Below are 72,089 nucleotides of genomic sequence, written 5' to 3'. Positions count from 1 at the left end.
AGAAAATGGGGAAAATGGGAGGAAAGTTTCACTATTCACAAAATTTAAATTCTTTATGCCTTGTTCAGATTAGAAATTAAAGCTTTTTTGGGTAATGAGTGGAGAGAGAAATTAGTGTAATAATTGAAGATATAAGTAATAAGTGGAGAGAGATAGAAAGAAATGATTAGAAGTATGAGTAATGAGTGTTTTTTGAGTTAGAATTTTTTTTCCAAGTTTGAATCCAAACAAGGCATTATTTTCTCTCCTCTTTCTCTCAAATCCAAACAATCGGAGTGGAAATTTTTTAACTTCCCTTTTTTTCCCTCTCATTTTCCTTAAATTCCAAACAAAGCCTTAGAATATCTCCGAGGGATTTAGGGGCATTTCCGGATGCTAGACAACTTCTCGTAGTTATTTGTAGTCAAGTTATTTCCACTAAACTTGATGGGTGTTTGTGAGAGAAAATGTGTTGAATGTTTTAGTTTTGTGGAAACAAATTTTCAACAAAAAAATTTAGTTTAGTTGGAACAACTTCACAACAGCCAAGAGTTGAGTTTTGTTCACCTTCAACTTAAGAGGATGAACATTACCCTTCTTCCTATTGGTTGAAATGATGTGGACCCTACAAAAAAGTGATGTCATGCTTACCAAAAAGTATATTGCATGATAAAGCATGACATCACTTTGTGGTGGGGTCCACGCCATTTCAACCAATGAGAGATGGGGTAATATTCATCCTCTTTTAAGAAGAGTGAACAAAATTGCACTCCAACAGCCAATAAGTTATCGTGAAAAATCTTTCAGTATAATTTGACACCAAATTTAGCTTTGATAACACATGTGGTAAGTTGAACAACTATTTGCAACAACGGCACTCCAAGCAATTTAACTTTAATACTTCTTTGCCTTAAATCAATCTTGTGCAAAAATTCAATTAGTTGACCAATCATAAATAATAGAATTGATGAGATGGCAATTTCTCACTTCTTCTAGCGGAAAATATATATAGTTTCACATTGCCTGAGAATGAAATTGGTGATCACTTAATATAGTATTGAGACCGCTCCACTAATAGTCAATTAGTTTTGAGTTGGATATAAAAAATTTTACATGGTATCAAGTGGGGTCCATTCCACTCTATATTTTTAAAATTCATAATCTACACCCTACGATCATAGACCAGCAAAAAAGTTACACGGTAGTAGACCCAAAAAGAGGTTATACTTGACATACCTCAAACTCAACTGCACATGAGAGGAGATATAAATGAAATATTTTCCCACATTATTTGGGAGTGGTATATATGATCATTTAAAATAGTGTTAGAACCTCTCAATTCATAGCCAATTAATTTTAAGTTTGACTTGGAGAGAGCTCGAGGAGAGGGAGAGACAAGTGGTGTTGCAAATTTGTTACCTCCAGAATTCCATCGGAGTTCCTTTTGCTTACACGGGCCTACCATATAGTTTGATTTTCATTTTGCTAGCTCCCATTGAGATTATCGCAGAATGTGCCCAAAATAAACACTATAAATTTAAAACGTGGCAAAGAGAACGTTGACAAAATTCAATATACAAAGAGCAAAACAGTCTTGATCAATTTATTTCACTGGACTCGACTCCTTCATTTGATTTAGATGCGTTATTTGTCCCTATGTGTATAATAGATTTTTGTATCAATTGTATTAGTTAAATTCGGTATAGGCTGTAATCATCATATTCCCTCACTAATAAATTTCTAACTTGTTCCAAAAAAAAAAAATGCAAAACTGTCTTTGTATTTTAAATATTCAATTATTGTACTTCTTTGAACACGTAAAAATGTATCTAAGTTAAAAAGTTCTCTTTTGCTGGACCAGAGCCCGTTTATACCTCCGCCGTAGGAATCAACGGTTTGCATGTTCAACTTTCCTAGACAAATGTGATTCATTGACTAGGTTATTGTTGTCATATCAACTTGTTTTTTTTAAGTTATTTAGGTTCCGTTCAAGAAAGGAAAATAAGTATTTATTTTTTAAAAAAATAATTTCAAACTCAAAAATTATGTGTTTAGGCTAATTATTTTCTTATCAATATGAATCTTGTTTTATAGATCTCATTGAGATCTTTAATACAGTGCAAAAAAATTAAAAATTTATTTTTTATTTATATTATTTTTGAGTTTGAAAATGTAAAATAAATATTTATTTTTTAAAAAGGTATTCTGAAACGGAGCCTCAATATCCGGAGAGTATCAAGGCATGCAAAGTGAATTTGTCTATATCACATTTTAGGACTCGGGATTAGAGTAATTTGAAAAGCACGACAATCTACTATGTCCTGGGCACATGAGGAATGCAAATGTCAGAATTATTTTTTCTCAGCAAATGTCAGAGGCCTTGTTGATTTTCAAATTTTACTTTGTTTTAATTTTATTTTTTAATCATTATTTTATGTTTTTCAATAATTATTACTTTATTTTTTCAATTATTAAGGCACTGTTTCGCTTTCTCTCTAAACCTTCTTTTTCAAAAACAATATAATTTCAAGCTCAAATATAATAAAAATGAGAAATTTTTAAATTTTTTTTTGCACCGTTTAAAAGATCTCAATGAGATCTATCAAACAATATTTATATTAGTAGGAAAATTATTTGCGTAAACATATGATTTTTGAGTTTGAAATTACCTTCTTTTTTAAAAAGTTCCTCTTTTTTTTGAGAAAGTGGAACACCTCCTAATTTTATTTCTCTTTCTATCTCTCTCCACTTATTACCCATCTCTCGAATCATTACTCTATTTCTCTCTTCGCCCATTACCAAAACTAAAATACCCAAAGTTACCAAACAACAAAGCCAGAATTGTTAGGAGTAAACTAGTTAGATTTGAATCCCTAGCTATCAAAACCATAGAAATACATGGTGCCTACCACATAGTTAGGTCATGTTCTGCTAATATTCTTATTTTTTAAGTACTTATTTTTCATTTTATGAGATAGATTATTTTCTTACAATACACCACATTTAATTCACAAAATAAGTACATATTTGAAACACACCCTACTACCCCACTTACAACCTCTAGATTATATATTAACCAAGTTTTGATGGCTTAGGTGAGTAATGCGAGATAAAAACTATAACATTCTCCCTCCCGCGTTGGATGGGTTCACGTGGAGGTATAGATTGACAAGGTGCGGGAATTTACTTGGCGAAGACTACTTGACCACGTGAGGTAAGACCATCATAGTCGACCTACCTCTAAGGCCATCCATAGTGGTATAATTAAAAAATGATAATCAAAAGTTGACACATCAACTTTTGATTATTCACTTAAGAGGTTGTTAAGCTTAACAATATTGAGTTTCACAATGGTCACTTCTAGTCCATAACCAAAATAAGGGGTCCATTATAATTTCACACACACTCTCTCTATTTTCCGTCATCTACTTCCCTTCATTTACATTTTAATTTTGAGAAAAAATTGGTGACTTTCTTCTCTCCTACTATGAATTATTATTATTTTATTTATTTATTTATTTTTTAGGGGAGGGAGGGGAATAGAAACGGGAAAGAATAGTGAAATACCTTAATCCGGCGACGATGGGTTGAATTGTAGATGATCGAGAGATATGAGTTTCACTTTTGGAGGGAAAGAAAGAGAAATAATTTGCGGGTGAAGTGAAGAAGATATAGAGTAGGCGAAAAAGAAAATTCCTGTTGAATCACGCGTGTATTCAAATTTTGAAACTAGTTAACTTATATGGCGTGAGGTCCAAAAATTTTGATTATTGAAAAAGGTTGCTAGTTTTGGTTATCCAAAGTCCAAAATTTGATTATTTCTAAAGATGTTGTTAAGTTTGATTATACCATTGTGAGCCATTTTTTGCACTATCATTGTTAACTTTAAAAACAATTGATTTTTTATTATACCACTGTGGATGGCCTAATATGATGTTACAAAGTTCAAACCTAAAATCAATAGGCTAACTAAAATAACCAATTGTTGATGATTTAATAAGGGGAGTGATTTTGGGGGTGTTTCGAATGCGCAGTAAAAAGAACTTTTTAAAAAAATAGATTTTTCAAGCTCAAATATAATGAAAATGAAAAACATTTTTTTAATATTTTACACCGTTTAAAAGATCTCGATGAGATCTATCAAACAAGATCCATATTGATAGAAAAATTATTTGCATAAATATATGATTTTTGAGCTTGAAAAACCTTCTTTTTCAAAAATGAAACTAAAACACCCTATTTGCCACTCCCCAAAAGTTAATAATTTGGGGAGTAATAAAATCATTGACTTTGGGAGTGCCGTTAACAATTTTTGAAAAGTAACAAATTTACTTCCCTTTAATAAGTGAATTGGTAAAGTCTTACGTCACCGATCCAAGGAAAATGAGAAATTTTCAATTGTTAGCCCAATCGAGGTGGGAGACAGATGCAAATAAGTTCTTAGCTCCTTTGATATGCCTTAGTAGAGGACTGGTTTGAGCCCCACGAGGGGCAATTTGGGATTCAAGGCTATAGACGGCCTCTAAATTTTTTATCGACTAATTAATATGCTAAACACTCCGCTAAATCCCACTGATATATACTCCATCCGTCTCAATTTACTTGTTCCAGTTCTATTCTAACTGGATAAAAAAACTAGTTATATCTTTAAATTGGTAATGAATTTTATATCAAATATGGATCTTGTTTGATAGATCTCGATTTGTTCTATTATACAATGTTTTCAAAATCACCTAAAATATTATAAATTACAAGATATAATCAAAGGAGAAAAACTGAAATGGTCCTTATAGTTAAGTGTTTGTGTCAACTTAGTCCTTGTAGTTGTAATTGGCTCGATTTACACTCTGTACTTTCCATTTTGTTCTAACTTGGTCCAATTACAAACCGCCGTTAGTCCTTTTAACAGCAAAATCAAATGGCCCTTTTTTGGGGGGTTAAAACAGTAATTCTTTCATTTTCCTCTTGCCCTAATATTAGGGGTGTGCACGGGTCGGACGGTCGAGTTTGACCCCCCGAACTCGACCCCAACCGGACATGGCGAGTAACACATGTTTTGAAGAGGAATTAGAAAATCTCCATTCTTGATTTAATTGATTACCTCAGAGAGTATACTTATACAACAACCCTAACTTCTTACAACTCAAGCCTTCAATACAGCTGGCACTTAGCACTAATCAGTTAGACACTACGCACTACGCACGACTAACTAACACTAACTAACTGACTCCGAAAGTCAGTTTAATGGAGGAAGTGTTTGAGTGTGAGTGAGGTACACGAAGGTCCTGTTACACCTGTTGCTGATGTGGCTCAATATTCTTATCATTCCCCCTCAAACGAATGGGAGATGAAATCACCAGAAGTTTGCCCTTAAGAAACTGAAACCGAGCAATGGATAATGCCTTAGTAAACACATCAGCTAATTGATCTGAGGTAGGCACGTAATGCAGGGAAAGAGCTTTGGCAGCAACCCTATCACGTACATAATGACAATCAACCTCTATATGTTTTGATCGGGCATGAAAAACAGGATTGGTAGCAAGAGCCAAAGCTGAAGTGTTATCACACCAAAGAACAGGAATAGTAGGAACTGGAATATGTAATTCATGAAGCAACATCTGAAGCTAACTCAGTTCGGCAGCTGTGTGTGCCAAGGAACGATACTCGGCTTCAGTAGATGATCGAGAAACAGTTGTTTGTTTCTTTGCAGACCAAGAAATGAGATTTTCACCAAGAAAAACACAATAACCAGACGTAGATTTTCTGTTTTCACAGTCACCAACCCAATCTGAATCAGAGAAGGCTTGAAGAAGAAAAGAAGATGGTTGAAAGATCAAACCATGATCAAGAGTGCCCTTCAGATAACGAAGTAACCTTTTCACAGTAGCAAAATGACCCACAGTTGGCGCATGCATGTGCTGACAAGCCTGGTTGCCTGAGAATACTAAGTCAGGTCTGGTAATGGTGAGATATTACAATGCTCCAACAATGCTTCTATAGAGGGCAGGATAGGCAAAAGGAGCTGAAGCATTGATTGGAGAGATGGGTTTTGCAGCTGAAGGAGACAAGCAAGGCTTACAATCAACTAGCCCAGACTTAGCAAGAATCTCTTGAGCATACTTGGATTGCGACAAAAAATAACCCTTGGCACATGATTGAACAGAAATGCCTAAAAAATATGAAATAGAACCAAGCTCTTTCATGGAGAAAGCTGTGTGCATCTGAGTAATAAGTTGTTGAATATGGGTAGAGGAGTTGCCCGTGAGTAGTATATCATCAATGTAACCAGTAAAATAGTAATAACAGAGGCTGCCTTGTAGATAAACAAAGAGGAGTCACACTTACTATTAGTAAAACCTTGACTGAGAAGAAAACTAGAAAAGGTTGAGTACCATGCCCTGGGAGCTTGCTTTAAACCATACAAAGCCTTCTGTAATTTGCACACATGCTAAGGTTGAGTGGGATTAACAAATCCAGGTGGTTGAAGCATGAACACCTCTTCATCTAGTTTACCATGTAGAAAGGCATTGGAAATATCTAATTGCTTGATTGGCCAATTGAAATGTAAAGCCATACACAATAGAATTCTCACAATAGAATGCTTAGCAACAGGGCTAAAAGTATCATGGAAATCTACCCTTTCTTCTTGCAAATAACCCTTCGCCACTAATCTGGCCTTATGACGAGCAATACTACCATCTGAGTTTCGTTTAAGTTTGAAAACCCATTTACAACCAATAGCATTTTTTGCCTAATGGTAAAGGAACCAAAGACCAAGTATGTTGAGTTTGAAGAGCTTGAAACTCTTCTTTCATAGCTTGGGCCCAAACAGGAACAGAGAAGGCGTCTTGATAAGTAGTAGGTTCAGTAAAACCAGTGGACACTGTGACTACTGTAAGGCATTGTGACGGGGTTTGATTAGACTGGCCTTTAGTTTGAGATCTTCTGACCATAGGATGTGGAAGGGGAGCAGTAGGACAATGAGAAGGTAGAGAAGGAAGACAGACTTCTAAAGATTGAATGGGAATAAGAGTAGGACTAGAATAATTTGAATGCTGAGAAGGAGAAGAGGACATGGATGCAGAGGAGGGAACTGAACCTGATGGAGAAGGTAAAGAAGATGCAAAAGATAGAACAAACAAAAGGGCAGTTGTATCAGAAGTGGTAGAATCAGATGACAATGAATTAGAAGATAATGAACCAGAATTATTAGATGGCTAAAAGAAAGTTTGAAGCTGAGTAAGAGTTGGAGCTGGTGAATCTGTTGTGCAAGACTGAATAAAGGGAAAAACTGTCTCATAGAATAGAACATGTCGAGAGATGTAAATACGACCAATTGTAGTATCAAGACACCTATAACCCTTGTAGGAAGGATGATATCCAAGAAATACACAAGGAATAGATCTTGGTTGAAGCTTATGTTTAGTGTAAGGTTTCAACCAAGGAAAGCATTGACAACCAAATACTTTTAGAAAAGCATAGTCAGGTAAGGTGTGAAAAAGAATTTCAAAGGGTGTCTTATTCTTGATCGAAGAGCTAGGCATTCGATTAATAAGAAACACAGCAGCAGCCAAAGCATCAAACCAAAACTTAAGAGATAAAGAAGACTGATGTAAAAGAGCAATAGTGGTTTCTATTAAATGTCTATGTTTGCGTTCAGCAATCCCATTTTGGGAAGAAGTATGAGGACAAGACATTTGATGAACAACACCATGAGTAGTGAGATAGTCTTCAAAAGGTTTACTAATGTACTCACCTCCACCATCGGTTCTGAATATTTTCAAGGAAGTAGAAAATTGATTCTCAACATAGGATTTAAAGGCAAGAAACTTAGAGAAAACTTCATGTTTATGAGATAGAGGATACACCCAAGTAAACCTACTGTAATCATCAATGAACAACACATAGTAAGAAAAAACCAAAGGTAGACATTGTAAATGGTCCCCAAACATCACTATGCACAAGAGATAAAGGACTGTTCACAGTAGAATTGGACAAAGTAAAGAGCAAACTATGACTTTTGGACACAGCACAATGTGTACAATTGAGAGAGGTACACTTATTAACAAAAGACAAGTTTAGATGCTTAGCAAGTTGAGTGAACTTTTTAGAGGATGGATGACCAAATCTGCTATGCCAAGTTGTAGCAGAGACAAAAGTGCTGATATGAGTTGTGGACTGAGAATGAGTTGAAGCAGAAGAAGGAGAAAACTGATAAAGACCTTGATGATTATGGCCTTTAGACAGAATTCTCTTCGTTTCCTTGTCCTGGACAAGAAATGAAGAGTCATCAAAAGTGACAGTACAATTGTTATCTTTAGCAAGTTGTTGGACTGAGATCAAGTTATTGGTTAAAGATGGAACATGATAAACATGATTAAGATGAAAAGAATGAGTCGATGTAGGTAAGAGTCCTTTACCAGAGTTATGAATAGGCATGGCAGTGCCATTGCCAACCATGACTTGATCATTGCCTTGATAAGATTCATAGAAATTAAGATTGGATAGATCATTTGTAAGATGATGAGTAGAAGCTGAATCAAGATACCAGTCTGATGAAGGAGAAACCGATGCAGAAGTCACAAAAGCCTTTGCAGAAGTGGATGTTGACGCAGCAGTAGAGAGTGAAGGCTGGTGAGTAGAGTCCATACGATACCAACATTTCAAAGCTGTATGCCCTGGTTTGTTACAGATTTGACAAACCACGGAATTATCACCAGAAGAGAAATGAGATCTAGAAGAACTTGTGAAGCCAGACCTTCCAAAATCAGATCTTCCAAAGGTACGACCACCGCTTCGCATACCAAATCTACCTCCACCACGATAACCATACCGAGAAGGATAGCGACCACGAAAGCCAGAGTGATAACCACGAGAGCTAGGGCTAGAAAATGAGTTGTAATGTGGTTTATTGCCAGAAGTAACAGTCGAATATGCAACTGTGAGATCAGCATTGTGACTGGAGGATTTAGAATGAGAATCAATATGAATTGATTCTGAACATAACAGAGAGGTCAATTCATCAACGGTGATAGGAGTAGATCTAGTGCGAATTGAAGTCTTGAAAGCATCATAAACACTAAGGAGACCATGCAGAATATGAAACACGAGATCCTCATCATGAATTGGACACGAAGCAATTGCCAATTGATCTGCAATTTCTTTGATCTGTTTCAAATAATCCTCTATAGATTTTGTTCCTTTTTCCACTATAGTGAGACGATCTTTCAATTGATGAATGTGAGATCGTGAGAGCGTGGTAAAACGTTTTTCAAGAGCAATCCAGACCTCGTGACTAGTAGAGAGATCAAGAACCAAGGAAAAAACAGGCGTAGTAAGAGTAGCTGTAAGACAACTCACAAGATGAGAATCAATAATTTTCCATTGCATGAATTCTGGATTCACGATATCTTCCTTTCCTGTAGCATCTTTGATTATTGGAACGGGACATGCAATGGAACCATTGAGATAGCCGAAAAGATATGTAGCTTGCAGAATGTTCTGAACTTGCCTTTTCCAAACGATGTAATTGGAGGGATCTAGCTTCACGGTGATGAGAGAAGCAAGATTAGAGATCAAAAGCTTTAGGTTTTCAGGAATGAGATACGAAGACGATGACGAAGAAGTTTGAGAAGTCATGATGAAATTGTTGAGATTGTTCAAGACGAATCGATTCTCTTGAGAGATGAGAGCTTTGATACCCTGAAGAGGAATTAGAAAATTTTCATTCTTGATTCAATTGATTATCTCAGAGAGTATACTTATACAACAACCCTAACTTCTTACAACTCAAGCCTTTAATACAGCTGGCACTTAGCATTAATCAGTTAGACACTACGCACTACGCACGACTAACTAACATACTCCTAAACTCAGTTTAATGGAGGAAGTGTTTGAGTGTGAGTGAGGTACACGAAGGTCCTGTTACACCTGCTGCTGATGTGGTTCAATACTCTTATCATGTTTTAGGCCCGCAAACAGAAAGGGGTAAGAACCGTCTGCGAGCTCGATTCTTTACGTTTGGTCGGGTCCAACCAAAAACCAAATTAATCTTTATGAATTGGTCGGGTCGGGTAAGAAACGCACCAACCCAAACCCCGAACCAAAATTTGATTTTTAACAGAAAATGAACCCGTACCCGTCTAAAGCACATGTTCGATCCCGCCCAGGATCCTTCGGGTCGGGTCCGCGGGTGGACGAATTTTGCACAGGCCTACCTAATATACTCCTGATCCAAAACACAGCTCATTCTTCCATTCTCCATTGATAAGGAGGCACCTGAGATGAAATTTGGTTATAGTTTTCTGCAAAAAGTTGCCATCTAATTAAGCATTTTCATGATCAGTCATGAGGCAACGTAACCGTTGGTATTGTCTACCTGTTCAACTTGCGGACAAATACTGAGATACCTTATTTTTCTGCATAGTACTGAAAATGCATATAGAACAATGTCCAAAAGTCAGAATATTACATAAACTCAGGAGTTGTTCGGCTAAATAAGCCCAGCGGCTTATTTTTTTTGTTCTTATTCAATTTTTTTTCGCATTTGTTAGTTTTTTTGTCAAATTTTTCAGGATTATTACTTCGTCATGACGAAAGGAACCTAAAAAGTTAAAAATTACCATCGAAATTCAATTTTTTTGAATAAAGACGAAAAAATTGGCTTATTAGTTTAGTTTTTGTCTTTATTGGCTTATTTTTGTTTTTATTTAAAAGGACTAACGGCGGACTGACGGCAGTTAGCAATTGGACCAAATTGAAACAAAATGACAAGTACAGAGTATAAATCGAAACAATTACAACTACAGGGACCAAGTTAACACAAACATTTAACTACATGGACCATTTCGATTTTTTTTCCTATAATCAATTAAAAAGTAACACGAACTCTCAAAAGTGATAATTAAATTTTAACGGAGGTAGTACAATATTGGGGGAAAAAATGAGGTGGTAGACAGACAAGATAGATACAGTCAATGTATGTAATTGCCTACCACATCGATCGGGCTAACACGGGGATCCTGGTCGGCTTCTGTTCAGGTGACGGTTTTCCTGAGCTCTCTAATGGCGACGATGAAGGCGTCTTAATGCAGATCCGGTGGCAATCTTACGGTCGGAGTGACGATCTTGTGGCGTCTTAGTACATATCCGGTGGCTATCCTTCACTCACCCACCTCCATAAGCGGAGCTCTAGGTCCGACATCGACACTGAGTAGCTCTTTTGGTTGTGTTTTTGTTTTATTTTTTATTTTTTGTATTTCCGAAATGGTACTCCGCTTGGTTTAAATTTTTGAGAGTAATTTTTAACTCTCGATACAGTTTTCAATAAATCTTTTTTCCTATCTCTCTTCACTCATTGCCACTCAACTTTAAAAAATAACTTTCTTAAATGTAAACCAAACAAAGCCATTAGTGTTCCTTCTTCTACTTTATTTTCTTATACATATACTCCCTCCGTCCCAATTTACTTGTCTCAGTTCTATTCTAACTGGATTAAAAAACTAGTTATATCTTTAAATTGGTAAGGAATTTTATATCCAATATGGATCTTGTTTGATAGATCTCGATTTGTTCTATAATACAATGTTTTCAAAATCACCTAAAACATTATAAATTACAAGATATAATCAATTGAAAAGTGGCACGAACTTCCAAAAGTGACAATTAAATTGGGACGGAGGGAGTATATGATATGTTTGTGATTTGATTAAAAAAAAATGTATGTAATCGTAACATAGGGAAGAAGCGAAGTGAGAGAGCAGTAGTGTAGTGTAGTACTGCAAAGGTATGCAGACAAGGGGCAGTAGTGAGTGGACAAGTGAACATGGCATTTACCTGATAGTAGCTTTTTTAAAAATAAGTACCTATGGAAACGTCCAATCCTTTCTCAGAAAAATTCAAATAAAAATACAAAAAAAAAAAACCAAACAAATAGTACTACTAGTACTCCATTAAAGTGGAGCCCAAAGTACCACTGTACCAACCCAACCTCAATCAGTCCCACTCTCTCTCATCAAGACATAGAGGAGAGAGAGAGATAACCCCGCCCTGAGAGGAGCGCGGGTCTTCCGGGGGGGAAGGGTTTATGGGCCCCCCTGTTCATGGTTTCCCAAAACTACAGTTCCCGTCACGCCCCCTGCACTGCAGCCTTTGCCCATCTCTCTCTCTCTCCCTCTCGAGAAATTATTCGCTGCCCCAAGGGCAACACGTGTATTTGCCGCCTCCTACTTTTTTTTTTTTTTTTTGATCCGCTGCCGCCTCTCACCTTAAGTCTACTTACATGCGTTTTCTTTTCTCCTGCCCTACTGGACACAGTCTTTTTTCTAAAGTTAAGTGTTTCAAATTTCAATCTGTTTGAATGGGTGAGAAGATTTTATTTTATTTATCATTTAATTCTAAAGGGTCATAATTAAATTTTGACCACAGAGCTCTCGTTAATTAGCCCTAAGAAAGTCGTAAAATCAAATATCTCTTAGAATTAACCAACGAGAGCTCTAGAGTCAAAATTTAATTATGACCCTTTAGAATTAAATGATAAGAAAAATAAAATCTTCCCACCCATTCAAACGGATTGAAATTTGAAACACTTAATTTTTTAACCATATTTTTTAATATATAAACTGAAGGTTGAAAAAATAAGTGTTCCAAATTTCAATCCGTTTGAATGGGTGAGAAGATTTTATTTATCTGATCATTTAATTCTAAAGGGTCATAATTAAATTTTGACTCTAGGGCTCTCGTTGGTTAGTCCTAAGTGATATTTGATTTTACGACTTTTTTAGGGCTAATCAACGAGAGCCCTATGGTCAAAATTTAATTATGACCCTTTAGAATTAAATGATACTCCCTCCGTCCCTTTATTACAGTCCAGTATTCCATTTTGGGTTGTCCCTTAATAAGTGTCCATTTTGTAAAGTTAGTGGGTAAAAGTTGGTGAATTGTCTATTTTATCCCTAAAAGTAGATTCCATTTTGAAAAGTTAGTGAATAAAAGTGTAATGATGATGGGTAAGTAGGGAAAGTGGAGGAAAAAGTTGATGTGAAAGGTATAATGATGATGTTTTTTTAATAAGTTGGAGTTACGAAGCAGGACATTTAAAAAGGGACGGAGGGAGTAAAAAAAATAAAATCTTCTCACCCATTCAAACAGATTGAAATTTGAAACACTTAATTTTAGAAAAAAGGCTGTGTCTAGTGGGACAAGAAAGAAGAAAACGCATGTAATAAGTAGATTTAAGGTGAGAGGCGGCAGCGGATAAAAAAAAAAAAAAAAGGTAGGAGGCGGCAATACACGTGTTGCCCTTGGGCAGCGAATAATTTCTCCTCTCTCTCTCTCTCTGAAAAGTTTTTTCATAAAAAGTTGCATTCTCGTAAAAACAAGAATGCTACTACCACAGACCAACACTTTCACATATTTACAAACAGAATTGCCTCACACCCTTTGTGAGTATGGAGCTCATCCCTTTGTGAATGTGTGTGTAAGTATTTGTGTGTGATTGTAAAATTATTGCTTGGAAAAAAGTTTCAAAGGAAAATTTTACACCACTATTTGTGTAGGGTGCTTGATCCAAACACCATATTTTTTTTGTATATATGAAAAAATGGGGTGTTTGGATTGAGCACTTACGCACGTCGGATGCCGTTGATTCCCGCGCGAGCCCCCTGGTTTTTTTTAAAAATTTTTGAACTGCTCAAATCGACCGTCCGATGGCTAAAAACGGTCCAACGTGACCGTCGGTACGATTTTAGTGTCGTACCCGTCGGTCCCAATAGCAGAACTCCACTCCTTTATCCCTCTCTACTACTTATGACCCATTTTCCTCCAACAGAATGAGGCCTAGAAATCAAGTAGGTCATGGTAGGCTGCAGTTAAAAAAGCGTAATTCATACATTTTGCATACAGTGGTGCCACTCACATAACAAGATTACACAGATTCTGTGTTGTGCCACTATGGGTCCCAAAAAATGATCCTGTTCATTAAATGTAAAATAATTTTTTAAGGGCCCACGCAAAAAGCCAACTTAATTCGATACTTATAGATATTCGATCCAATCATCTAATTTTTCATTAACCTAAAATCTAAATGAAAATTTAGATGATTGTATCGAGTATCTATAAATATTTGATTGAGCTGATTTTCGTGAATATCTTTGAAAAAATATTTTACATTTAATGAATAGTTCGAATCGTTTGTGTGGGACCTGTAGTGGGCCCCACACAAATCATTGTATAAAATCTGTGTAGGTATCATTTACATATTCATAGTCTCTTTTTAATTAACTCATTATTTGGAACGGAGGAAAGAAAGAGAAAAGTGAGGAAAACTGGAAAATTCTTTTCAATATTGTTTGGTTTGATAAGAGATAGAGAAGAGAATAATAAAACAATTTTTTTAGTACAACTAATAATTTGTACATTTATTCCACTCTTAATAGTATTGTTTTTCTTTTCCTCTTTTGTTTCCATAACAAACAAAACATGCATACTCATGAAAAAGAAACTATTTGCACGCAATTTGGTCAACATCAAATGTGCATTGGATTGTGTGAAACCTAATTTGAGGTCACATAAATGATTAGAGTCGTTCAATTATAATAATTCTTATAAAAAATAACTCATTGAAAATGGGTAAAAGCTTGATCAATTTTTGTCCCAAATTTCTCAGGGATAAAAATTGAATAAATCGATTAGACCATTATCAAATAATGTGCTGAGTTTTTCAAGGACCCTTAAGATAATATTTCAAACAAATTAATCAACTCTGATCATTAGTATGAGATTCCGAAGTAGATCCTAAGCAAGCTGCTGTACATTTGGTATTCACCGAATTGTGTACGCATAGTTGGGCTAGACTCTCGGATATTGATTGACCTTAGGGGTTTTGGCAAAAAAACAAATTCACTTGTCTTATTATTATTTTTTTTTGTCTCTATTCAATTTTTTTTTTCGCATTTACTAGGTTTATGAGATATTCAAAATTTAAGCACTAAAATTAATTTGATGTTTTAAATATTACAAGCAACATGCTTAGGTGGTGTTCCAGTTTTGCCCCTTAAGTAAGTACTTATTTGCAATTTTCAAGCTTAAAAATAGTAGGCTTACTGAAATAAAAATTTATATACAATATAGATCTTGATTGATAGATTTCGATGAGATCTATCAAACATTGCAAATAAATGGAAAATTTATTTTCGTAAGCCATTATTTTTAAGTTTAAAATATGTCTTTATTTTTCAAGTACTTATATGAGAAAGTGGAATAAGGTTTCTTAACATTTTTTTATTTCTATCATTGAGAGAAACATATTTTTGGGAGGTGGGAAGTTGAGAAAATAAATGAAAATCACAACATAAAGTTTTTAATTAAAAGCAATAGTTTATGTACCGTCAAGAATGGAACCTGAGAGAGCTAGCATAGGGGCTGTCGCCCCGTACAATTTTAGAAAACCCTAATTTTACATTGATAAAAAATCTTATCATAAAAAAAATTGATTGTTTATTTTCGCTCCTCCTACCCTAAAATTCTAGCTCCATCTCTGCTACCCATTGATAGTTGTATAGAAAAATGCAGAGGGTGTTTCACTTTCTTTTTAAAGCTCTTTTTTGAAAAAAAGTTTTTCAAGTTCAAAAATTACGTGTTTATGCAAATAATTTTTTTATTAATATGGATCTTATTTGATAGATCTTATTGAAATCTTTTAAATTGTGTAAAAAAAATTAAAAAATAAATTTTTATTTTCATTATATTTGAACTTGAAAAACTTTTTTTTCCAAAAGTTTTTTTTTACTGCGCATCCGGAACACCACCGTAGTCACCGTCGAGGGAAATGGCGGTGAGCCAGTGGTCGTCGTCGCCGCCAGAGTGATGGGGACACAAGTCACATATAATCCAGCCATGTATACGTCCTTCTTGTCTCTCTATAATCTCTCTCTCTCTCTCTCTCTCTCTGCACTGGAATCACTGGATACGTTTGGCCCTGCCTGCACGTGGTTATTCTGAGAATGGGTTATCTCAAACAGTACTTGCACACTGTTAACCGTTGAAATTTCGTACACCTCTCTCTCTCTCTCTCTCCCTCTCTCTGCAGGTGAGTACAATTGACATGCATATAATGAGGTCATATATACGCCGTTATACATAACATAATCTTGGGGGAACGGGGGAAGCTGCTGTGCAGATTTGTGCTGCACAGCGTGCTGTGCACCGGCCGGTGACGCCTTGCCGGAATCGGTCCAGTGATCGGAGACGTTCACCACGTAGAGCTCATCGAGTTCTGCGCGAGCGCCAAAAATCACCTCGATAAAATATCATTAAGTGCCTCATCCGAATGCATATAACTTGAAAAAAAATAAATCCTAATGGATACAAAACACTGGATCAAAACCACTGAATCCATTTTTTTCAAGTTATATGTGTTCGGATGAGACACTTAACGATATTTGATCGAGCTGATTTTTGGCGCACACATAGAACTCGACGAGCTCTACGCGGTGAACGTCTCTGATCGCCAGACCGATGCCGGCAAGACGTCGCCGGCGGGTGCACAGCACGCTGTGCAGCACGAAGCTGCACAGCACCTTCCCCCGTTCCAATCTTGGGATGTGATATTGGCCTTCCAATTTTAGTGCTAAAATTATTTTTGTCGGTATCAGAATTTCAATGCATGAAAATTTTGTACATTACACATAGTACAAGTTTTTTGTGCATTAAAATTTTGACCAAAAAAAAAATAATTTTGACATTATCATTTCAAAATTGTAGTAACAATTATCTTATTGGGAATTGATATTCGCGCTTACTTTTTTGATGAAGGTGTTTTACTTTCAATGTGAAGTTACTAATAACTTTATAAACAAAGTGGAGCGTCTGGATCAAAAAAGATAGCACGAATATCAATTTTCTTATTAATAGAGGTGGTCTTAGTTTTTTGAAGACCCGAAACTCAATTTGGAGATCAAATTTCTAAAAAAACATCAAGGCCCTCTAAAAAGATTCACCAATAAAGTACAATTTTTTTTTAAAAAAAAAATAGGGAATAAGAAAAAATCTTCACTCAATATGTAACATCTATTCTCCGTCCTGCAGTTTTAGAGATGTATTGGAGATAGGGCTGTAAGTGAGCCGAGCTCGTTTACTAATGGCTCGTTCGACAAAAGCTTGGCTCGTTAAGGAATACTCGGCTCGATTAAAGAGGCTCGTTTAGTAAATAGCTAAGCTCGGCTTGTTCAGGGCTCGGCTCGTTAAGGCTCCAGCCGACTCGAGCTCGAGTTTTTGGCTCGTTAAGTAAACGAGCCGAGCTCGAGCTTGCCGAAGCTCGGCTCAACTCGGCTCGTTTACACCCCTAATTGGAGATGCTCTAACTCATTCGACACAAGCACAAAGGTCTACTCTTTTCGACAAGAATGGGAGAATTCTCTCTTCGAATTTTTTTACTGTCCGCCTCAATCCTCAACTTTTACTGCTTGTTTGGATCTTGGAGATCCCATTTTGCTAAGGTTTTTATTGTTTAAATTGTTTGGATCTTGGAGATCCCGTTTTGTTAAGGTTCTTATTTTTTAAATATTTGTTTATCGTTTTACGAGACAATTTATTCTCTCACAATACATTACTTTTACTTCAAAAAATCTTACTCCGTATTTCGATCCTTGCTCGGTTTGTAACTTGGAAATTTTTTTCCAACTCTAAAAACACTCATTACCGACACTTTCAATCATTACTCACATTTCTCTTTTTATCTCTCTCCACTTATTACCCTTATATGTAATTATTACCCTAATTTCGCACTCCACTCATTACCCTAAAAATCAAACCTTAAATTTTTGAGATTGCTAACCGAATAAGGCCATCTACAGTGGTATAATCAAAAAAGGATAACCAAAAGTTAACACATCAGTTTTTGATTATTCACCTAAGAGGTTGCTAAATTTACCAATGTTGAACTTCTAGTTCATAATCAAAATAAGGGTCCACTACAATTTCACTCTTTCTCCCTTCTCTGTTTCCTGCCATTCACTTCCCTCCATTTACATTTTTTTTTGGACAAAAATATATTGATTCCCTCTCTTAATTTTGAAAAAAATCGGTGACTTTCTTCTCTCCTATTTTGAATTTTTTTTGGGGGAAAAAAATAGAAACGAGAAAGAAGAGCGAAATACCTTAATCTGACAATGATGAGTTGAATTGTAGATGATAAAAAAATATGAGCTTCACTTTTTGAGGGAAAGAAAGATAAATAGTTTGTGGGTGAAGTGAATAAGATATAGAGTAGGTGAAGAAGAGAAGAAAAAATACCAATTGTACACAAATTTTGGAACTAGTTAACTTATGTGATGTGGAGTTCACAAATTTTGATTATTGAAAAAGGTTGCTAGTTTTGGTTATCCAAAACCCAAAATTTGATTATTTATAAGGATGTTGCTAAATTTGATTATACCGTTGTGAGCCATCTTTTGTACTAACATTGATAACTTTAAAAACAATCGACTTTTGATTATATCACTGTGGATGGTCTTAATAAGGCATCAGTTAGTGGAATGCACCCAAAGTAAAGGAAAATAAAGAAAAGCAAAGGAGAGTGCGAAAATCACTCTCGTTTTTACTAAATACATTTTTCTTTTTGTTTTTAGTGGATGAAGTTACCAAAACTTCCTTTCACTTTTCAATATTTCCTTTTGGTTGTTGCCTAAATGAAATGATGTTTGTACACCTTTAAGGTTATTTTTGTAATTTCACACACCAAAAACAAAAAGAAAATGTAATAAGTAAAAAGGGAATGCGAAAATAATTCTTCAAAGCAAATGATAATTTCTTGGATGGTAGGGAGAAGAAATTTTGTATATATATATATATATATATCCTACTGTGCTAGATTCTATATTTTGTTGCTTTCTTGTCTATTTCCTTTTAATATAAACCAAAGAAGAAAAATGGACTCTCTTCAAATGAGCGATGAGATTGAACCTCCAGAATTAATCGACATACACGCACGTTGATACGAATACCTGAATTATTAAAAAAATGAAACAATATTGATCTATTCTTGAGCCCAAAAATATTCTACACAACATTTACTCTATTCTTGAGCCCAAAAGTATTCTACACAAATTTTTTTTTTTCAGTTGATAGATGTTTAATCTACTTGTAATTTGAAGATGGAGAAAGGGTTCTGCTAAGCGTTATACGGATAGGACAAGCTCAAAGAATATCAACCACCACACTAAACATTTACGCTCCTAACAAGAATCAAACTCTCACATGAAAATATGAAAGATGTGAAAAAATGTTATCGAGCTACAAGCCTATTCGCTTTTCACAACAGTAGTAGTAGTAAAGACATTACTCTGTTTGATTTCAATCAAGTTCAGAACTTTTAGAATGTTACTGCTTAGCGCATGTTTGGATGCTTTTATATTTCTCTATGCACTTTTCACATTTTACAAGTTTGGCCGTGCTTTCTTTCCAAAATGTATTTTTAAAAGTGCATTGGACAATAAAAAAAATGCAAAATTACCTCCACATGGAAATTTCTTGAATTCTGGCTATAATTTGAGGCACAAATTCATCTTCAAGATCTATTATGTACATATTATAATGCAATCACTTTTACAAATTTTGATTGCAATAGATAGAAAAATCTACTTTCATAAAAGCAAATTGGTTCTCAACCACCCTCTCAACGCTTAACAACATTTGTACCATATGTTTGTTCATAATGCGGACTTCAAGCAACCATAAAAATTTTATCGTTCAAACAAATCAAACAGGGATATACTTTATTAATATTAGAAAAATAATTCTTGCACTCTATTTTCCTCTCCTGCATTCACGTGAAATTATTAAAGTATACTTACATCTGTGCGAAATCAATTTTCCAAAAAAAAAAGACGTGAAAATAGATAAAAAAGAGAATATGAAAATCATTTTTCTTATTAAAAGTGCAAGAAATTAAAAGAAAAACCCAAATAAAGAAGAAGGAAGAACAGAGAAAGAGAAAACCTAACTGGAAGTAGGCTTCACCCTTATCTTTTTGCTGGGGTCATCTCTCCCACTTTTTTTTTTCTATATAATTTCTCTAAATATTACTACTTTATTCTCCAAACAAAGAACGTCTTGTCAACCTCCCAAAACACGGAGCCGCTGCCAAAAAACACTCCGGCCGCAACCCTCCCCCTCCCTTGCTTCATAGCATGTCCAATACCACATCCAGGCTTCCATAGCCAGCACACCTGTTTCTTGCCCATCTCTTCAATTTTCTCTTTTCTCAAAAACCCAATAAAATTTTGTATTTTTTTTTTGTGTGTTTTTTATTTAATTTTTGACCCATTAATACTCAATTAAAACCCAATCATGGGTTCGTGCTTCTTCTGTCTTCCTCCTGTGACCTAGATAAGTAGCAGTAGTAGCAGTAGTAGTGTCCACCTCCACCCTCTAGGGTTTCCTTCACTACTTCATCTTCTTCGTTAAGTTCTTGCTTTAGGGTTTTGCTTTGGTTTGAAGAAATGGAGGGTTATAATCATCAGCAGATGAGCGACAACGACACAGCTCAAAGGGGGACCAGCAGTTTCTTGTACGGAGGCCCAGTTCTCGCCTCGAATCATCATCACCAGATGCATATAAATTCTGCTGGCAACAGTTTCCATCATCATTTCAATCATCAATCGGGTTACTCTCACGATCAATCCCAGCAAGAGTTAGCGCATCCGATCGTGAAGACCGAAGCCGGAAGTAGTACGACGACCGCCGCTGCTAATTCCCACCTCCACCAATTGCTAATCCAGAAATACCATTATCAAACAGCTGGTGATCATCAGAGTCCGAATGGTCATAGTATCGACGTTGACGCCATAAAGGCCAAGATCATCGCTCACCCTCACTACTCCAGCCTTTTAGAGGCCTACATGGATTGTCAGAAGGTAATATACTTATATATGGTTATGGCACCCTAATATAAGTAATTAGAAGATGTTTATATATATTGAACTCTCTCTCTCTCTCTAGGTGGGAGCACCGCCGGAAGTGGTGGCGCGGCTGACGGCCGTGCGTCAAGAGTTTGAGACAAGGCAACGAGCTTCAGCCGGTTGCAGAGATGCTTCTTCAAAAGACCCAGAACTCGATCAGTTCATGGTGAGTTGTACTGTTTTTTTTTTTTGAAAAAAAGAGAATTAATTCTGAAAAAAAATTAAATGGTGCTCAGTCGTTGGTAATGTGTCTTTTCATCTCCTTTACCTTTCCCCCATTCACAATAACGCGTCTTTTCCTCTCTCTCTCTCTCTCTCTCCCCAATTCATTTATTTCCCTTTTTCCAACAAATAAATGGCATTGGGAAAAATATATCATTACAATTACATACCTAGGACAAGATTGTTTTCGCAAACGATTATTATTATTATTATTATTTTGCCAATTCACTTCGAGGGTACACAATTTTGATGATTTCGTTTTTTTTTTTTTAAATCGTAGGAGGCGTATTATGATATGCTGGTGAAGTATAGAGAGGAGCTAACGAGGCCATTGCAAGAGGCTATGGAATTCATGAGACGGATCGAAACCCAACTCAACATGCTTACCAATGCCCCCGTCCGTATTTTCCCCTCTGCTGCAGGTATTTTCTCTCTCCTCCCCGTCCACACACTACAATTTCCTGGAGAGAGAGAGAGAGAGAGAGAGAGAGTCTATTTTTACCTATTTTGAGGGAGAATATAGCGATAGCCTCGGATTCAAGAGATGGATTTTAGTTTCTTTGGGCTTTACTGGTAAAGGACAGCAGTTGATGGCTGTTCAGTTTCCAGTGTAGTGGTAGCCTAAGGAAGAAATATTCCCACCGTGTCCATAGATCTGTACCTGTATCTATGGCGTATAGGGAAAACCCTAATCACGTTTCACGAGGGATATGATCTTGGGCAAAAGATACTTGATTTAAAATAGTTGTAGTAACAACGATCTTATAGCATGTGTAGAAACAATTGGATTTTCTCACTCTTTCCCAGATTTGGTAAAGCTTTTGTCAATTCTCTAGAGTTTTCTTCACTAAAATCATTACTTTTAAGAGTGGGGGTTTCGTTTACTCTCTCTCTCTCTCTCTCTCCTGTGCATGTTTTTTTTGGGGAGTATATCTCTGCTGACTGCTGTGCATGTTGACGATACATGCATGTGTATAGATGTAGTATATCATATGTGCTCCTCAAATCCTTTGTTCCCGTGATTGATTATTCGGGATTACTTAATAATATATTGGACCGTGCTTTTCAGCTATTGAATCGTGTGAAATTTTGCGAAGATTTTCACATGATACGTCCTAAAAAAATTGCCAAAATACCGTTACAAAATTAAATTTTTTTGTACGTGCACGGTTCGTATATACGAAGATGTACTTGCAGAGAAGGCAGGTACTTGTATTCCACATTGGAATCTATACCATTTACTGCATTGAATAGGTATTTTATACGTCTACACGATGGTCGGTATTGTCAACTCTGTTCGTTTTGAGTTTGATGGAGGTTTTTAAAAGTAATGAACGAAAAGAGATAAATAGAGAAATTTATTGAGGACCGTAGGCAAGTACTTGAGACCCTCCAACGAACAAACCCGTCGTGATTGCCGTAGTTGGGATTTTGGACTGGTTTTGACTGGAAAACAGTTTTTTTGTTTTTGGTTTTGAATTTATTATAGACTGATCGTAGGTGGGTTTAGTAGGCCTTTGGAAAATGGACAAAGATACTGTAGGATGCTAGTATTCATTTCAGTGGGTTTACAATTACTGCTACCCCATGTTGCCTGCCTGTACGGCTCCCTGTCAGAATTGTTGCCACATTACTCTTTTTATACACTTTATTTATTTATTTATATATATATATATACACACACACACATATCATACTCCGAAATACTATATATTTTGCTCTTTTCTTTGAGAAAACCCATTTTGATTTCTTATGCTGAGTTGTAATGTTCAGTATCTTCTTCTGGATCTTAAGTTTTAATAAACTTATTTGGTTGACAATTTAGTTTTAATAAACTTGTTTGGTTGACAGTTTTGAAACTTGTTGTCTAGTACTACAAATTTTAACTTGTTGTCCACAATTTTCTGGGTAAGAAATTTATATTCGGTAAAATGCAATAGAGAACTCTAATATTTTTTCGAAACCGTTATGCAAATTAATGGATGAGAGGCACAAAAACGAGTGTTGTTTTAAAAGGTTTGTTTCCTGCCGTAGTGTTGTGCAAAGATTCAGACAATTAGCAACCGAATATGTTCCGGTGTATTACTAAAATTGCTATTTGTCAGTTTTCCTATTGCTATTTTACATTCTTATGACTAACCATTATTTCTTGCTAAGATCCAATTTTGTATGGTTGCTATATATTAGTATTACAATCCCTACAAGTTATTCCCTCAGAAATGAAAAGTAGTTTTCGCAAAAGGCTGTGAGAATGCCTCAAACTAGATTGTACATTTTGGGTATTTATGCTTTCCACACATAGGCCTGCACCCTTGAGTACCAACTCCAAGAAAAATTGCTGAGCAGATGTGGATCTGCATTTGTTTGTCATGGGGACTCTGACTTGGAAATGACACATGGTTGATAAGTTAGCCCGGTTCTGCTATATGGTTATTACTTTTTAAGTACTTATTTAGCGCTTAATGCTTTCTGGTTTATCTGTTCTTTTCTCTTATTTCTTTCAGACTTGAAATTCAGAAGCATCAATATGTTGCCCTCTAAGACATCGATAGGTGGTTATCGTATCTTTTAGCTTGCTGCTATAAATACTAGATTCTTTAAGTACTCTTTCCCAACTGAAAGCTTAATTTTAATTCAAGTACTACTCTCTATGGGAAATGCTGTTCATTTAATCAGATGTAGTGTAGGCCTCTTGAAATTCAAGTACTTTCTGGGCAGATTGTTATGTGAACACTTTTTGTTTATTGGTTGGAGATTCAAATTGCTCTCTTATCTAATAAACGTGCTAAATATACTTCTCATGTGTCCTATCCACATCACGTTGGATATAAATGCTTGTGTAAGAATCAATAAACTTTGGGAGCTGTACTTGATCGTATGCTTAAATATATAATAGTCTTGATAAGTTTCTTATGTTGTAGTAGTAACCATTAGAGACGCCGTTTTGTTCCAAACAAGAAATAGCTATAGTGGCTAGGTAGTGTAAAAATTGAACTAATTCGTTGCACTGTTTGGTTATCATTTTTTCCATCTTACAAACATGAAGGAGAGAAGAATGATGATGTCAGAGTGACCTTTATCCTATCTCCTTGCAGAGTAAAAATGGGGACAATTCATTATAATTATTTTACTCAACTCCTCTTGATGATCTGACAACTAAGATCCGGAGGATAACTTTTTCATTTCTCGTAATTTCTACGAGCTAATCATCCTCATTAATCGTCATGAGCTCACTTGATTTGACGCTTTAGTCGTGAAAGGCGTTCCAATTGATTGGAGGTAATTGGTATTTAGTTCAATAACTTTATACCCCAAATATGTTCCAAATTTGTACATAACCTTTGCCTAGCCTTTTCGGCTATGGTATGGTTGGGGATGTGAGGATGATACCATACTTTGTGTAATGCTTCTTCCCGTTGTGTCTGGCTGCTTAGCTTGGCTCATAAACTTGCTAGTTTGGAAATGCAGCATCCCCACTAGAAACTTAGTTCTTACTGAACTTACAAACTTTCAGTCAACGGAGTATCTGTCTCTGTGGAACAAAATTGAACGAGTGAAAGTAGGCAAAAAAAATGTGATTAAGATTTAACTGCAAGTTTTGGGTACTTTATATTTAGCATTGTATCTATGATGAAGGAAAGATTCTTAAGGGGGTTGTTAAGGGTGTTTATGAGAAAACGAACGGTATGCTTTGTAATCGCACTACCTTGTAGTAGACAAGAAAAAGAGAACTTACAAGTTGGTGATGGTTAACTTGTCTAAGTGACTTCGACGTGTTCCCCTAATAACGTTTCTTTAAGTCAATTGTCTCAAATCTTAAAGCGTGGAAGATATATATATCATCGCATGAAATTAGTATTTGTTGATCATGTAAATACTCTCTCTCTCTCTCTCTCTCTATATATATATATATATATATATATATATATATATATATATATATATATATATAGAGTATCTCTCTCTCTCTCTCTCTCTATATATATATATATATATATATAGAGTATCTCTCTCTCATATATATATATATATATCTATATAGAGTATCTCTCTCTCTCTCTCTCTCTATCTATATATATATGTAGAGAGAGAGAGAGAGAGTATTTATATATATATATATATATATATATAGAGAGAGAGAGAGAGAGAGAGAGAGAGAGAGAGAGAGAGAGAGAGAGAGAGAGTATTTACATGATCAACAAATACTAATTTCATGCGATGGTCCCATAATCGCTTACAATTGTCATGACTGAGGGACATAATGTCTCCTATATTTCCTCATCTTCTTGCTATGCCTTAACTTCTCTCTATTCAAGTATCTGTCAATGTACTGCCTTTTGTAATATTTGCATGAATTTGGTTGCCTAGTTATCTTTGAAGCCTGGAGATGGTTGTATGGTTCTCAGGAAGTTTGCCATGCGCTAAATGTGTTAATACAACATGTTTTTATCCTAAGGGTAATGTCGAAATTAAAAGATAGAGATGGGAAAAGAGACTGCTATTATTTTACTTTGTTAATATTGGTATATAAGATGGTATGGTTTGAGAAAATGTACCTAAGATCTAGGGAATTGGAAATGATGCAAAATCTGATGACATTAGGTATGGTCATGGAGCGCGAGGGGTGAATGAGAATTGTTTTTTTTTTGGGTAATTTAAAGAATGATAGTTGGTTTATGAGCTCTATTAATTATTCCAATGTCCTTGTTTTGAAGTTTACTTTTTTAAAACTTTATTTCCTTCAGCAGAAAAATCTTTATGGTTTATTCAATTCTCACATCATTGGTATTTGCATTCAAAAGACAATTTAGGTTACTTGCGTTCTAAGCCGCCTAGGTGCTTGGAGGTGTCTTACCGCCACGCCAATAGCCCTTGGCGTTTGATTTGGTGCCCAGGGAGGTTTGGCGGTGTTTGGTGGCCGCGGCCGCCTTGGCAGTCTTGGCGGCGGCGGCGGCGTCTTTAGAGGTCTTTGACGGCCTAAAAAAATATATATATAAAAAATAATACGAGGGAGGTGAGCGAAACCCTGCTACTTATTGTCTTATTCAACTTATTTGCTAGTTGCTACTACTTAATTTCATTTGGGTTTGTTTGCATTATGGATACATGGAATATAGTTTGATTGGATAATGATTTATTAAAAAAAAAAAATTCTGCCGAATTGCTTGGCGCCGTCTAGGCAGCTTGGCGCTTGGAGGTGGGTCTCCGCCCGACTACCGCCAAGCGCCATTTAAAACATTGTGGGTTACAATCTCATCCAAAAGACCGTTGATTACCTTTTGCGATCGGTCTAGTTAACCTCCTCCATCTAGGTGGAGGATAATATGGCAATTATTACTCCATAATGTGTTCTAAATAATATCCATGCTGAGAACTTAATTAGTTTTCTCGTTACCTATTTCAAACCGTGGTTGCACAGATGAGAAGTGCGAAGGTGGTGTTTCATCCGACGAGGATCAAGACAACAGCGGTGGCGAAACTGAACTGCCGGAGATAGATCCACGCGCTGAAGATCGGGAACTCAAGAACCACCTGCTGAGGAAGTATAGTGGGTACTTGAGTAGTCTCAAGCAAGAGCTTTCCAAGAAAAAGAAGAAAGGGAAACTGCCCAAAGACGCGAGGCAAAAGCTGCTCAGTTGGTGGGAGTTGCACTACAAATGGCCTTACCCTTCGGTATACCCTCGCCCTGTTCAAGTTTTCTAATCTCTTCAGAACTTCTTATGAAGCTAGTTTCTTAGATTTGCTGATTATTTCTTGAGGAGTGCTTCTTAATTGCATAACGTCAAAATTTAATACTTATAAACTTTACATACATTTGAATTCAAATGAGTTGTCCCCGTCATTTTATCCCAGGGACCTAAGTGGTGGTCCATCTTGAATGGACAATGCATCAATGTCACATCTGTGGTAAAGGAAAAATGCTAAGAGGAGGAGTTGTTCCTCCTGGATTTTAAGAATCACCGGGTACCTTTGTATGCCGCAGACATGGAACTATCAATCTGTCCTACAACGATGTACGTTTAGGACTCTTTTGTTCGATGGGAGTAATTGCGAAGGCAAATAGAGTCCCAATAAATATACAATCTCACCGATTAATAGCGATCTGATTAATAGACCACAGCCCAGGAGATATTATATATTCCACACTTTGTGGGATTATATCTCACGACATGTCTCTAATCCGCTGATCCAAAAAAAAAAAAGGTTTCTAATCCAGGTCGTAAATATTTTAATCAGACATTGGATATCTGGTCATGAATGTAGTCCAATCCGATGCTCATGTCTAGTAAGACAAACGACCCCTTAAAAGGCATTTGAGAATGTGTTTCCAATATGTTTGACTTTTAACTACTTTCGCAATATTCACATATGTTATGATATTCACATAAATTACGTAATACAGGATTATTGCATAGGCTGCCACGTCATTGGCAATAAGGGGTTACCTACAGTTGGAGAAAATCCTCCTATTAAAATTTCTTTTTCTTTTTGTGGGATTTTTGTTGTGCTTTCTGATGCTCTGGACTAGAAATGAAGGAAGTATGGTAATGTGTATAAAAATTGATCTGAGTCTTTAGGCCTGCCCTCCCTGATGCCTTTCGACTTTGATTCGGCAGTATGGTTCAGCAGCAAAACGTCCATTTGGCTCCTCGGTTCTTGGAGGTATGGGGGGCCACTGTTTTAGTGGTATTTTGAGAGCAACCACTTTGTGCATATATTGCCAAAAACTTGGTTTGTCTTCAATCCTTCCCTGCCCATATCCTCAATGGTTGGAGACTAAATGGGTTTTGTTATTGTTGATTTTGTGGGATTTTCTTATTTCTTGTTTGTATGTCACTCGGATATTAATATTGGGTTTGTAATGATAATTGTACAGGAGACAGAGAAGGTGGCCTTGGCTGAATCAACTGGTTTGGACCAGAAACAAATCAATAATTGGTTCATCAACCAAAGGAAACGGCACTGGAAACCTTCCGAAGACATGCAGTTTATGGTAATGGACGGCCTTCACCCTCAGAACGCAGCCCTCTATATGGAAGGACACTACATGGGTGAAGGTCCTTATAGACTGGGACCATGAGAAACACTCCGGAAATAAGGTTAGCTTTGCTTTCAATATTCGCTTTTGCGTGGACATCTTTCCTCCGAAGGAGTAATCCCTCAACAGCCCAATCTGATATGTATTTTGAAGTGAAATACATTCCATGTATTACGTTCCATATGTTTCGTGTGTCGAGTACATGCTTTTGTGATATCCTTCCAAGGCATTATTTCGTGTAGTTTCAATATTACACCAAGAGTGGTATACTTGGTTATGTGTAACAAGGTAAGATTTGCAAAATGTTGCAGCAGATGTAACATTTTATAGGGGGCTTGTACTACTTGCTGAATTGTATACAGGTAAGGAGATTTTAGCTAATGTGATGTTCTTCAATTAGAAAACATGAGGCACTGTTCTTGGTTTTCCTCTCATTTCAGAGTTTTTCATGCTATTTACTGTGATATTTATCAGCTTTAGCTGGACTTTCTATGGGCTCGACTAACTGTAAATTCGTTGGAGCTAGGGATGTTACAAAAACCGACAGATTGAAAAAACCCGAAAAAACCGACCGATCGGTTCGGTTTTCGGTCGGGGTGATGGCAGAATTTTTCCGGACCGAACCGAAATCGGTTCGGTTTTGGTTTCCTGTGACTTTCACCTGACCGAACCGAACCGATCAACTATATATTTTATAGTATTAAAAAATACATAATATATATATATATATATATATTACATATATACACTTTAAATTAAATAAAAATTTAATAGTTCGGGCGGATTGAAATCTTCGATTGAACCGAACTCACACTGAACTGAACCGAACTCAACTTTGGTCGGGATCGGTCCTGAATATATTTGGACCGAATTGAATCGGTTTTCGGAAATTTCACCCCGAACCGAACTGAAATCACCCCTAGCTGGAACTTTTTCGTTCTTATTGGGGGGATTGTTTCAAATGTCTTGAAGAACTGTTCAAGACTTAAGTGGCGGCAAATACTTGTCAAAAAGCGTTCGTTACGTAATTGAGCTGAGCTGGATATTTGGTTTCGTAGTCGTACACAACTTATGGTAATACAACTACGAGAAATGGCTGCTGGTGGAGGGATCGACGTAGGGAAGTCGGAAAAGAAGCAGAAAATCCAAAGTAATTTTCACCGGGTCAGGTCTAAATTATTAAATACACCCATAAGGTGAGTCAAAATTTTATACTAAAAATACTCTTCCACCACTATTGATGACTGTTGATAAAATATCAGCGTTGACAATTGACGTTGATAGTTGAGAACGTTTTCAGCACATGCGTAGACTTAATGGTAATACTCAGCTCTGGATATTTCAAAGCTAAGAACGTTCTCAGCACACGCCTATTCTCAACTTTGAATATTTCAGAGTTGAGTATGTTAACAACTCTGAGAACGTTATGAGTACACACCTAGACTTAGTGGTGATAATTCATTCTCAGATGTTCTCAATTCTGAGAAAAATTCTCATACGTTCTCAGCACACTGAAAATATTCTCAGCACGCGCCTAGACTTAAGATGTAATTCATTCTCAGATATTTTTAATTCTGAGAACATTCTCAACACATGCCTAGACTTAGAGGTAATTCATTCTTACACGTTATTAGTTCTAAGAACATTCCTAGTACATGCCTAGACTTAGTGGTAATTAGTTCTTTAACGTTCTCAACACATGTCTAGACTTAGTGGTAAATAAAAAGAGTGTTATACCCTAATGGGAATTAAGGTGCAATTTTTTGTTCCTAGTGGTAAGAAGTAGGGCTGTCCGTGGTCCGGATTGGACCGGATTGCTATGAATCCAATCCTAATCAACGAGTTATGATTTTTAGAAAATACAATCCGTGTCCGAACCAAAAGACCTACGGTTTGGTTCCAATCCAATAGGTAAGTCACAGTTCAGTTCCGATTTTATCCACGGATTAGATTTCATAATCACTAAATTGCAAATAAAAAAAAAAGATCAAATTCTTGCCAACAAAAAAACAAGTATTACAATCTGTCATTACATCCAGCAAGGTAGCAACCAAATGAGGTAAAAAATACACAAATATTATCCAGAATTCCAAATTAGTACAACACAACATACACGAAATTTCCCCCCCCCATAGGAATGAAATACACTTTACCACATGAGGTTATCTATTGTTACAATATAGTATCACATTATGAAAAAATTGCTGAAAAAATTATGACAATTGGTAAAACTTATAATTATTTACTAAATATTACACACACACACATATATTTTTTATTTTTAAATATTTCACGGTCCGGTTCGGTTAATCCACGATTTCATAATGAAAATCCGTGGACCAAACCATATCTCACAATTTTTTAATTTTCAAATCCATGTCCGGACCATTAATCCACGGATCCAATCCAAAAGTCACGGATTGGATCGGTCTGGTCCAGTTTCACAGTTCTCGATTTTTCTTGAACAACCCTAGTAAAAAGCCCTAAAGGCGGTTGCAATATTTGAATCTAATTCAATATTAAAGGATCAATCTTGCCTTGTTCTTTTCACAAGTCAAAAAGAATTTTCCAAAAAAATTCCCCATAGATTCTCTCTATTTTCAATATTTCTCTCTCTATCTCTCTCCTCTTATTACCCCTACTATTTTCCAAAAAAAATTTCAAGCTCCAATCCAAACAAAGCATTGTTATGAATGGACAATGGTATAAGTTTTTCTGAATAATGTTATGAATGGATGAAGTTAATCCAATCCCTTCGACCTTCGTAGTCCTCCAACTATGACAATGGTATATCATACGGAGCGACTTGACTAGCTATTAGGCGATGGGATTGATTCTCCAAATTAGTTGAGATGAGTATAAACTCAAGCAGAAGCTTGAGAGTCATCAAAATAAAAAATTTGAAAAACAAACACCTTGTTTAGTTCAACTTTTTGAAAGTTATTTTTGATGTAATGAGTGGTAATGAGTAGAGAGAGATAGAGAAAAAGGTATTGAGAAATGTGTAGAGAGAAAAATGAGATGAAATGGTAGTTGAACCAAACAAGATAAAAATTCTCTTAGATTTCTTTCTTCAACTTTTCACCTAGTGTTGGATAGGGTAGATACCGGTTGTAAAGAAGGAAAGCAGTATAAGTGAAGGATGCAGTAGAATAGATTTTTAAAAAAAGAAAAAGAAAAAAGGATGCAGTATAAGCTACAGTGGGACAGTGTGGAGAATTTACAATGCTTCTACAAAGGAATAATCACTCTATTTTCAACAATCTCGCAGTTCCGAATTTGTAATAAAGTATATGAAGTTTGTTCTGTCAATGTCATGGCTTGCGTTTATATGGAATTTTAGTCATGTTTTTACCATCTATTTTAACTATTTTGACGATTAGTTATCTTTAATCTTATTACTATTCTCTCCGTTCCAAAATGAGTGACCTTTTTGGAAAAATGTGTCATTTTCAATTGTTTATATATTTCAATATGAATGTTAAAAAATATGCACTATGGATCTTGTTTGATTGATTTTAATTAGTCCCATTAAAAAAAGTTTTCAAAATCACATAAAATTTCATATATCGAAAGACATAATAAGCATTTTAAAATGACACGGAGTCCTAAAAAGGTCACTCATTTTGAAACGGAGGGAGTATCAAAGAGTGATATGACTGTCACTTCAATGCGAGCAATTCGATCTGTTGCTAATATCGAAAGATGCTGCAATCCGAGTGAGCCACATTCATTCTTTGAAGTGAAATTATGTGGAAGCCGGTTTAGGACCCTTTCCAGGGTAACACAAACGTATATGCAATTCACTTAACTCAAACTAGATTCGGTAGTAACAAAAGATGGTGTTTTGATCTGTTAATTCTTGACAGCCTACTTATTGTAAGTAATAATGTCATTGACAAAGAGCAAGTCTGTCAATGAGGTTGAGCTCATGTCTCTTCTTATGAGCTCTCCTCTTTGATCGACCAAATGTGCTTTCTCGTCATTTGCTACAGCCCGATTTAAAGGCCCAGCTACGGCCTATTGGCGTCGGAGATCGAAGCATGCATGTTGGGTTGCACCAAACCTAAACAATTGTTTTCTCAAAACAGAACCCAACACGAGCACTTAGGAAAGAAATCTCAAATGATTGTAACCGACTAACTGTTTAGACCTACGGCTATAGCCCAAGCGGCCGGGGGGGGGGGGGGGGGACTGTTTAGAATTCACGGGGAGGTCTCAGGTTCAACTTGATGGAACAATATTGGCCTGGCCTGCTACGGTAATTCACTAATCACATACCCATTAACTCTACCATTGCGACAAAGGAAAAAACAAAAACACTGGAACTGGTTAGAAGAAAATCAAACCAAAAGGCCCATTATATGACACATTTCGAACCAAACAACAAGCTTAAAACATGTCATTAAATTATTAATATCTGACAAACTTATTTTTTTTTTGTATAGATCATCTACTTTTTGAGCTCCATAAGATGAACCATACAGATATAATTTTTGGGAGAGAAACTTATTCATGACTCAGTTCTTTACAACAACAATCAATTGCGACCGTCCAAAAGTGTTTTGGACTGTCCGGATTTTAATGGAACTTTTAAAATCTGGACCGTCCAAACCACTTTGGACAGGTGAGATTCACCTCCGTAAATCCATTTTCACGAAAACATCCGTAAAGAAGACATTCTCAATTTTTGGACACATGATGCAGTACGTTTCAGAGCCATAGTTGCCCGCTACCACGCTCTCGTCCAACCGTCCAGCAGGGTGCATAGTTTTTTTTTTTTTTTTGAAGAGAGCAGGGTGCATAGTGAACTTAAATACTATAACATAGGTGGGTGGAGCCTGGGGGATGGTGGGAGGTGGCGGAGCAGGTGTGAAAATAGGGTACAGAGGTGGGTGTATATTTCGTGAGGATTGAAATGGCGATTTCCCTCCTGAGTCCTTCAATTTGGGTTCTGCTTGCACGTGATTGGCACGTCCTAACTTTTCATCCAAAATTTTGACCACCATTAATGATTGGACCACATGGGATGCAATCCGAAATGTCAGGTCAGGGGGTAAATTCGCCAAATTATTAGTTTATGGACTAAGAAGAAAAAATATGAATAGTTTAAGGGATAAATGCAAAAATAAAAAAAAGAGAAAAAACTCGTTCATATATTAGTAAGTCTATCCTGTTCGGTTTAGGTTTTGAAAGTAATAAGTGAAGAAAGACAGATAGAAAATCACTTGACATACATTTTAAAATTGTCAACCTTACATGCATACCTATTTAGTCTGAACATTTGTCAAGAAACACATCATGACATTTAGTGACATGATTCACATGATGTGATTTGTACAAGTTGGATGGCCACACTTAATTATTTGCCTAGGCCATTTCCACTCAGCATAGACCATTTCCACTCGCTATTTAAGATAATAGAAGAGACTTTTGCGAGGTAAGAGCTCCCAATTAATATTCATAACAACTGCAATCCGAAATTTTGACCACCGTTAACGATTGGACCACATGTGATGCAATTCGAAATGTGAGGGGGTAAATTCGTCAAATTAGTAGTTTATGGACTAAGTAGAAAAAATATGGATAGTTTAAGGGATAAATGCAAAAAAAAAAAAAAAAAGAGAAAAAACTCGTTCCTGTATTAGTAATTCTACCCTGTTCGGTTTAGGTTTTGATTGAGGCTTTTGAGAGTAATAAATGAAGAAAGACAGATAGAGAAAATTTATTGGGGATGGTGCGAAGGGGTTCTGAGACCCAAAACGTACAAGCTTGATTTGTATGTTCTTGTATTTGAAACAATTAAGGTTCGTACGCACGGGTCTTGAATTGACCAACAAAAAAGTAAAAACAAAATTTCTAACTGTAAAAGTAACCTATTTAGAAGGCGGACCACCTGGGACGGTGATGAAGTTGTGCCATTGTAGCCAGAAGGTCATGGATTCTAGTTGCAAAAACAACTTTGCTTGCGTTGTAGGGTGGCACAATAACAAACTTGTGCCATTATGACCAGAACGTCGCAGGTTCTAGTATAACAGAAACATCTCTGCTTGTATAGCAGGGATAAGGCTTTGGAACATTAACCCTTCTCAAGACCCCGCATAGGCAAAACCCCGCATAGGCAAGAGCTTGCAATGCGTACACCCCTTTGTTTATTAGAACCTATGAAGTTTCTATCCAACAGAGAGATACTTGTTTAATCTTTTAAGCATACGGCATAAGGCTTATATAAGTCTATGCTCACCGAAAAATTCCTTGACACCTCAAACAGGTGTTCAATACCTTACGTTTTTCCATGAATAGAGGGCAGCACAAACTCAAGACATTCCTTCTGAAAGTAACATAACAAAATCATTACTCAAGAAGCTCTACAATATTCTTGTAAAATATCTAGAGCTTTTTGTGAAAATTAGTTACATGGGTAATTCTAGAATTACTTCGAAATTTATCTTGTATGAAAATATCTTAATACTAGAGCCTTCCATGGAGTAGTATAAAAATGTAACTCACCCAAAAAAAAAAGGTTCGAGTTCAAGTGTAATACAAATACTCTCATTCCATACCCTTGTCTTTAGTATTCTCCATCTTACCAAAATCTCTTGTCCAACTAAACAATAGAAACTCATACTCTTTCAACAATATTTAAGATATGCAATACGAATTCCAATACGATCTATACAAATGAAAAAATGATACATGATACATATCACGATTTGAAAACACCTCATTGCGGTTGCGTCACCAATTAGGAATCATCCTACAATAGCGTATCGGTACAACGAAAGTAGCATACCCCTCAAAATTAGTGAAGTATGCCTCGCGCGCTCCGGTCTATAATTGGTGCCCCAAAGAAGCCATGACCCGAGCTCATTGCCAAGTCCATCAGCTGTAAATCTTCGAAGCGCTCTGAAAATAAAATGGGACACGATTTCTTGAAATCCTCGTTGAGCGTCCTGTAAAATCGCCAAGGGTGTGATACTTCACCCCGGTGAACTGAGTACGGCAGAAAATAGGGGTGCCCCTGATGATAGATCAAGAGCACCAAATCCAATTTAGGATGTAGTGACAAAATTTTAGCCCAAAGTTTGGATTTTACAATTTACCAACAAACAATAGCTGGACATAGCCAATTATAATTCCTCTTCTCGACAATAATGTAGAGACTTCATGTGCGCATGAATGTTTGAATGTCAACAATCCCAGTCTTGACAATAGGAATCTAGTTAGCGAACTCATTTTCGAGTACTTTCGATGGCCTAATGTAATTCCTTGAATCAGACAACAAAGGGCGCCCCACGTGACGGTGGGCCAACATCCTAAGGCTCTTCCGCCGCCCCAACAATCGAGACATAAAAGAAGGTGAAAAATTATGCTACAATTAAAATAAAGCAACAGCCACCCATGGGTTTCTTTGTTAATATAGAAGCCATGGGAGGGTGAGAGGTATGGGGAAGGGGGTGATGCCAAATTGTTGTTTTTGTTTTTGTCTTTTTTCAGTGAAAACAAGAAGCCTTCGTTCTAGGTTCCTCAGATGCATTAAAGCAGTCCTGAAATGTAGTTCAAAAAGTCCCCTTGTAATTTGTATTTAGTTCAAAAAGTCCTTTTTTTTTTGTCACGTTTATTAAGGGTAGCCAATCGTTGAGATTGTGTGTATTTGTTGATCTCAATGAATAAAAACTCCGTACTTTACACCGGTGCTTTCTTGCTAAACCTTTTCATTCTTAGAAGATTAGTTACTTGCCAGTTGTAAAATGCAGGGAAGTCCTCCAGTGAACCTGTAGAACTACATAAAATGTCTGGTTACCACTATCGAGGAAAAGAAAATGCTAGTCAGACATGGAGCTTGAGAGGCAGTGGTTTTCCCCTTTTATTGTTGTATGCTGTTTCTCCCTTGCCCTCTTGTATATTTTAGACTTGGGGTCACTTGACTCACTTGGATAAGGGGCTTTAGTTCTGTTGAGTATATTGTAAATTATTAGTCAAAAAATGGTTAAATTTGACGTTGAATGTAATCTGCATATATTTTATCAGGAATCAAGTTCATTATTTCAATTCTTTTCATCAGGAGAAGAAAATGATCAGTGAATTCATATTTGGACTCTTTATTACCTTAGGTTTCATGGCTGTAGTCCTGAGCTGAAGCCACAGAACAAAGGTTTCCTGGTTTTTTCTCTCCTCCTAGTTCAATGTTAATCATATGTTTTGCTTTTCAAACTGACCTCTAAAACTCTCATCTCCCTTGTTTTTGTAGCTGTTTATTAAGGGCATTTTTGGTACCTATATCCTCATCATTCGAACCCTTTTAATTGCCTCTTGGGTTCTAACCCTTTTCTATTGGGGATCGCTACTTTAATTTGTTTTCTTTAATATATGTAAAGATGTATATTTGTATGTGTATTCTTAGATTGGATGGTCAGGAACACTCAGACAAAACTTTAATGTTACTTGATCAACTTTTGAATCTTTGCAGGATAAAATAATCTGCTGAACAACTACCTGTTCAGGTGCAGAGGACCTTAGATCATAGTGTTGGAAAAAATCATGATAACATGTGTGAGAAAGTTCATTCCCATGTTGCTTTCCAATTAGCATTGTGCCCTTTTCTGTGCTATGTAGCACAGACACTTCACTGTAGGTTATGTATCGGTATCGGGTACTTGACGGATTCAGAGACTCTCTAGACACGCGTTTGAGAATCATAAAAGAAGTGTCTTATCTTTTTACAATTATTTTCATTCACATGTTAGGATACTCTCAAAGCACTATATAACACACTATATTGACACTCGTGGAGTCTTCTTTTCGTGTGATAGACGATTTTGATTGATTTAGACACACCTGTGAACGACAAAGTGTTTTTCCCCCCAAAATACTTGAGGCTATAGTAAATTATACTGTAATAAATGTGACAAAACAGGATATTCCTTAGCGTTTGCTGAACTTCGTTGTGTCCTCCAAGCTTTGGTGACTTACTTGTCGAGGTTTTGGTGTTGTATCGCATGTCCGTGTTCGTGTCGGTACACATTGGACAATGCTATTTTTTCTGATGTAATATAACGCTGAAAGCATAATAATTTGCAGGAGTTTGATGATGCAGCTAACAGTTAGAATCAAGAAGTAGGAAAAGGGGGACTTGGGTTTTAATTAAACAAGTCCAAGCACATGAAGCCTACTCTTGGGTAGAAGACATAGAAAAGGTAGATGGGGTGGGAGTGGGGGATGGGATGCCATTCTTTCACTTTTGTTCTAATCCAAATAGTATCCAATCAAACCATATTAATATTAGTAGGAGTATTATATGAACGTGACTGCAGGGGGACACAAGAAAACAACGAAAGTACTCAGGTCCCGTTTCAGAAATCTTTTTAAAAAATAAACAGTTTATTTCATATTTTCAAGCTCAAAAATAATGTAAATGAATATTAACTTTTTTATTTTTTGCACCATTTAAAAGATCTCAATGAGATCTATCAAACAAGATTTATATTGTTAGAAAAAATATTTGCGTAAATACATGATTTTTGAACTTGAAATTGCCTTTTTAAAAAATAAGTATTTATTCCAGTTTCTGAAATGGGGCTATGCAGTTTAGTCTCCGCCATGGGGCTATGCAGTTTAGTCTCCGCCATGTGGTTACAACAACCCAAACCCCTCCCAATGCTAACCAACCAATTAAAGTACCTGAAATGCTAAAGTAGGAATAATGATTATTCTGCTCATTTTAGATTAAGAAAAGTAATATATTATACAAGAATTTTCCCAGCTTATAACACATATGCAGAGAGAGAGAGTTGCTGCATAGGGCGTTTTCGGGCGTAAATAAGTTGTTCAAAAAGAATTTATAGCAATCAAGTTGTTATGTGTTTTCGATAGTAAATAAGTTGTTGAGAAAATTTCAAGTTATTTCCGGTAGTGAATAAGTTGTAGATGGTATGTAAGTGAAAAAGTTGTTGAGAAAGAAGTTATTGTTGACAAGTTGTTAGTTAATAAACAAGAAGCTAAAAATTTGTTAATTAGTGTGAACGAGATGGTAAAATGACCCAAATTTTTTCCCAAAAACCTTGGTGGAAACGGGGTCCAAGTTTAACAGATAACTAACACTATGTATAACCAAGTAGTACTCCATTAACAATAATTCTAACACCACATCCATTTACACACCCATTCACACACTCACAACAAGGGTGGGGCCCACACACTGGGTGTGTAGTGTGTGCGGGCTCCACCTTTGTTATGAATATGGGTGTGTGAATGGGTGTATAAATGAGTGTGGTGGTAGAAGGACTCATTTAGAAATGGGAGTGGTAAGTATAGATTCAGTAATGCTACACACACAACATTTATGCACAGATTTGTTGTGGGGCCCACTACGGATCCCACACAAATAATCCGAGCCGTTCATTAAATGTAAAACATTTTTTCAAGGGCCTCCGCGAAAAATCAGCTCAATCCGATACCTATAAGTACTTGATTTAATCATCTAACTTTTCAATATCCTGAAATTCGAATGAAAAGTTAAATGATTGAATCGAGCATCTGTAAGTATCGGATTGAGCTGATTTTTCGCGGAGGCCCTTGAAAAAATGTTTTACATTTAATGAACAACTCGGATTATTTGTGTGGAATCCGTAGTGAGCCCCACAACAAATCTGTGCATAAAATCTGTGCATAAATGCTGTGTGTGTAGCATTACTGGTATAGATTCGATTTTGTGCGGTCCTTTTTAATTAGTACAGATTCAAGGATTATTGCTCATTAAAAAAATTACTTAATGGGTTGTTTTGAATTCGTTTACATCAATTTACTGATTTTTCATGAAGTTTCTTGAACATTACATGGGCCGTGCTGTGCAATCTCAACAGGTCCAAAAGTGTTTTGAATGGTTCAGATTTTAAAAGAATTTTTCCGGAGAAGAGTTAAACATTTTATCTGGAAGATTTTTTTTTTTAAATCTGGACCATCGATTGTCGAGACAGACGGTCGGGCATAACACGCCCCCGATTCGCCTCTAGAGATCAATAGTCGAGACGAAACTCCAACATCTTCTCTAATGGAGTATTTTCTGACCTTTTGCCTATGACCAACAAAGGCCAATGTCCGAGAATAGAGTACGTTGTAATGTAACCCACATGCCTTCGGCGGGATTTTACGATCAAACAAAATTTCTCATTATCTACACACAAAATCAAAGAGAGCATTCAGCATTTTGGGTGTTTTTCATTCTCTTTTCCATAGTTGGCCATGAGGTCAATTTACTCTTACATATCAATTAAGGTGGTGTTTCCACCGAGGAAAAACTTGGAGAATTTCTTTTGTTGTTGAAAAGTTGTTAGTTGTTTTTGGTAGTGAATAAGTTAGTGAGAAATGTCAAGTTATTTTCACTACTGAATAAGTTGTTAATAAATATGTGAGTGAAAAAGTTGTTGCTACTCACAAACTAGCTTCTTCTAACATTGCCAACATGTGCCTCCGAAGAAGCGAAGGTCAGAAGAACCAAATTTTCCCCCATTTCTCTCGATTGAATGTATGATATCCCTTCACCGCTAAAAGCTTCCTCAAGACCGCCACATTTAATTTCTTGGCGAATGAAGTCTTCCAATTGGGGTCCTGTCGTGTAACCATTCAACTCCTTCATCACAAGCCTTTACCAATGGTCTAATAGGGTTGGCTCTGCTTCAAACAGGTAACAACATCAGCAAAGGAATAACCAAGCCTTTCTGGACTCGCACATCCCTGAACCATTCCTTTTTCCTTTGGGCACATTCTACTCCAGCTTTATTAGCCATTACACAATGAGTTTTGGATTGCCCAACAAACCTAGCAAAATTGATGTGAAGCTTGAAATCCCATCCATATCATTCACCGCATTCTCCACCTCAAGTCGATTCAAGAATCGGACAAAACCAAACTTAGTGTTAAAAGTGGCGCTTCTCTTATTGAGAATGTACATATCATCCACATGACCAAAGCCCCTAAGCAATTGGAATAACCACCTCTTGACTCTTGTCCATTTCCTCGGGCAAATTATCAACAAAGACAGTATAAACACACTTCTTACCACCCCCATTACTGGCACCCCTATGGTAATCCATCACTGACCGAAAAAACAAATAACACCAACCACCAAATATCCAGGGAGAAAAGGAAACGAGAACACGGAGGATGACAGGAGAACTCTGAAAAGATGTCGATCTGAGGATAGAGTTCTGCACCGGAGCAGAAAGACGACGATCGGAGGCGGCAGAGGAGGACTGCGATCTGGTGGGCACAAGGGTTCACCGGATTGGAGGAAAGAGACACGGAGGATGGCAGCAGAAAGACGACGATCTCAAGGCGGCAGAGGAGGACTACGATCTGGCGGGCACAGGAGAACTCCGGACAGGGGGAAAAGGCGGAGCTGAGGAGAGGGAAGAGGCGAGGGAGAGAATGGGAGGAGGGATGAACCGCTCCACCAGAGGTCGCAAGGGGAGAGGCTAGGGTTCCATCTCGCTAGGGTTTTCAAAGGGCTACTATCTAGTTGGGTTGCAAATTGCCAGCTCAAGTTCCTGATACCGCTAATAGAAGAGGGAGAGCAAAATATTGGTTTTACTGTACTACCCATATACTCCGTACTAGTCCTCTTCCGTATCAAATTAATAGTCCGGTTCGGTTTTCAAGGCAATTTTAAAATGTTAATATCTTTCAATTTATAAAGTTTTTAAAAATTTTAAATTTTTTGTATAATAAAATTAATTAAGATCTATCATATGAGATCCATATTACACATAAAATTCATTATAGATTAAAAGATATTAACAATCTAAAAAATGCATTGGAGATTGAAATGAACTATTAATTTGGAACGGAGGAAATATATTAGTATAAGATATTATTTTTAATAAATTAGACTAGAAGGGTCAGGCACGAGGGCTTCATTTGATGTCATGGATGAGGTGACATAAAAGCAATTAGATATTAGAGTACAAAGTAGTACTCCGTATTTGATATATTAAAGCAGCTCCGGCTTTGACCCATTTTAAGACTCAAATTTAAAAATGGGGCAAAAATCAAAAAAATCTCTCTCCAATCTTTGACCCAAACCCTTTCCCATTTTGGGTTTTACCCATTTTTTTGCCCAAATCTGAGACAACTTTTGCCTTAACTCATTTCTCCAACGGCTAGTTAGAGAGAGAGAAAGAGGGAGATGTGTAAAATTTGGATTTGATGGTTGGAGATGTGTCTACCCAAAATGAGTTTTTACCCAAAATTTGACTCAAATTTGAGGAAAAATATGGGTGAAGGCTGGAGATCCTCTAAGAGCATCTCTAGCCTTGACTCATTTTAAGACCCAAATTTAAAATTTGGGCAAAATCCATCAAAAACTTTCTTCAATTTTTGACCTAAACCCTTCCCCATTTTGGGTTTTATCCATTTCTTTCCCCAAATTTGAGATAGCCCAAGTCTCTACCCATTTTTTTCTCCAATATTCCAATGGCTCTTCTCTTTTCAACGGCTCCCTCCATGCCATTTTGAAAGCATGGCGTCGATGGCTTTCCCATGCTTGGATACCTCTCTCTCTCTCTCTCTCTCTCTCTCTCTCTCTCTCTCTCCCCCCCAGATGTCTGAATGCTGAAGTCTCGACGATCTCTTCCTATTCTCTCTGGAAGAATCTTGAAGCTGGTCGCGTCGTTGATGAGAGATGTGTGCTACCCTTTTTGCCGAAATCGTTGGGGGAAACAAAAATGGAGAGAAAATAGTCTTGAAAGCATAAAAAAATAATATATTTGGGTAAGGGATCATTTTGCCATTAGAGTGAGCCTGACCCAAAATGGATTTTTACCTATATTTTTACCTAAATTTAAATAAAAATTTGGATCAAGACTGGAGATGCTCTTAGACCGTCTCAAATATGCCTGATCCAGATCCAGTTGGGGTTAGCTTTCTGTAATGATGCTGCTATTATTTAAACCTCCCTGAGGAATGTTGGTACTAGGTAACTTTCAGGGGAAAACTTATGGAGTACTATTTTACTTAACCAATACACTATATAAATTCAGATATAATTTACAAACTGTAAACCAAATAAATGTTAATTTAAGTTGACAAGTTCAATAAATTGAGTTAAAATTCTTAGAATGATCATTTAAACACAAAGTTAATAGGAACCGCGTTGAGAATTTTGTAACGCTCCGATTTTTTAAGGAATTTCGAAAGCATTAACCTTAAAATATACTGAATTTTATAAACTACTAGGCCCCTATTTGTCGTTATACAAAATGTACATTAAAAAAATACAAAAAAGAATCTAACATTTTATTTAAATATCTTCAGAGCAACTCTAGTCTTGATTCAGATCTCAAGCATACTCGGTCTCCGCTCTTGGTATTCCTTCTGTGTCAAACAGCTCCACCATTGAACCCTGCACCCTCTGGCAAATTGATCGCCGAAGCAAATGATTTACTAGGATACAAACGTATCCGTGAGTGATAGTTCACCCAGTACAATAATCCCAATCCTACCAACCCCTTACTCTACATTTAGCAGATCAACAATATATCAATTCACAGGAGGTACAGAATAATAACACATCGCCATTTTCTTTACTATCCATTATCTTACATGAAATCTAAGGATGCTCTCCACAAGGTCCTTTCCTCCCATATCCACCAATTTTGACCGTCCCATGAAATATCTCTCCCTTTATTTGTCCTGCACCAGGTTTCTAAGCGAATACTACTAAATTAAGTATCCAGTCTAGATTCACTTACAACCATAATAAAGGAACAGCTCACCATGACAACTCAGCATTAGAGGTTGCACTATCTCATTGTCAGGATCCTTTACCGTCTCCCAACTCTACACACTGGGTACTTTACCATATCCCTAATCTACACACTGGGTACTATACCGTATTCAAAGATCCTTTACCGTTTTCAAAAATACTGTATCCAGAGTCCTTTACCGTCCTCCACACATACACTGGGTACTGTACCGTATTTAGGATCCTTTACCGTATCCCAAATACTGTACCCGGAGTCTTTTATCGTCATCCACACACATACTAGGTACTGTACCGTATTTAGGATCCTTTACCGTATCCCAAATACTGTACCCGGAGTCCTTTACCGTCCTTCACACACTCTGAGTACTTTACCATACTCGGGGTCTTTTACCGTTCCCCAACTCAACTAAAGGTACTTTACCGTACCAGGGTCCTTTACTAACACCCAATATCCTCAATCAACTTTACCATTTTATCTTTTACTTAACCACATCTACTTGTTCACTACTCGAAACCACCCATGAACCTAAGTCCATTCTAGCACGTTCAACATGATACAATCAATCAACAGCTCAAACATGATACATTACAGTGAGACAACAATATAACAATTGATATGTGTAAATAATTAAACACATAAGAGATTTGGATTGGGTCGATGGCTTTGGAGTTACTTATAATTTTTATTGAACAGTTATGTTCTTTGATTATGTTTTAAATTTGTGGTTTATAGAGTCATGTCGTAAGCATTAGAGTATTTTAGAAATTCGATATCCGCCTAGGGTTCAGTGATTGATAACTTTATGTGATCTATGTATATGAAAACTTTAGTAGGGGTTTAAGTGTAATTTCATTAACTTAACTAATATTAGTATCACTTTAAGTAATCATTAAAAGAAAATTTGAAAGTTCTAAGTAGATCAGTAGCATTCGTTTATATTATTTTTATAATTTAGTTTACAACAAGTTACATGATTTCTTATTTTATAAGTTAGGCTACTATACCAAAAGGTTTCCAATCATTCTACTATTCTATAACTTATAAGGCGATACTTTCGTAGTCACTTGTAATGTCATCTTACCCTCTTTTCTTTTCACTATCATGGTTTTTAAGGTGTATTATTAATAAGCGAAACTCCTAAGATTAGATCCTTGTTATACTTCTTCTTCTTAACGGTTGATAAGTTCAGTTTTTTATACCATCATAGATAGATCGACTTAGGTTTTATACTGTCTATATATGCTTAAGTAAATAAATGCATTCATTATACATATATACATATATATATATATATATATATATATGTGTGTGTGTGTGTGTGTGTGTGTGTGTGTGTGTGTGTGTGTGTGTCTTTCTAGGGACTAAATTAACATTTAGTTAACATTTATAATTATCGGCATTATGTAATTAACATTTGCAAACATTCGAAGTTTGTTCACCATAACAAGACAAACATATAGAGTGGGGTCGTAGAAAACCATGTTTGGGGTTAACTTGCAAACATAACAAACCATTTGGGGTTAATTCAAGAAGCATACAAATTTCAGGGTTAATAGTGTAATAACAACATAAAATTTCAGAAACCAAAAATAAAAAAAAATACGCATGTAGGAGGAAAAGAAAAACAGCGTGTCGGTTCTATTCAGTTTCAACATAGGATTTGATTTTTTTTTTTACCACCTCTAAATATTAAAACTAACACATATAAGTACAAATATATTTAAGGGAAAGTAGGGAAGTGATTATTCTACCTTAAATCCGGCCGAAAAAGTGGGTACTAGTTTGCGGATGATTTCGGTAAAATGAAAAAGATGGCGGCGGCAGCAGGGGACTCGAGGCTAATTGGAAGGTGGTTTGTGGATGCTTGGTGATGTAGTGGTTGATTGGGAACCTGAATATGATGTACGGAGGGATTTTATGTAAAAATGCGTCTCTCTCTCTCTCTCTCTCTCTCTCTCTATTCTAGACTCAATAATATATTGGTGTTCAATTTTTGAATTTTTGTGGATATGTATAATGAGAGAGAATAAGGTAGTGAGGAGGTGAGAGGATAAATGTGGAAGTGGTAGAATGGGGAAGGAGAGTGAATGATAGGGATACTGATAATGATAAAAGGGATAGGGGACAAGTGTCACATTTGGTGGGATTTTCTTTAATTCTAATGTATGTGGACGCGTGTATGTATGGGGTGAGAATGTATGTGGACACGTGTATGTGGACGCGTGTATGTATAGAATGAGAAAGAGAGACGTGGAGAGTTAGTTTGAATAGAGTTCTAGTTAGGATTTAGATAGGAAAGATAAGAGATGAATATGAATCCCTAATTTCTTGTATATCTAAAATTTAAATATATATCTTATACAATAGTGCAAATAATATCAATTGTACACATAATAATATATTTTAATTATTCAATCTAACTAATTATTGAATTAGAAATTTAACAATATAAATTTGTATTAAAAAAAAATTGGGTCAAAAATCCGAGTCGTTACAGATTTGCACACAACCAACCTATTAACCAAAACGTCTCCAGAGAATATTCTTGTTATCACTACGATAGTAGGAATAAATTTGAAGGTGAGCTATTCAAAAACTATGATAATTATCAGTCGATAAAGCGACAATCAAATTTCAGGTATTACCATAATTTGCCAAAATTTAGTGGTCTTGAATTTTTTGAAGATCGTTTGGATTGGATTCTAGACATCGAAGATTCATTTGAGTATGCGAAAATTCCGACAGACCAAATGTGGAGGTATTTGTTAGTGAAGCTTACGGGTCCAACGCTACGATAGTGGCTAGATATACAATTTCTAATAGATTGATTGGACAAGCGTCGAATTCATGCATGACACAGAATTACTGGCTAGATATACAATTTCTAATAGATTGATTGGACAAGCGTCGAATTCATGCATGACACAGAATTACAAAATATATGATGGAGAGATTTTTACCATGGAATTATGAGCAATTGTTGGAGGAAAAATATAGGCCAAAGCAGTATCATGCAGAACAAATTATTGTAGAAGCCGTGGGAGAGGTCAAAATTGAAGTTGAAGATCAAGACGAAATTGACATCGATACTTGTGTGCAAGAGGATATTGATATTGTTTCGGATGTGGTTGCGGAGGAACAAAAGAATATTGCATCGGAGATTTGTGTATTTAGGCTTGATGAATCACCCACAACGGAGTTGACTGCAACACTACAAGAAAATATATTTGGTTTGGGAAATAGATTTTCTGATAAAAGAGTGACAACCAATTTTAAGATGGGACAACATCGAGGGAATCCACAAAGTTAGCATAAAATTTATGTTGTTGATTTTCTTGGTGTTGAAAAGTTTGATTTGATTTTCAATTCCCATCTAGTGGATACTATCAATAAGTTGAAGCATGAAGAGAAAAAATTATTGCATAAACACTTTTTTTTAAATGATTTTTGGAAGACAAGCGAGACATAGAAGTATTCCAACTATCTATTTCTTTGGAATGGAAGGTGGCAAGTTTCTAATGAGAACTCGAGGACGAGTTCTTTTGAAGAAAATGAGACTGATGTAGGACAAAAATGGAAAGTTTTTGTATTTTATTTTTATTGTTTTAGAATAAGATTTTGACTAGGAATACTTTTGTTTATATTAGAATTAGGGAATGACTTTGGTGTCCCCGATCATTTTGGGGACACCATAACTTTTGGCATAACAAAACCATTATGAGTATAATCAAAATCCATTATGAGCATAATCAAAATCATTATGAGCATAACATAACCATAGCAAGGCATAACTTGTTTGTTATGCCTTGGTTGGGTTTTGTTATGCCTTGATTGGTTTTTTGTATATTCCTTGGTTATGTCTTGTTTGGGTTCTGTTATGTTTGTAATGGGTTTTAGTTATGCTCATAATAGTGAAGTTATGCCAAAAATTACGGTGTCCCCAAAATGACTGGGGACACCATAGCATCATCCAATTAGAATTATTAACTTTTCCGTATTCAGTTTGATTTTGATTTCTACCTTTATTAGGTTCTTGGTTTACAAGAATTAGAATTTTATTTTAATTAATTAAAAAATATCTTTTCTTTAATGCCGCTTATTTTGGCATGATTTAAGATTTCTTTTACAGTAGGATTTCTAGAGTTAGGATCTTATAAAAGGGGCTGTAACCTATTTAATTATTTAACTTTTAAAGCTTTTTAATCAATAATATTACAGAGATTCTCTCTTTCTTTCTTATGCGCAAGATTTGCTCGTTGCGACGAATTATTTATCTCATTTGGACTAGTACGTTAACTAGTCTCTCGTGAATTCCGCTGCGTCAAAATATGTGAATATTTCATATTTAATATTCCGAGAAACCTTAGAAATTTGGAGATTGGATATCCAAAAACGTTGGGAAAAACTAATTAAGGTAGAATTTTCTGTGGGTTTCTCTGTGCACGATTTTGGCTCCCAAACCTCTATGTCCACGACACCATTGATTGAGTTTTCATTGAGAAAGAGACGAGAAATGGAAGAAGGGAGTGATTTGTAGTGTAGCAGACTAGAGTTTGTCGGGTAGGAAGCATGAGTAAGATGAAGGGTTGCAGTGAAGGAAGGATGGAGAAAATTTCAAGGATGAAATGATCATTATACATGAGGGTATTTTTGTATTGAAATTTGTTAGTTTAAATGTGTTGTATTTAGGAAATTATGGGTTGCAAATATAATCCCCCTTTTTTTAAACAAATGAATGCAACCCATCCACATCCAAAGATTTCATAAAAATTGGCTTGTAGACGAAACTATCACGTCCGCCGCCACTAACCTTCTGGCGATACAGCGGAGACACACACAGAGAGAGAGGGAGAGAGAGAGAGAGAGAGAGAGATGGAAGGAGTAGTTTCAGAAAAATCAGTTATCAAAGTTGCAGCCATCTGTGGTTCTCTCCGGAAAGCTTCCTTCAATCGGAGCCTCCTACGTTCTGGTACTGTATATTTTGACCTCCTTTCTCAATTTCCACCTTGTTTTGTTTTCAATTGGAAGTTTAACCACCTGACTTCAGTAAATTTATAGGATTTGTTTGAAACTTGTGAAAAAGAAAGAAATTTAAGTAAAATTAAAAATTTTATCTTTCATTGTTTGATTTGGAAAGAAAGATGAGAGAAAATAAAAAATTCTAGTATCGTGCGCAGTCCCTTTTTTATCTATTTCTTTTCTTCTACTTTCCTCAACTTCCAAACACGGCGTTAATCCATCTCACTAACCATCCGTTTACAGATGGCGTGATTTCAAAATGGAATGTGAACTGATTTGAAATGAAATGTGAACTGTAAGAGACGTTAGTCTTATTCTGAAAAATACAGGGGAATTCCCAGTAATTGAAATACAGGGGAATTTACCCCTTACTTTTCTTTTCCTATATTAACTTCACTTGGGCCCCGTTCAGTTGCGCGGAAGGGTTGGGAAAATCTGCTTGTCTGTAACTTTCTGTGTGTTCGGTCACCAAGTCACCAAGAAAGTTGTAAGACTCACGTCTTTAACTTTTCCACCGAAAACTCTTTCCTGCAAAGCCAAAAGAAAGAATTTTAGTTTTCCTTACAAAATTTTTGTCAAGAGAACACCCAGGAAAAATAAATTTCATTTTCTTGTACTTCACATCACTCACTTCATTTTTCCTAGAAATTTATTTTTTACAAAACATTCCTGACAACTGAACGGAGCCTAGAGACTCAGTCTACTGACTCTGCTTTCTCTCTGTGTAATTGAAATTGAGGTTTGGTTTTGTAGCCATACAGATATGCAACGAGTCAATCAAGGGCATGGAGATCGAGTACATCGACATAGCTGCTCTACCGATGCAGAACACTGATCTTGAAGTTGACGGAACCTATCCACCGACCGTGGAGGCTTTCCGGCAGAAGATTTGTGAAGCTGACGGCGTTCTTTTTGCTTCCCCTGAGTGCAATTACTCCATCTCAGGTTGTACTTCTTTTCCTCTTTCGCAATATGGAAGACAGAAAGCCATTTTTTTTCCATACAGGTATTCGCATCAGCTTAAGCGCCTTTCGACTATCCTATTGTTTATTAGCAGGGCTATTTAAAACTGAGACAAACAAATTGGTCCCGTGAGAGTTGATAGAACCTACGAAAGTTCCGAACCTTAAATCTAAGGAGTAAGCCTTTTAAGTCTCAGGGCTTTGACCACCCATCAGGTTACCCTTTGGGATTGCAAAATATATAACATCGAAGATCATTTCAATATGAAAATTTCGTAAGGAACTCGCGATCTGGCTAAGGAATATTGATTAAACACCCTGAGTACATTAAACTCGTTGAGTTCTGGTTTTCAATAGGGTGACTAGATTCAGTACTAACTTGGATTTGAAAAAAATAGAAGTTCTTTATGAAGCCAATGAAATTTGGATGGGGATTGGGGAGTAGCAAATTCAAAGGAATTGGATTATCAAATGGGTGGTTCTGAGAAAGTTGAATACAAACCACATGAGTTCGTTCTTTGTGAGTGAAAAGGTTTTAACATGCGGCAACTAGGCCGAATTTGAGAGCTGTTGTGGATGCGAATCAATTAGACTGAGGGTAATGCTAGCGCTCCTCTATTGACTTCACTTAGGGGCGAGCATGGTTCGGATTGGTTCAGTGCCGTGAGAAACCAAGTACCAAACCAAATTCTACGGACTCAGAATTTTGAGAAGCAAACCATTCTGTAACTCCCCTATAACCAAACAAAACCTGTAGACTACGTTCTGGTTCTGATTTTGAACCACGGTTAACTTGAAGCTATCATTAGATGCTTACAAACTTTGAAGAACAATCAAATTATATCCCATAGAACTATTGACTAGTACAAATTGTATAGACTCACTTCTGGTTGTGACTTGGAAAGTGGGACAAATCCATTGCATTCATCGGTCGTCATCCACCAAGGGGCAAATCTTTAATGTCAAATTGCCTAGTATCAAAGTAATAGCTAATAGATGAACTGACAGATTAGCGTAACTTTGGTTGAAGAAATTAGGTTAAGAAAAAAAAGTAAGGGCTGAGCATATTGGAAGTAACAAGTTTGAAAACAACTCATCAAGATTTGATGTGACATGTGACAAAGATGATTTCGAATTCTTGCTCGTGAGCACTTCTAAAGAATTAGACAGATTTCAAGAGAGAATTGTTGTGATGTTGATACGTTTAATGAAGTAGTAGAATGTAAGAAATTGTTAGGATTTGAGAAGGAGAGATTGAGACGAGAAGAAATTGATGCCAGAGAAATGAAAAGTGAATAGACTACTTATGGAGATTCTGGTTCTTAAATTATAGCTTTTCCCATTATGACAAACAATCGAACATTGCTGTTGGTATTTATGGTAAAATGGTACTAAATGATATCTTCATGTAAGGAAAATGATCAAATTACAAATTTTGTCATTAAATTGGCTGTCAATATACGTGGAATTTGGTTGCTTAACATAAAGGTTAATAGAGATGCTCAAAACTACAAATTCGTCTAGAAGTAGCCTTTACAAAGTTGTTGGGTAGGTACTGTAGACATTCAAACGAACTTTAAACTAATTCAAGGGATAAGTAGTCATGCTGCACTCGTTGGGGTCTTTCGATACTTGATTGTTGCACTGCCTGTGTCGGGCCCTTTCGTGCTTGTGGCATGCCAATTCTGTTGTGCCCCAAACAACGGCTCTGCTCTGCAAGATTTAATGCCTGTGCCTAGCTTGGCATGCCTAGAGTCATGCTGGGTATGATCTCTAGACATGTTGTGCCCATTCCAATGCGGCGTTACACCTCTATCTTCATCTTCAATAATCAAGCCAAGATGCCAAATAATTCCATGTCTATGGGATCGTGTGTCTTGAATTTTCCTTTATGTTTAGTTAGAATGTTAAATATTTCAAAGTCTATAGTTCACCTCCTAACATACTTTACTTGGCACACTTCAAGTTGTAGTTCTTGACCACAAAATCGCATCACTGTCGTATATAATGTGAATTAAAAGAAATGTATTTTAGAAACTTTTATACATGCTGTACTGCATTTTATTTTTTTACTCTTGCTTATTCCTTAATTTCTTCTCTATCATACCAGCACCTTTGAAGAATGCGATTGATTGGGCATCTCGACCACCAAATATGTGGGCTAACAAGGCTGCTGCTATTGTAAGTGTGGCAGGTGGTGGTCAGGGGCGACGATGCCAATACCATCTCCGCCAAATTGGTGTTTACCTCGATCTTCATTTCATTAATAAGCCTGAATTTTTCTTGAACGGCCATCAACCTCCTGCAAAGTTCGATAGTGATGGAAAATTGATTGATTTGGCAATTGAGGAGGAGTTGAAAGAAGTTCTTTTATCCTTGCAGGCCTTCACGCTGCGGCTTTCATGGTAAGAACTTAAAAGATAAGTCTGGTATCGACTCCTCCATTGGAGCATGAATGATGCCTGCGGCGTTTGTGGCATGGACACTTGAAATTGTTGCACGGTTGATGAAATAATCTCCCTTGTAATGTTATTTCCAGAGGGAACTTACACTATGCTTAATTATTACACTATGAAATATCTCCCTTGTAACCCATATGCGGGGCGGGGGCGGGGGCGGGGGCGGGTAACTGATTAGGGGGAACGGGGCGGGGACGGAAAATGAGAAACCCTTCCGAAGCCCGACCCATGACCATCCCTATCTATGCTTAAAGAAACAAAGGCATCTTTGTACGAATATCGTGATTGAAATTTATATGTTGTTTGGAGTTTAGGGAAAGTGAGATAAGAAAGGGAAGTTAAAAAAAATTCCTCCTATTGTTTGGATTGGAGAGAAAGAAGATAAAGAATCCAAGTTTTGTGAATAGTGAAATTTCCCTTCCATTTTCCTCTCATTTTTTTTTCCCTCACTTTCTATCACTTTCCCCAAGGGTGCGTTTGGTTCAATGAAATGAAATGTAAATTGAATGGAATGAAATTGGAAGAATTGAGATTGGAATAATCATTCCTCTTTGGTTGTGACTATGAATCAAATTTGCATTGCAATTCTTGTGTTTAGTATGCTAGAGTCACGTCTCAATGGAATGGAATTAGGAGTGGCAACAGTAATTTTGAGAATGGCATTAGCAAAATTTGGAGTGACATTAGTAATTTTAGGGTGCCATTGCAAAATTTGGAGTGATAATAGTACTTTTGGGAGTGGCATTAGCAAAATTTGGAGTGGCATTAACAAACCAAAAAGGAATGGTGGAATGAAATTGTAAATCTTTACTCTTTCAATTGGAATAGCTATCCCTAAATTTGGATGAATAATAATTCCACGTGGAATGACTGTTCTTTCAATTTTGGTGAACCAAATATTGGAATAGACATTCCGTAGGAATAACCATTCCATTCAACCAAACATGGTCTAAGTTCCAAACAAAGCCTTAGTTCATTGAAAGGGTTTTAAACATGGTTTTCAAAGGCATTCCTGGGGCATTAAAAAGAGCTACTAGACTCCAGGGTTTAGGGTCATCGTTTTGGGGAAGAGAAAAAGAGACATGTATCGATCGCCTTTTCAAGTACACACTCTCTCTCCCTCTCTCTCTCTCTAGTCCAAGCGAATCCACAGTATCGTATAATATGGAATGGTCGATCACTGTGTCTTGTACCATTGTTTCTCAGCTCCTTTTTCAAGATATATGTGTGTGTGTGATTTTATGGTAAGTGTTTGCATGTTCTTGCCGAAATTAATGTGGAATTAAAACTGTAACTCACCAAGATAAAGAGGTCTTGTTGGCTAAGGCCTCAATCAAGTTTCCCAACAATCTATCACTTTTGCTTTTGGTTTTTGGATTTCACCACTGGAGTCTGAAATCTGGATTAAAGTTTACTGTATAAAGTTTATTTTGTTTGTTTTTGCTTTTGTTTTTGGATTTCAGGCAGGGTCGGCCCAAGGGTAAGCCCCGCAAGCTCTCGAGTTTGGGCAACCCCCTAGACTGGCGCCACCAAAAAAAAATAAAATAAAATTCGTAAGGTAGGTATAAATATATATTTTTTCTTCCCATTACTGGCACAAAGCATTTGCTTGGTGCTGTGGCCATTGCATGTTGTCAAGGTTTTCGGCGACCCACGTTCGATTCCCATGCTCCGCAACATCATCTTTTATTTGTTACTCCATTTTTGTTCTACCTAAGTTCGATTCCCACGCCTCCCAACCTCATCTTCCTTTATTACTCCATTTTTTTTCTATCTCTTTTTGTTTTCCTTCCAATCCACAATATTACGAAAATCAAATTACTAAATTACTTTGTTGAAAATTTTTGATTTAACAAAAAAATAATGGAGTAATGTATTAGTGATATGTTGTTACATTTGACTAAAATAAATGTCCTAGTTAAAATAAATCATGCAAGCTAATTAAACGGTTATTGTTTCTACCTTCAAACTACCATTTCACAAGGGAGATTAAATAGATTGACTATGAACTCAATTGAAAATGAAGCGCCGTTCCACAAAGATCATTTTTGGGCATTTGGGGCTTCTAAACTTTTTAGGTTTTTCGAGACAGGCATTATCATCACATATATCAACTAAAAAATTCAAAAAGCCAAATAATTAAAAGTTAGCGGCACGGGCTCTGAGTTCTTAGATAAGTAAAGCTCGATAACTTAATTGACAAATTTGCTTTAAAAAATGCAAGGAGAAATCATTTTCTTCGAATCGGATCGTGTTAATCATAAAGCATTATAACTGGGGTTACATTTTGATGTTGAATTTTTTTTTTTTTTTGATGTTATTCAAGCTAAATGAATAATGTAACTTTGAATGTGTTTTTTTTTTTTTGGGTACTCGTAAGTTTTTTTAATTTGTATAACTTAATAAGTTGGATTTGGGAAACCTAAATGTCGGGCCAGCACTGATTTCAGGCCTCCTTTACAATTGGGAACCTAGAACAAAGGCTTGCTGTTTTCACCGGAAAAAAAATAGAAACAAAAATAAGGATTTTACCACATTCAAAGCATTACATTGGCCCATTGAAAATACTCGAAAATGAGTTCGCAGACCAGATTCGTATGGTCCAAGACAGGGATTGTTGAGATTGAAACATTTCTCGGTAGCATGGATACATCAGGAGTTGCATTCGTGCTCGATGAAAAGGGTTTATTATTTGCCTGCGCACACAAGGTCTCTACGTTACTGTCGAGTTGAATAATTTTAATTGGCCATGTCCAGGTATTTTCGGTTGGTGGAGTAACTTGTGAAACCCAAACGCGGGCTAAAATTTTGTCGATACATCCAGAATTGGATCTGATGCTGTTGTAAGTTGATCCCAGAGTTATCAGGGGCGCACACGTGTTTTCAATAGATGCAAAAGACATGCGTATAGGGGAAACTGTTTCAACAATAGGCCACCCGTATTTTTTTCCGTACTTAGTTCGTTTGCATCCATTGAAAACATGTATGTGCCCCTGATAACTTGGGAATCAACTCTCAAGAACACCAGATTCAATTCTGGATGTATCGATAAAACTTTAGCCCAAGTTTGGGTTTTACAAGTTATTTCACCGACCTAAAGTACCTGGACACGGCTAATTAAAATTACTCGTGGGCTCGTGGCTTCCTATTCTTTTTGGGCGCTGCTATTCGCAGCCCTTTATTTTCTCTCATAACCCACTACATTTCGGTAAATAGTTGTTAAAAATCATACATAACATTTCGGTAAATAGCTGTTGAAAACAAGATTATATTTCGGTAACTACATGTTGAAAATATGTTCAACTTTCGGTAAACAACTGCCCAACATACATTTTCGGTAAATAGCTATTGAAAAAAATATTATATTTCGGTAATTGGATGCTGAAAATATATCTCAATTTCGGTGACTAACTGTCGAGTATAATTGGAAATTTTTAACGGGCTATGGGAGAAAATAAAGGGCTGCGAATAGCAGCGCCCTTTTTGAAGCCTACTATGTAAATAAATAGTGGGGAATTTGCACTTACACCCCTTGCACTATCACTGATTTGTACTCCAAATTTAGGCACTTCCACCCCCTCTAATGTGCAGTCGTGGACGACGTTAACAGAAGTAATGAGTAGAAAAAATAGCTCTTCTCGTAAGAGCATCTCCAACCCATGCTCTATTCCTCCATTTGAGAGTATGGAACTCCTTCAACCCATCCTCTCAAGTCTCCTCTATTTGAGAGGATGGAATTTTGATCCTCCATATTTAGAGGATAAGAGAAAATATGGAGAACCTCCTCTAAAATCACTTTATGAATAAATAGAGGGTTTGTGGTTGGAGTAAATATGAATAGTGATTTCCTCTAAAATTACTTTATGAATAAATTAGAGTATTTTGATACTATCAAATAGAGTATTGGATTGGTGATGCTCTAATAAAATCCCACGACCCTTTTTAACACAGACCTCTCGAACACCCTCTCTCTCTCCGCACTTTTCAAAACGATGAAGCGATGAAGACTTCTCTGTCTCCCGATCTTAAAACGATGAATCGATGAAGGGTTTGCTGCATTCATCCACATTGTTTGCTGCGTTCATCCGCGTATTTTGAAGACAAGTGCGAAATCGAACAATCTAGGGTTTCTACAGGTAAGGTTTTTTAAATCAAACAGTCTAGGTTAGGGTTCCCTTTTCAAATCGAATGATATAGGTTTATTTCTTAATGTATTTGGCATATATTGCATGTGTATGTGTGTAGATTGATTAAAGTAGAAAAAAACTGAACAAAAAAAGGGGTTTTTTTTACACTGTGTTGGTATGTTAAAGCAATAAAAAATTGGAAATTTTTTAATTTTTTATTCGTTTCTACATGTACTGGTCCCGATTCGAGTGTATAAAAACCGAATAAAAAAGGGGTTGTTACATAGTGTTGCTGTGGAAAAGCAATAAAAAAAATTTGGGGTTTTTTGATTTTTTATTTGTTTCTGCATGTGCTGGTCCCCGATTTGAGTGTTTGTGCATTACATCATGCAGGATGTCTACTTACAAGAGTATCCAGTTGCATCATGTGGGGCATTTCAACAAAACTATACTTTCCACCATGTATTTAGGGGGTACTTGTGAGATGATTGACGGTATTGACACTGATTTTATTTCATTTTTTGATTTGAGGGAGATGGTTATGTTTTATGGTTACCCATGTACGGTTAAGATGTATTACCTGTTGCCTCGGGCAGGGTTAAAAGATGGGATTAATGAGATGTATTTTGATATAGAGGCAATGGATATGTTGGATGCATACGAGGGTCTACCAGTTCTATGCATGTATGTAACTAGTGGGCCAATGAATGAGGCTGTAGGTCTAGAAGTGGATGAGGATGTGGGTCTAGAAGTTATAGAAGTGGACATGGGCGGACCAATTGGTGTGGGTGTGGGTGTGCCTATTGATGAGGAAGATGGTGAGGAGAGTGATGATCCAGATTATGACGAGGAGGAAGAATAGGAAGATGATGACAATTATGTTCCTAGTTTGCTAGATGAGGATCTTGAAGGGCCTGATGACGATGATACTTTCAAACCTAAAGAGGATGGTAAAAATAAGGAGATTGTGGAGCCAACTCCAAAAAAGTTGAATCTTGAGGACTGGTTATCAGACCATGGTGATGATGATGAGTTGCATACCATGAAGGGATCAGATGAGGAAAGTAATCAAACTAATGGTCCATAATTCAATGAAGATCTGAACATGGAAAAGCCTGTGCTAACTAGGGGAATGAAATTTCCCAATGCTGTTGTGTTTAGAAAAGCACTTAGGGAGTGGCAGGTGCAAGGGGGATATGATCTTGAGTTTGTAAAGAATGAGAGCTCAAGGGTTACAACAAGATGCAAAGGAAAATATGGGTTTAGGGTGCATGGTTCTTAGATGCAAGAGGAGAGAACATTTCAGGTTAAGACAATAAACCCTACACACAATTGCCATAGGACCTACGACAATCACCTTGTTAATTCTAAATACATTGCTGAGAAATAGTAGTACATTAACAAGTTGAGGGATGATCCATGTACAAAGGTTGACTCTTGGAAGAAAGAAATAAGAAGAAAATTGGTAGTGAATGTGAGCAAGTGGCAACTTTACGGAGCAAAAAAGAAGGCTAGAGATGTCATTGATGGGGACATAACAGAGGAGTATAACAGGCTTTATGACTACATTGAGACTGTTAGGAAACATAACCCCAATTGTTTATTGAAAGTTTCAGTTGAGAGACTTGGACCAGAATTGTCCCCTGTCTTCTCTAGATTATATGTGAGATATAATGCTCAATTGAAGGATATGTTGTAGGGGTATGGACCCATGATTGGACCTGATGGGGCTTTCTTAAAAGGGATGCATAAGGGACAACTTTTGAGTGCAGTGGGTAGAGATGAAAATGACAACATGTTCTCTATAGCCATTGTTGTGGTAGAGGCAGAAATAAAAGACTCATGGAGGTGGTTCTTAGAGCTGTTGATGGAGGATATAGGCATAGTACAAGAGAAGGGATGGGGCTTCATATCAGATAGGCAAAAAGGTCTGCTTGAGGTCTTCAAAGAGTTTCTACCAAATGCAGAGCATAAGTACTGCATGAGACACCTCTATGCTAACTTTAGAAAATTATTCAGAGGAAAAGAGTTGAAAGATGCAATGTGGAGGGCAGCATCAACAGGTACAGTTTAGGAGCATGGAGCATATATGCAAAAAATTGAGAAGCTGGATAAGGATGCACACCTATGGTTGAAAAAAATCCCTGTAGAACAATGGACTAGGTCTCATTTCAGCACAAACAACAAATGTGACATACTAGTAAACAACTTGAGTGAATCATTTAACAGTTATGTACTTGAAGCTAGGGACAAACCTATAGTTTCTATGTTGGAATGGATAAGGAGGAAATTGATGAGTAGATTCCAAATTAAGAGGATGGGGATGGAGAAGTACACTGGGACCATTTGCCCTAAGATAGAAAAGAAATTGGATTGGAAGATTACAACAGTAAAGGATTGTTTTGCATATTTCTCAGAGGAATTCAAACTTGAGGTTGATTGTCATGACACAACATACACTATGGACTTAAAAGCTATGACTTGTGGATATAGATTGTGGGATCTAAGTGGAATACCATGCAAGCATGCAGTTGCAACCATAACCTTTAACAAACAAAAACCAGAAGAGTACATACATCCATGCTATTTAAAGGATACCTACTTGAGTGTATACCAATACATGATCAACTCTGTTCTTGGTAAACATGATTGGGTGAAAACAGATTATGATCCAATTCAGCCTCCATTCATGAGAAAGCCAAGTGGTAAACCAAGGAAACAGAGGAGAAGAGGGGAAGATGAACCCCCAGATGAACACAAAGTGTCAAGGAGGTTCAGAGTGATGTCATGCTCCAAATGTCTGAAAAAGGGGCATAATTTGAGGTCTTACAAGAATGCCATCGATCCTAATTCCAAGCTACTAAAGAAAAATGGGACACCATCTCAGGTATATAATGTCATGCTCAATTTACAAGTTTATATTCAATTTCTATTTATAATCTCAGGTATATAATGTCATGCTCAATTTACAAGTTTATATTCAATTTCTATTTATATACACTCAGTTTATGCTCAATTTTTAATCATTCATATGCTGGTAATTGTAGGCACCAAGTGGAAAGCAAAAGAAGAACAAAGGGAAAAGTGTTCCACCAAATCAAAATGAAATTGTTCCAGCTACTCAGGTATATAATGTCTTTTATAAATGTACCTAGGTTTTAAACTCTTCAGTGATGTATCTAGAATAGAATTAATGCATTGTATTATGTGTTATAGGACGTTGTCCACACTATGAAACCTGATTTTTACACTCAACTTGCACAAGAGTTTAAGCAACCAGAAGTGGGGTTTTATACTCAACCAAACCAAGCTAGTTCATCCACAGTCAACCAAATCAAGGTAAATGATGTTCTAATATAGTAGTAGTTCCTTAATTGATAGTGTAGTTCATCCACACTCAACTAAATGAACTTTGGTTGCATAGACAAGGGAAAAGTTGGCTTGCATTGGTGGCAAAGGTGGTGGTTCTGGAAATGCAGTTAGGGGAAGGGCAAGGGCAATTGCCAGGGGGTGGATCGCACCAAGGCCCAACTAAACTGGTTTAATTAGTATGCATGCTCTGTTTTGGGATTTAATTAGTACGTACTTATGCATGCTTTTTTTTTTTGGAAAAACCAATAGTTTTTATGTTGGTAAATCTGTTTGGATACTCTATTTTGTGGGACTTTTGTTCGTATTGACTTCTGTTTGTGAACTCTGTTTGAAGTCAGTTTGTAACTCTGTGTGGCTTTTGTTTAGGAAAAGAACTTAGTTTGAACTACCTAGTACTGAATATCTGCATTTGAAGTATGTTTTTTTGTTGTTGTTATTGCTGGGCATTTATGTTGTGAATTTGGACAATGTAAGTCCTTTTTTTTTTGCTGTGCTGCTGGGTGTTTGTGTTGCTAAATTTTTAGATGTTTTGGGGCTGATTAGCCATGATTTATAGTGCTAGATGCTGCTATTTTTCTGTTGATAATAATAAAACATTTCATTCATGGTCAAAATAGTCGATTACAGGTCATTTCTTGATCATAGTTCACATTGCATTTCATTCATTCTATATGCTCACATTACCTACTACCTTCCCTACTTATTTAGCTAAGTACACAATAAGAAAACATAAGATAGCAAGCCAGGTAGCCACAACATTCTTCTTTACCTTCTCTCTTTTGCCTTGCTCTTCTCAAGCTCCCTCCCCAGCCAATCAATATTTTGAAGGAGCTTATCTCTTTCACATGTTGGAGGGTCAATCCATTTGAAAAAGCCACATTTCTTTCCTTTCCAATAGTTAGCACATCCATAGAACCACCTTCCCATGCTTTTAGGTTGGTTAGATGTCCGCACAGGGGCAACTTAACGGCAATGACAATTTGGGTGCATCCTTTGGCTTGAAATTGATGGGCTTCTTAATGTTTGAGAAGACATCTTATGAAAGACTAGAGAGAGAGTGTGGGTTAGGGGAAAGGAGGGGTTTGGATGCTTTGTTTTTGGGTTAGGAGAAGGAGGGGTTTGGATTCTTTGTTTTTGGGAAGGGGAGTTTGACAGGGCTTATAAATGGCTATCAGGGTTAGTTTGGCATTTTTCCCCCTCATTTTGGAGGGAAATCTCCCGCCAGTATCTTTTTCATCAATTTTAACGGATTTTCTAACAATTACATTTCAGTCCAAAGTACAAGAGGTGTAAGTGCCAAAATTTGGAGTACAGAGGGTGTATGTGCAAATCGATGATAGTACAAGGGATGTAAGTGCAAATTTTCCATTAATATATATATATATATATATATATATATATATATATATATATATATACACACACACACACACACACATATATACACACACACACACACACACAATTGGGATCTGGTCAGGACTCGCTGATGGGAGCTTATGTCTGCACCACGTTTTTAAGCCGTTGGATCTAATCCAACAGCTGGTGCTTGACGATTTCCTAGTCCTAAATTAATGGGTTGCCCCAAGCGTAGGGCTGAAACCGACGTAGCACAATATCCGGTAAGTCCGGAATCGAATCCACAGAGACGGTGATGTGTGCTAACTTAAAACTCGGGCTTAACTAGTTTAATGGGCTCTTAGGTAGCCACCCTTTTCCGATTTGATTGAAAGATTAATTAAAACAAGAAAATTGAAAGTGCTTTTTAAGAAAATTAAAAGGAGGTAAAATCGTAGGGTTCATAGCACTTGTAACTAATCCGGGTTAACCTGCTCTGTTTGGTGTTCTTAAAAACATTCAATTTTGGATTGAAAAGATACCCCGCAAGATGCGAAACTTTAGGGTCGCCGTATACCCATGCGCAACGAAGAATGGGTTTTGGACCCCCATTCCCCCGTTCACATAGGCTCCGACAATGCCCGGGTTCGTCCACGGGAAGTATTTTTCAATCTAAAATCGCTTTTTTTTATCATTTGAAAATAGGAGCAGTGCTCGAACTGGTCACGGTGTGCTAATCACCCAGCGACCCTACCTATAGAACTACTCACTAATCATTGACCAAGAAACACAAGAAACCCTAATTTGCATCATGCTTCTATAATTTCAGAATGAAAATCAAGCAAAAGATAACAACCAAACGAATTCCAACGAACAACTTTAATTAAGAACAGGAATTAAAACTAGTTATCGAAGTGCAAGTAATTAAACAAAGCTTCAAAACTTAAAAGAAAAACTTGAAAGAAAAATAGTAAACAATACTCGAAACTTCTGTGTCGCCTCCGTTCTCCGCAGCCCCCGCAGTTCTGCGTGCGTGGGAATCCAAGAAGATATCCCAGCGCCCCTTTTTTTTCCGTCCGCAGAAAACTCGTCCAAAAGCTGCTGAAAAAATAAATAATCCAATCTCCGCAGCTTCCTGTTCTCTTTTATATGCTGTCTTCCGTAATTTCTCCTTGTAGCTGACTTTCTTTGTAAATTACAAACCCTTCCAGATGTCAATCACTTGGGCCCAACCTTGGTCAAACTAACTATTAAACATTAGCCCACTTAAAAAACCAATTAGTTTACCTTCGGGGCCCACCAATTTTATAACTTGTATTATTTTGCTAATCCATTTTACTTCCAATATCACGGACACAGTAGCACAGTAGGAGGAAAAATTATAAGATGCAATCCACGCTTCTTTTACTTCAATCAGCAATTAAACAATGCACGTTAAAATGTTAAAACCTCCGAATACCTGTCACGCAAAAATCAAGCATTAATCTCCAAGTAATATTATATAAATAGACTTAGCAATGATAAATTAGGGGGCGCTAATGTAAACATTTACGCGCCTATCACACCCCCCAACTTACACTTTGCTAGTCCCGAGCAAAGAAAACAAAATGCAACTTAAAAAAAATAAATTAAAATCGATAGTTCTTTTAAACCCCCAGGCAGCCCCGGTAGGACGAGTAAAGTCTCGTGAGGGTTTTCAGCAATGATCACCCACAAAACACCAAGAATCCTTTCACATGAAACCCAAAAACCTGTCATACAACTTACTAGTCCATCAAGTAAAGAATATGCAGTTACCACAAAGATATAAGAAGGCACAAATAGTTCCAAACGCTATCAAGTCAAGAAATAAACCATGACACTCTTGCTTAGCATGTGTGTGGGACATGGGCCTCAACCAAAAGTGTGCAATGACTAACCACTCTCTCCGGACCGAGTCTTGACTTCAATTCTCACTGTGTCTTGCACTCAGAAATAAAATCACTCCAAACAAGGTGCATAATATGAACTCTCAAGTGTGCAGTTAGATGTTATATATATGAAATCAAAACACTCGCACACTATGACACGAAAAGAACGCTTTGTATGGTGAACACACAGTCTCATGAATAGAATACCAAGTATTGGAACTCTCTCTCACATCCATCAATCCACTTTCCATCACCCCTAGGATCAAATAGGACTTTATTTTGGTTGTAACGTTGGGTAATTGAAAGTGTGTAAAGGCTAGGGTAAAACATCACATGTCTGAGAATAGGCAAACAACTTGGGGCTAATTTAACAATGCGTGTCCATTTTTTCCCACTCTTTTCAACTCCACCTTATCTCTCCTTCTAACCTTTTAACACTTTTCAACAATAAAGCATGATTCTTCCTTTTCATCTATATCGGTGCCCCTTTTATTTTTGTCTTTCTTTTGTTTTGTTTTTTTAAGGGGCACCACCAATTCAAGCACAAAAGTTCACAATCTATCCAAAAATTACACCTTTATACTTTTGCCTTTCTCCAAACAAAATATGGAAAGTGGAGCTAACCAAGAAAAGGCTAAATATATAAGGCTCAAAGTGGCTTGCAAGGGATAAATGTGAAAACAAAGAAACAAACTGGCCCAAATATCAAGAAAATGCCTATAATCCTCTCCAAGGAGTGTAATATCCATGTGACGAACCAAAACCCAAGAGATATTGTTATGCATTCAAGTTCCAATACTCAACAATCAAAAATAATGAGACCACAGCAAATAGATTATTTCCATGACAAACTAAGAGTTAAAGTGACACCACTCCAATAAAAGATAGGGCCCAAAAGCTCATTAGGGCATAAGTCTCCACTAATCTAGCCATCAAGATTGGTTAAGTCACAACTCACAAGTGGTCAAGGCCCAAATAAACGTGACATGCAATAGTGCTATACAAAAGTGCCATGATCAACTTCTTAAGACAAGCTAGCAAGTAAAACTACCAAGCCAAAAAAAGATATCACTATGGTAGGCAACACACCTCAACTCAATTATTCAACAAGTAATCACAACAAGTGCCAAATCACATGCGAAAAGGAAAATTTTCAATTTTTTCAATTTTTTCAATTTTTTTTTTGAATTTTTAAGAATTAGAAGAAAGAAAAACTTACCAAAGTAATCCATCCCCCCAACTTAAACCATTCGATGTCCTCATTGAATACAAAAGAATAAAAATATAGGACATGAAAGAAAAAGAAGAAAAAGGTATCACCTCGGAACGGAGAACTACGCAAGAAATAACATAGTGGGAAGAAGACCCCCCAACTTGAACAAAGCATCCTGCAATGTTAGTTCTCACAAAAAAAAATAAAAATAAAATAAAAGTAACTAATCTAAGAAAGAGAAAAGAAAAGAAAAAATTATACAAAAAAAGTTAATGACATTCAGTACTCCCATCACGTGAAATCCAACCATTCATCACACTACGAAGAGCAATCAAAATCAACATCTCAACCCACTTCAAGCACTCCGTTAAAAATTGTATGCGACCATGCCACAAAATCAAATACTTAGAATATCTTAATGGCCTTAGCCGCATTTGAAATTTAAATTCCACCAATTGCATATTTCGAACTAAATTAACTTTCAAGTTGTTGATGAGTGTCGGAAAAAATGAATGGTAAACCATATTAAAATTATCAACACCAAGAAAGTCAATTTGTTCTAACGTGATAATCTCTTGCAATAATGGATGCTCAATAGGAGTGATGACTTCAATATCTATGGCTGGGGGTATTTGATCATCAAGAACAAGTGGATTTTGCACAATTATTGGCAAGGACTCCTCAGGAGTTGTGTCATGAAAATCCATCTCAAGTATACTAGAATGCTGTTGCACTTCAGGTGAACTAACTATTTCGTTAGTTCCAAGTGACTCTGTTGTTTCATCTTCCAATACACAAGAATTAATCACTTGAAAATTTTCAACTTGATTGCAAGAAAGAGAATCAGCTAATTGATCAAAATAAGATGGCTCTATTTCCTCTTTTTCCCTCCCATCAAAACTGGTATCCTCAGAACTTTCAGTCAACTCACAAAATTGGAGCTTTTGGGTTAATTCATCTAAGAAATCCCAAGCGTCTTCAGGGGTTTTATCCAGAAATTCGTCAGTGGACCTAAAATCCACCTCGCATGACTTAAGGTTTAAACCACGGCAAAAGATAACCAGAAGACTGCCAAGCTCACAATTAAACGACCAAGAGAATACAACAAATTTAAATCGCTCCCAACACTGTGACAAAGACTCATCATCATGTTGAGAGAAATCTGATAGTTCTTGTAAAAGCATGTGAGTCTCATATGAGGGATTGAAATGATTGAAAAATTGTATTACAATTTCACCCCATGTCAATCTTGGACTCAAACAATTAAACCAATCTAAAGCACTATCACGTAAAGATGCTGGGAATACATGTAAAAGAGCCACTTCATCACTAGCAAAAACCTCCTCAAGTTTATGAACATGCGAAAAATGATTTTCTGATGCAAAACCATAAAATATAGGAAGCGACACTGAACAATCAAATTGTTTTGCATAACCTCCATACCTCCCCGCAAAATGAACCATTTTTTTTTCAACAATTTAAAAAAAATAAAAATAAATAAAGAACTAAAAAGAAAACAAATAAAAAATAACTACCCGAATTCTTAACACACGTAACCGTCCCCGGCAACGGCGCCAAAAATGCTTGACGATTTCCTAGTCCTAAATTAATGGGTTGCCCCAAGCGTAGGGCTGAAACCGACGTAGCACAATATCCGGTAAGTCCGGAATCGAATCCACAGAGACGGTGATGTGTGCTAACTTAAAACTCGGGCTTAACTAGTTTAATGGGCTCTTAGGTAGCCACCCTTTTCCGATTTGATTGAAAGATTAATTAAAACAAGAAAATTGAAAGTGCTTTTTAAGAAAATTAAAAGGAGGTAAAATCGTAGGGTTCATAGCACTTGTAACTAATCCGGGTTAACCTGCTCTGTTTGGTGTTCTTAAAAACATTCAATTTTGGATTGAAAAGATACCCCGCAAGATGCGAAACTTTAGGGTCGCCGTATACCCATGCGCAACGAAGAATGGGTTTTGGACCCCCATTCCCCCGTTCACATAGGCTCCGACAATGCCCGGGTTCGTCCACGGGAAGTATTTTTCAATCTAAAATCGCTTTTTTTTATCATTTGAAAATAGGAGCAGTGCTCGAACTGGTCACGGTGTGCTAATCACCCAGCGACCCTACCTATAGAACTACTCACTAATCATTGACCAAGAAACACAAGAAACCCTAATTTGCATCATGCTTCTATAATTTCAGAATGAAAATCAAGCAAAAGATAACAACCAAACGAATTCCAACGAACAACTTTAATTAAGAACAGGAATTAAAACTAGTTATCGAAGTGCAAGTAATTAAACAAAGCTTCAAAACTTAAAAGAAAAACTTGAAAGAAAAATAGTAAACAATACTCGAAACTTCTGTGTCGCCTCCGTTCTCCGCAGCCCCCGCAGTTCTGCGTGCGTGGGAATCCAAGAAGATATCCCAGCGCCCCTTTTTTTTCCGTCCGCAGAAAACTCGTCCAAAAGCTGCTGAAAAAATAAATAATCCAATCTCCGCAGCTTCCTGTTCTCTTTTATATGCTGTCTTCCGTAATTTCTCCTTGTAGCTGACTTTCTTTGTAAATTACAAACCCTTCCAGATGTCAATCACTTGGGCCCAACCTTGGTCAAACTAACTATTAAACATTAGCCCACTTAAAAAACCAATTAGTTTACCTTCGGGGCCCACCAATTTTATAACTTGTATTATTTTGCTAATCCATTTTACTTCCAATATCACGGACACAGTAGCACAGTAGGAGGAAAAATTATAAGATGCAATCCACGCTTCTTTTACTTCAATCAGCAATTAAACAATGCACGTTAAAATGTTAAAACCTCCGAATACCTGTCACGCAAAAATCAAGCATTAATCTCCAAGTAATATTATATAAATAGACTTAGCAATGATAAATTAGGGGGCGCTAATGTAAACATTTACGCGCCTATCACTGGGAAATTAAAAACCAATCTCGTGGGTAAAATAGGGGTTGGGTCGGGTAAAAACTGTCTCACGGGTCATCCGGCTCCCACACGCGGGTTAAAACCCCTTCTGTCCTCAACACAACACAGACGGACAGAAAAGAGGAAAAATCGAGAGCGACGAAAACGACGACCACTGGAGGCGACGACGAATGAATACACGATGTCTCACGAACGAGGTATATCTCTCTATCTCTCCCTTTCAAAATCTTAATCGCAAAAAACCCAAACCCTCAATATCTGTGGTGCGTTCCAGATCTCGTTTGTTCTAGAACGAAGAAGACGAATCGAGATAACCACGACTGGAGATCTAAACCCTAACCCGTAAGGTATCTCACTCTCTCTCTCTCTCTCTCTCACACACACTTTCTCTCTCGATCTCTCTTGTTCGAGTTAGGTTCTCGATTTTACTGGAATTGACTGGGTTTTGATTTAACTCTTGTTCGAGTTAGGGTTTCTTAAATCACCCAAAAAGAATACGAATCTCATTCTATATGACTAGGTTTTAGAGGAATCCCTTTGCTAGAGTTTCCGGATGAATCTGTGGAAATTATTTTTTGTAGTTAGGGTTTTTCGAGAATATGAAATTGGTACCTGTCATAAAACTTTAAGAATAATATTTGCACATAATAAAATACGAGACCCAATTTCGAGAACTCACTGAATGGTAGAAGAGCATCAAATTTGGAATAGAAGAGCATCCATTGGTTCATAATTTTATTGGTTTCAATGAGTGAAACACCACCAACATTTCTGCACGTTTTTTAGTATTCTTTGTTTGGTGTGCTCCATTTTGGACACATGCATGAATGAATGTTGTTAAGGCAAAATTGATGAGTGTAGGATTGGACTTCTTACTTTAATTGTCAACTTTCTGCATTATTGATTTTCTGCAAAATTTCATACCTAAAGATGGGTTCATAATTTTTTGCTATTATGTGTTTTGTGTTTTTCCAGAGTGCAATGCATACTCTTGAGGTTGATCAAGCAATGTGGCTGTCATGCTTGGGATTGGTGAAACCCCATCAATATGCATAACCAGTTATCAGTTTCAACATCTACAATGGACCTAATGACAATTTGGATGCATTGGCTGGAAGAGTTGGTCACGGGTGGAATAATTGGAAAGGAAGGCAACAAACACGAACTTCTTAACTGTTGTAAACTTGATATTCTCTGGAGTTGTCTAATGGCCGTGACAGCTACAATGAAGTCTTAAGATGTTGGGAAAGGGTTGTGTTGGCATTTGTAAGAGCACCGACGGGATCTTTGTTGTATTTGATGTATATTATGTTTAGAAATGATATTTGTTTCTGACTTTGATTTCTTTTGCTAAGTGAATGAGATTATTTTGACTACATGGATAATTGATGGTGCCATTACCATGCCAGTCTCTTTTCTTCTGGATCAAAGAAGGTGAATCTGGAACTGGGTTCAAACTTGGATGGACATGATACTACAGAATCTCTATCTAGAGTCGTTGTGTCTAAAACAATATGTAGCCAACGGCTCCGTTAAACTCATCTTTACAATAAGGTCACTGTGCGTAGCAACCATTTTTGGTGCTGGGTACAACCAAATATTAAGTATGGACCCAGAAGTGATCCTCCCCTGTTCTGGATTGAAAAAAAAGGCAACCATTTTTCCAAGTATCAAGTCTCTAAATTACAGTCAAACCAAAATGATTTACATTGATCAAGTATCAAGTCTCCAAACTTAAAAAACCGACTAATTATTTGTCAAACTAAAGAATTACAACCAAGTATCAAGTATCACTCAACCATTCTCCAGATTACAATCACTCATCCCAAACATAATTGAAGCATTAAAAACAGTTTTAATTGGGCATGTTCGGATATATTTTTTGGTAGTTGCTCCAGGTGAAAAGTGCAATGGGTTGTAGTAGGAAAGAGACTCATCCCTCCCTCCTCCCCTGTTTTCATGGCTTGCAAATTACTAAAAAACAGCCATAATTCTAGAATGAACCAAATTGGAATTGAAACCAAACTGGAACCATATATACAAGAACATCAGCTAACCAAATACAATTCAAGTCTCCAAAAAAAACACAGCAGTTCCAAACAGATTTGGTGAGTTTCATAGTCGATATATTTCCAAACAGCAGTTCCAAAAAAAATGTAGCAAACAGATTCATTGCCTTGCCATTTTTTCCTTCTTCGCACATCGCCATCTTCTCAACCTCACGTTTTCCCATCCTGAAACACGAATAAGTCATAATATGAAGAAAGCTACAAAAACAAAAAAAAATAAAAATTCAGCCCCCCCCTTTTTTTTTATAAATACTTACATTCATCATCATCGTCAATATCGTCCTCGTCCTCATCATCATTCAACCTAACTACCTAACATCTTGTGAAGAGCTAATTTTGCATTCAATGTCAATATCATTCTCCCCAAACAAGCCCTAATTTCGCATTCAATAAAAAAAGCCCTAATTTCCCCAAAATCAGCGACATGGTGATCACGTGCCTTAATTGAAATCAATGGTGAACGAGAGATCAAGAGAAACGTAAACTGTGTGAAGCAAAAGAAACCCTAAACTGTTCAATTTCATTGAAACCCTAAAAATCGATCGAGTTGGAGTGAGAATTCGATCGAGTTCGAGTTCGAGAGAAAGAAGGTACCTCGAGTGGTCGTCGTAGTCCGGAGAGAGAGAGAGAGAGAGCAATTCCTTGGTGGGAACCGGAGCAATGCTCTGCGAGCGTCGTCTTCTTCGTCGTTCTTTGTCGTTTCTCTTCTCTTTCTCTCTCTTTTGACTGGAACCATGGAACGCGTGAATGAAAGAATGGGGGGCTTGACCCACGATTTGGATTTCGAGAGGGAGAGAGAGATATACCTTGTTCGTGAGACGTTGTGTCTTCGTTCGTCGTCACCTCCAGTGGTCGCCGTTTCCGTCGCTCTTTTTTTCCTCTTCTCTGTCCGTCTGTGTTGTATCGAGGACAGAAAGGGTTTTGACCCGCGTGTGAGAGCGGACGACCCGTGAGACAATTTTACCTGACCCAACCCCTATTTTACCTGCAAGATTGGTTTTTAATTTCCCAGTCGTTGGATTAGATTCGATGGCCTAGAAATGTGGTGCAGACCTGACCAGATCCCAACTGATCCCAACTGTATGTATGTGTGTGTGTTTGTGTATATATATATATTGTTTTGGTTTAATTAATTATGTTTTGTTCAAAGCAATAACACCAGTCAATAATTACTCATTTGTATCAATTTAAACAGTGAAGGAGAACAATGGTCATTATAATCATAATCAACTGTAAACGCTTTTGTGCAATTACTATATAAATCCATATGTAGCATTCTTTTACAAAAAAAAAAAAGAAGATATAGAGATGTCTACTTGCTTTTTTTGATTTGTTCAAAATAGATTATTCAACCAAAATAAATAATTTCTCTTAACTTTTCTTTTCCCTGTAATTGAACAATAAAATTCTAATTTTCTTATAAGATTCTTTTGCCAAATTTTCTTATAAGATTCTTTTGCCAATTGAAAACACATGAGAAAATAGATTTTTTCCCCTTTAATTTACTTTTCTCGAAAATGACTTTCTCACACAAGAGTCTGAACGAAGCCTAAATATAGGCTCTCGTTCTTTTGATCAAGAGTTTTCAAACACTCCCCATAGCTTCGGTACATAGGAATGGAAGAACACACATAAATAATTACCTCCAACTTGGGGTTCTCCCACAATACTTTGAGAGAGTTTCCTGCTCACTCCATGAGAGTCATTCTCGGCATACTTCAAGTACACTACCATATGCACTCTCCTAGCACATCTCCAAATGTGCTCTCAAAGGCATTAACAAATGAGGCATTCGTTCCATTTTATACCACCCATCTCCTCAATGAATGAGTAGGATTATCTTGATCTAAGGGCTACCATTATCTTTCTAGAATCCTCTACAAATTATCTTTACTTCTTCATTCTCGGCCCCTACAATGTTTTACAACTAAAATTAGGAGAGAGTATACTAGAATAACATAGAAAAAAATCTTTCCAACATGTCTTTCTGACATATAATTGTCATGGGGTAGGGTGCCAGCCTCGTCGGGAATTTATCCTCGATCTCAATGTGATGTTGTGGTCTCTAGCCCATTTAATCTTCTGTAATCTTTACATTTGATTAAAATCTCTTTTTTCGCCCTTCAATAAAAAAACATGCCTTAATGTGACAATGTTTATTGGCAACTGGATGAATTACTAATTTTCAACTATCAATGAAATACTGCCGTACAGACATGTTGACATGTTAGTGCAAAAAAATTGCATATATCTTGATGCATGTGTTCGTAGACCACCTAAATAACTAGAGGCATATTGTCACAAAGACACGGTCTCAAATTGATGAGTTGTTAAATAAGTGCTAGCTAGCTAGGAAATGGCAAAATTTGGACGGACAAAAATTAAGATGGTGTCCAAGTTAGGTGTCTGGTAAAGAGATATTGTTATTTAAATCAAGTGCAACATTCTTTATACTATGAGAATTATATATGGGGCTGAATGAAAAAAAAAAATTTGCATGCTGTATGGGAGGAAATGAGCCGTGTTTCGTAGGGCCATACGTACCCTCGTGGGAGCCCATGCAACACTGTTTTTCAGAATCACATTGTTTACATTTCTTCAGATATCTTGTCTTGATTTATTATGTTTATATTGAGGAGATATTATTCCAGCAGAACATTTAACTCATTTAAATTGTTGTTTTTATTCATTCCATTGACTTACCATTAATTCTTCTTCCTTGACATAATGACAAATCAACTATGTACATATTGGTTTACAACCGAGGTAGGTGGGAATGCTTAATTCATAGGTGTTTCTTTTTAATATCTCAAGGTGTTCGTATCAGCTTAATTATATATGTTTACTCTGATTAATTTCTGGTCATAAATCTCACCGTCTTCTAGTGGGGTCCATTTAAACTGGAGCAGAACTTTGTATGGATTAATCCCATCGTCCACTCAAAAGTTTTTTCCCACTACGTACAGTGGCCGAGCTAAGAGGAGAAAAAATTCGACAAACTGGACTTTTGAATATTGTTCATTATATTAAAAATAGCGTTTCAGAATTTAATTAAGTATGCGAAAAATAGTTCTAACTATTAAAATCACAAAACTTGGTGTTTTTTGTTTTGTTTTAAAAAGGAAATTTTTAAAGTGATTATGAGAGTGTTATTCCACTTCACATGTGTCAAATTAAGTGATAGCCGAGTGATGAACGCCCTATACTTCTTGCACTAGCTAGGTGAGGGTTCAAACCCAACTAACTTCATCCCCTTTCTCCTAATTAAATTAGCACTGTTAGAATATGATTTGTCTTGTCTAAGAAAAACATTCTCATGCGAAACTAAAAAAAAAAAAAATTCAAATTGAACCCGACCCCTACATGGCTCTGCCATTGACGAAGTATTTGGGCAAAAAAAAAAAACAAACAATATAACATAAAAAAAAAAATTTACAGTTTTGATTACAATATGCATTCTAATTAATTAAATGAGTGTCAAGTCTATACCAAATGACTGTAATGCAGTTTCAAAATCAATTCTACATAGTTCTCTCGATTGCTCGTTCTAGAAATGCTACAATACACACCTCTTATTTAGGTGTACTGTATTATATGCACCCCCAAAATGTTATGATTTATAGAGAAAATGTTAAGAATAGTATTGCTAAAAAGTTATGATTTTAGTATAAAAGTTTCGAATGCACCAAAATGTTATGAATCATAATGAAAAT

General features: G+C 36.6%; 4 protein-coding genes and 1 non-coding gene across 5 annotated transcripts; all 5 read left to right on the top strand.

Annotated features, from left to right (window-relative positions):
* Positions 1-19,981: 19,981 nt before the first annotated feature.
* LOC131328864 (homeotic protein knotted-1) lies at positions 19,982-28,631 on the top strand. The gene is made up of 5 exons (XM_058361822.1): positions 19,982-20,891; positions 20,977-21,102; positions 21,439-21,580; positions 26,578-26,831; positions 28,036-28,631. The coding sequence occupies exons 1-5, from the start codon at positions 20,478-20,480 to the stop codon at positions 28,237-28,239; spliced, it is 1,140 nt and encodes a 379-aa protein (XP_058217805.1). The 5' UTR covers positions 19,982-20,477; the 3' UTR covers positions 28,240-28,631.
* Positions 27,688-27,795, top strand: LOC131331656 (small nucleolar RNA snoR100). Its single transcript, XR_009201460.1, has one exon. It is a non-coding gene; the product is annotated as a small nucleolar RNA snoR100 (small nucleolar RNA).
* A 19,081-nt stretch (positions 28,632-47,712) lies between the features above and the next one.
* Positions 47,713-51,537, top strand: LOC131328863 (NADPH:quinone oxidoreductase-like). The gene is made up of 3 exons (XM_058361821.1): positions 47,713-47,928; positions 48,732-48,923; positions 51,051-51,537. Exons 1-3 carry the CDS (start codon positions 47,832-47,834, stop codon positions 51,347-51,349), a joined length of 588 nt encoding a protein of 195 aa, XP_058217804.1. The 5' UTR covers positions 47,713-47,831; the 3' UTR covers positions 51,350-51,537.
* A 3,863-nt stretch (positions 51,538-55,400) lies between these two features.
* LOC131328355 (uncharacterized) lies at positions 55,401-59,061 on the top strand. Its single transcript, XM_058361305.1, has 5 exons — positions 55,401-55,535; positions 55,920-58,413; positions 58,574-58,651; positions 58,743-58,865; positions 58,951-59,061. The coding sequence occupies exons 2-5, from the start codon at positions 57,616-57,618 to the stop codon at positions 59,059-59,061; spliced, it is 1,110 nt and encodes a 369-aa protein (XP_058217288.1). The 5' UTR covers positions 55,401-55,535; positions 55,920-57,615.
* LOC131328356 (uncharacterized) lies at positions 56,632-57,600 on the top strand. Its single transcript, XM_058361306.1, has 3 exons — positions 56,632-56,793; positions 56,920-57,102; positions 57,226-57,600. Exons 1-3 carry the CDS (start codon positions 56,632-56,634, stop codon positions 57,598-57,600), a joined length of 720 nt encoding a protein of 239 aa, XP_058217289.1.
* Positions 59,062-72,089: the final 13,028 nt, after the last annotated feature.

This window comes from Rhododendron vialii, chromosome 6a (genome assembly GCF_030253575.1).
Source record: "Rhododendron vialii isolate Sample 1 chromosome 6a, ASM3025357v1".
Classification (NCBI taxonomy): domain Eukaryota; kingdom Viridiplantae; phylum Streptophyta; class Magnoliopsida; order Ericales; family Ericaceae; genus Rhododendron; species Rhododendron vialii.
The sequence above is the reverse complement of the archived record's forward strand: the minus strand, read 5'-3'. Positions and strand labels throughout refer to the sequence as shown.

Coding starts and splice junctions, on each gene's coding strand:
- LOC131328864 (XM_058361822.1), top strand. CDS start 20,478: ATGGAGGGTTATAATCATCAGCAGATGAGCGACAACGACACAGCTCAA. Junction 20,892..20,976: donor CCTACATGGATTGTCAGAAG/GTAATATACTTA, acceptor CTCTCTCTCTAG/GTGGGAGCACCGCCGGAAGT. Junction 26,832..28,035: donor ACAAATGGCCTTACCCTTCG/GTATACCCTCGC, acceptor ATAATTGTACAG/GAGACAGAGAAGGTGGCCTT.
- LOC131328356 (XM_058361306.1), top strand. CDS start 56,632: ATGGAAAAGCCTGTGCTAACTAGGGGAATGAAATTTCCCAATGCTGTT. Junction 56,794..56,919: donor AAGGAAAATATGGGTTTAGG/GTGCATGGTTCT, acceptor GAGAAATAGTAG/TACATTAACAAGTTGAGGGA. Junction 57,103..57,225: donor TTTATGACTACATTGAGACT/GTTAGGAAACAT, acceptor GATATGTTGTAG/GGGTATGGACCCATGATTGG.
- LOC131328863 (XM_058361821.1), top strand. CDS start 47,832: ATGGAAGGAGTAGTTTCAGAAAAATCAGTTATCAAAGTTGCAGCCATC. Junction 47,929..48,731: donor TCGGAGCCTCCTACGTTCTG/GTACTGTATATT, acceptor TTGGTTTTGTAG/CCATACAGATATGCAACGAG. Junction 48,924..51,050: donor GTGCAATTACTCCATCTCAG/GTTGTACTTCTT, acceptor CTATCATACCAG/CACCTTTGAAGAATGCGATT.
- LOC131328355 (XM_058361305.1), top strand. CDS start 57,616: ATGCAAAAAATTGAGAAGCTGGATAAGGATGCACACCTATGGTTGAAA. Junction 58,652..58,742: donor AAATTGTTCCAGCTACTCAG/GTATATAATGTC, acceptor TATGTGTTATAG/GACGTTGTCCACACTATGAA. Junction 58,866..58,950: donor CCACAGTCAACCAAATCAAG/GTAAATGATGTT, acceptor TTGGTTGCATAG/ACAAGGGAAAAGTTGGCTTG.